Here is a 72,089-nt window from a genome sequence, read left to right on the forward strand (position 1 = left end):
GTCATTTTACATATACCCATGCTGGGTGAGAAAAATATCTTGGTCAAATGCCAACTTTGTTATAAAAAAATGGGAAAAGTTATCTTTTGCCAAGATATTTCTCTCACCCAGCATGGGTATATGTAAAATGACACCCCAAAACACATTCCCCAACTTCTCCTGAGTACGGCGATACCAGATGTGTGACACTTTTTTGCAGCCAAGGTGGGCAAAGGGGCACATATTCCAAAGAGCACCTTTCGGATTTCACAGGCTATTTTTTACAGATTTTGATTGCAAAGTACTTCTTACACATTTGGGCCCCTAAATTGCCAGGGCAGTATAACTACGCCACAAGTGACCCCATTTTGGAAAGAAGACACCCCAAGGTATTCCGTGAGGGGCATGGCGAGTTCCTAGAATTTTTTATTTTTTGTCACAAGTTAGCGGAAAATGATGATTTGTCATTTTTTTTATTTTTTCCTTACAAAGTCTCATATTCCACTAACTTGCGACAAAAAATAAAAAATTCTAGGAACTCGCCGTGCCCCTCACGGAATACCTTGGGGTGTCTTCTTTCCAAAATGGGGTCACTTGTGGCGTAGTTATACTGCCCTGGCAATTTAGGGGCCCAAATGTGTAAGAAGTACCTTGCAATCAAAATGTGTAAAAAATGGCCTGCGAAATCCGAAAGGTGCACTTTGGAATATGTGCCCCTTTGCCCACCTTGGCTGCAAAAAAGTGTCACACATCTGGTATCGCCGTACTCAGGAGAAGTTGGGGAATGTGTTTTGGGGTGTCATTTTACATATACCCATGCTGGGTGAGAAAAATATCTTGGTCAAATGCCAACTTTGTATAAAAAAATGGGCAAAGTTGTCTTTTGCCAAGATATTTCTCTCACCCAGCATGGGTATATGTAAAATGACACCCCAAAACACATTCCCCAACTTCTCCTGAGTACGGCGATACCAGATGTGTGACACTTTTTTGCTGCCAAGGTGGGACAAAGGGGCACATATTCCAAAGTGCACCTTTCGGATTTCACCGGTCATTTTTTACACATTTTGATTGCAAAGTTCTTCTCACACATTAGGGCCCCTAAAATGCCAGGGCAGTATAACTACCCCACAAGTGACCCCATTTTGGAAAGAAGACACCCCAAGGTATTCTGTGAGGGGCACGGCGAGTTCCTAGAATTTTTTATTTTTTGTCGCAAGTTAGTGGAATATGGATTTTTGTAAGAAAAAAAAAAAAAGAAAAAATCATCATCATTTTCCGCTAACTTGTGACAAAAAATAAAAAGTTCTATGAACTCACTATGCCCATCAGCGAATACCTTAGGGTGTCTACTTTCCGAAATGGGGTCATTTGTGGGGTTTTTCTACTGTTTGGGCATTGTAGATCCTCAGGAATCATGACAGGTGCTCAGAAAGTCAGAGCTGCTTCAAAAAGCGGAAATTCACATTTTTGTACCATAGTGTGTAAACGCTATAACTTTTACCCAAACCATTTTTTTTTTTGCCCAAACATTTTTTTTTATCAAAGACATGTAGAACAATAAATTTGGCGAAAAATTTATATATGGATGTCGTTTTTTTTTGCAAAATTTTACAGCTGAAAGTGAAAAATGTCATTTTTTTGCAAAAAAATCGTTACATTTTGATTAATAACAAAAAAAGTAAAAATGTCAGCAGCAATGAAATACCACCAAATGAAAGCTCTATTAGTGAGAAGAAAAGGAGGTAAAATTCATTTGGGTGGTAAGTTGCATGACCGAGCGATAAACGGTGAAAGGAGTGTAGTGCCGAAGTGTAAAAAGTGCTCTGGTCATGAAGGGGGTTTCAGCTAGCGGGGCTGAAGTGGTTAAACAGGTTTCTGAATCTGTCAATCATCAGAAAAAACGTTACGTTATGTAGCTGACTGACATTAGCGATGGGCTGATGTCAGTCAGCTACATAATAGTGTGTTTTATAACTCCCTGTCGCTGCCGCCGTTCTCTTAAAATAAAGACTTATAATATGCTAATGAGCCTCTTCAGGGGCGTAATGATCGCGGTGCGACAGCGACCAGGGGTGGAGGTGAAACGTGGGCATGGCTGGGGGCGGGGCATGGGTGTGGCTGGAGGTGGGACATGGGTAGGGCCTGGAAGGGGGCCCTCCCTCCCTTCTGTTCGGGTTTGGCTTGAAGAAAAGGTGGCAACCCTATGTCACAGTCATGTGATCAGTTACAGGCAAGGGATAGGATCGCCACCCGTACGGGAATGATGCCCGGGTACAAGCCTTTCTCAGACCCAGGCACAGCGATCTCTTTACTCTCCCGACTTCTGTAGCAGGCAGCCAACGAGCAGCAGTGCTGGTGGTGACGTCTAATCATGCTGCCAGCCCTGCGGTCCGGCACACAGCAGCCTGAAGTCATCATAAGAAGACTCCTCCTCCCAGCTGCTCCTGATCAGAGGAGCGACATTGCAGTAAGAACTGCTGGTCACTGCCCCCCTTCCCCGTGGCTAGCTGGTGCCCTGTCAACCCTTACCCTCTTATTTACACAGCTGCTGGTGTAAATGATGCAGCTATGTAATCTGGACCGAGGTCAGAGGGGGAGGGTTGTCAGGAGAGGCAGTGTGACTAGCTGCAGGACTGCCCTTCCACTGCATGATGGAGCCCCAGGAATCCTGCATAAAAGTGAGTGCATGTGTGATCTGTAGTATGTGCTTGTATGTAATAACATGTGTGATGTGTACTATGTGCCTGTATGTAATAATATGTGTGATCTGTAGTATGTGCCTGTATGTAATAACATGTGGATGTGCAGTATGTGCATGTAAGTATTTTCTTTTTTTATTATTCCTGGAGAACCCCTATTAAACACGATGCTGGCTTCAGGATGAATGTTCCTAGTTTTATTTTAGTTGCAGCCTATGGAGAGTATCCCCAACGTCTGGTAACTTGTATGCCATAGTGATGTCCAGTACATCTTTGCCCCGGATTCTGTGCTTAGCATCTGAAGAATTGCACACTATGGATGTTCCTGGTATCATTATCAGGGCCGTTTCTATCTTGGACCTTGGGGCGCTGTCAGAAGGGGGGCGCCGGCAGGGCACAGCAGGAGATGAGCGCTGCGCTTCCATTGTGGAAGCGCTCACTCATCTCCATAGTCATCTGTATCGCCGTCCTCAGGACGGCGATACAAATGTCTGTGCTGCGGCAGGGGAGGGAGAGGTGTGTCCCCTCCCTGTTCCTCTGATAGGCTGCCAGCACTAGGCCGGCAGCCTATCAGAGGCCAGTGCAGGCGGCGCGATGATGTCATCGCGCCGCCTGAGCCAGCGAGGGACACAGGCTGGAAGAGGCCTGCATCGCATCGCTGGAGGAGGTAAGTATAATTTTTTTTTATATATATATATGTACAAAATACAATACTGGCACATAAGGGGGGCTACTGGCACATAAGGGGGGCTGCTGGCACATAAGGGGGACTACTGGCACATAAGGGGGACTACTGGCACATAACGGGGGCTACTGGCACATAAGGGGAGCTACTGGCACATAAGGGGAGCTACTGGCACATAAGGGGGGCTACTGGCACATGATAGGAGGCTACTGGCACATAAGGGGGGCTACTGGCACATAAGGGGGACTACTGGCACAAAAGGGGGGCTACTGGCACATGATAGGAGGCTTCTGGCACATAAGGGGGACTACTGGCACATAAGGGGAGCTACTGGCACATAAGGGGGGCTACTGGCACATAAGGGGGCTACTGGCACATAAGGGGGCTACTGGCACATGGAGGGAGGCTACTGGCACATAAGGGGGGCTACTGGCACATAAGGGGGGCTACTGGCACATAAGGGGGGACTACTGGCACATAAGGGGGGCTACTGGCACATGATAGGAGGCTACTGGCACATAAGGGGGGCTACTGGCACATAAGGGGCTACTGGCACATAAGGGGAGCTACTGGCACATAAGGGGGGCTACTGGCACATAAGGGGCTACTGGCACATAAGGGGAGCTACTGGCACATAAGGGGGGCTACTGGCACATGATAGGAGGCTACTTGCACATAAGGGGGGCTACTGGCACATAAGGGGGGCTACTGGGACATGATAGGAGGCTGCTGGCACATAAGGGGGGTTACTGGCACTTGATAGGGGGGCACTCTGGCTACTGGCACATGATGGGGGGGCTCTTATCATTGGCACGTGATTGGGGGGCATCTATGGGGGCACATCTTACGGGCACATGATTAGGGAGCATCTATGGGGGCACATCTTACTGGCACATGATTGGGGGCATCTATTGGGGCACTTATTACTGGCACATTATTGGGTGGCACTATAGGGGCATCTACTGAGGCTCAAAAGAAGGGGTATTTTATATGGGGGGCTTTGTATAGGGGCATTTTATACAAAGACACATTATGGTGGGTACTATGGGGAAGGGGGGAGAGGAGTACTATGGGGTATTTTATATTGGCACATTATGGGAACATTAGCTCAACTGGGGGCATTACAAGGGGGTATGTTTTGCACATTATAAGGAGAATTATTTCTACCGGGGGGGGGGCATTATGGTGGGCTTTATTACTCCCCCATGGTATGACCCCTAGTAGCAGCACCAGCCTCTCCCTGCTCTGCTATCCCTCTGCGCCTTCTCCAAATCCTTATTATGAAATCTTTCTCATTAGGATAAAGCACAACATCAGCTCCACCGACCCCCCGGGCAAAGTGTTGAAGTGGTGTCCGAGATCCCCAAGGGCCAAGCCAAGTAATTCTAAGTTTTCATGTGGAGTATGTTTATGTTATACACATATAGCATACACTGTGCCACACAGTATACAGTATACCGCTACGCTGTGCCACACAATATACAGTATACCTCTACACCGTGCCACACAATATACAGTATACCTCTACACTGTGCCCCACAATATACAGTATACCGCTACACTGTGCCACACAATATACATTATACCGCTACGCTGTGCCACACAATATACAGTATACCTCTACACCGTGCCACACAATATACAGTATACCTCTACACTGTGCCCCACAATATACAGTATACCGCTACACTGTGCCCCACAATATACAGTATACCGCTACACTGTGCCACACAATATACAGTATACCTCTACACTGTGTAGGGGTTATACTGTTTATTGTACAGCATGGTACTTTTTGTACCCCGAATATCCCCAAATCGCCACTTTCTATAGCCTCCCTAAGGTACACAAAGGCTATGAGCAGTGTTCCCTCTAAGCTGCGCGGGTGGGCGGCCGCGCAGCAATTATTGTGGCCCCGCTCACAATTTTATAATGCCCGCTCACTCAGCCTAGTTCGCTAACGCTGCTGGCAAAATGCCAGCACTTGTCGTCACTCGTCAGACTCATGTGCGTGACGGCGCCGACGTCCTCCTCGTAGTCTTGTGCGGCTCAGCACAGCGGGGCGCCGCCTACATAACGTCAGTCGTCACTGTGTTCCTTCTGCACCGCACAGACGTCACACACAGACCGCAGCACTGTTCGCGCACTTATTGGCGCTGCAAGATTCGCGGGAGAAGGAAGGGAACTCTGAGGAGCGTGGGCACAGAGTTCGCTGAGGTAGTGGTTTTGGATTAAGTGGTAGCCTAGGCAGCTTTACGTCTCAGCCGTGTCTGGTCTGAAAGAAATTGAAAGACTGTGCTGGGCTGGCGGCGCTGCTGTTGCTGTGGGCTGTGGCAGGGCCGGGGGTGAAAAGGGGAGAAAAAAAGTTATAAAAAATCTGATAAATACCAGTGTGAATGAAGGACTGTTAAAAGGGGTTAATAACTACTGAAGGCCCTTCACAGTAGTTATTAACCCCTTTCAGCAGTCCCCCAGTCACAGTATTTATTAACCACTTCAGCAGTCCCCCATTCACAGTATTTATTAACCCCTTTCACTAGTCCCCTCTTCAGTGAAGGGGGGACTGCTGAAGGGGTTAATAAATACTGTGAATGGGGGACTGCTGAAGTGGTTAATAAATACTGTGAATGGGGGACTGCTGAAGTGGTTAATAAATACTGTGATTGGGGGACTGCTGAAGTGGTTAATAAATACTGTGAATGGGGGACTGCTGAAGTGGTTAATAACTACTGTGACTGGGGGACTGCTTAAAGGGGTTAATAACTACTGTGAAGGGTCTTCAGTAGTTATTAACCCCTTTTAACAGTCCTTCATTCACACTGGTATTTATCAGACTTTTTTATAACGTATTTTTCTCCCCTTTTCACACCGGCCCTGCCACAGCCCACAGCAACAGCAGCGCCGCCAGCCCAGCACAGTCTTTCTTTTTTTCCACTTTAGGTGTTTAGGTGTTAGAGCAATCTAATTAAAGTTCTATTTTAACACCTAAAGAGAAAGAAAAAAAATAAAAACCTACTGTTTCTCTAGATGACCTTATGTTGATAGTAGTGTTAATAGAGTCTCAATGATTTGTAAAAATAGTGTAGCTGCTTTTATAGACCCTTGAGACTCTATTACCACTACTATCAACATAAGGTCATCTAGAGAAACAGCAGCTTTTTTAAATTATTTTTAAATCAAATGAAAGTTATGTTTTAACATAAGGGTCAGAAACTGGGTTTTGTTTAGCCTCTTGGTTATTAGTTTTTCTATGTAAGTTCTCTAGATCAAAGATTTTTTTTCCCTGTATGGTTTTTATATGGAGACCAATGTCCAGTGATCACAGAGAGGACTATACTGTATATTGTACGTGATGGTGCAGGGGTTATACTGTATTGTATGGGATGGCGCAGAGGTTTGTATGCTCTTTGAAATAACAATTATCTTAGGTTTTCCTATCGCCCACCTTTGATGGCGCTGTGCCCAGCTCTGAGCCGACCGCGCTCAGCAGCTGCCAAGGCTTAGAGGGAACACTGGCTATGAGCCCTTGAAAGGGCGCCCGATTGTATCGGGCATTGATAGCCTGAGCCAAAATTTGAGTTACAGTGCGTTCAAAAGTCGGCACGCTTTATAGATGACGTTTTCGTCATCTGGAAGGGGAGCATGGAGACTTTCTCGGCTTGGGTCCAACAACTAAACCAAAACGAGATAGGCCTCCATTTCACATCAGAATGTGATCCATCAAAACACACCTTTCTAGACGTCAGAGTGAGTATTAATCATATGGGTTGTCTGGAGACATCCATATATCGGAAGCCTACCTCAACAAATTCCCTCCTGAGGTGGGAAAGTAGCCATCCGTATCCCCTCAGGAAGGGAATACCGAGAGGCCAATACCTGCGATTGAGGAGGAATTGCTCCAGGCGCTCTGAGTTCATCAAACAAGCGGATGACTTAAAAACTAGATTTTTAGACCGTGGATATCCATCAGGGGTACTTACGCCAGCGTACCAGATGGCCCTGAATAAGGACAGAGTGTCTCTACTGGCTCCACGAGTGGATACCCCTATGTACACTAACTCCAGTGAAAACAGGGAGATCCGTCTCATTAGCACATACAATGGTTGCTCCTCTGCAATCAGAGACATTATATCTAAACATTGGCATGTGCTTCAGATGGATCCTGACATTTGTAGGGTCGTAAAGGGGCACCCCAGCATCACGTATAGACGTGGTAGAAGCATCCGTGACATGATGGTGCATAGCCACTACACACCAGTGCCCCATAAATAAACATGGCTTGAGAGAGGCATTAGTGGCAACTTCAAATGCGGAAGATGTGTGGCGTGCCCCTTTATGACCAAGGCAAAATCATTTAGGAGCAACAACACCGGCAAAATTTATACAGTTAAGGACATCATTAACTGCAGAAGCATGGGACTAGTCTACAAAATCACATGTGAATGCGGAAAAGAATATGTCGGTAAGACAGGTAGGGAATTGAGGAGAAGGATAGGAGAGCATTTGAGCGATGTAAGGAATGGCAGAGACACATCGGTGGCACGACATGTAAACACCGAACATGATGGTAGGCTGGATTGCCTTTCCTTTATGGGGATTGAACAAATTAAGCCAGGAATGAGACGGGGCGATTTTGACAAGAGGATCCTCCAATGTGAGGCGAAGTGGATCTTCTATCTCAAAACAGTCCATCCATCCGGTCTAAACGAACAACAGAATTACTGCTGCTTTTTACGAATATAGTCGCAAGGAGGACCAGGATGGGTGTAGTCTGGCTAAGTCTCCCTTGGATCTCACACGTTCTCATCTCAAAGGATGGGCGTGTGGGATTTAATGGCTGATTTGGCTAGAATAATAATTGGGGTAACTGGATAAAATATGTCACACTAAGTATTCCAGTAAATATATCTGTCTCCATGGTCCAGCTGTTAGCTGGTATCTTGAGTATCGTGGCGTGGGCTCGGCTGTCCTGCCAACTATAAATCCTGAATGCGATTGTGCACATATAAAGAGCAGGCAAGTCATCATTTGCCTGGCGATCGGGCCGTGCTGGTATGAGCCTAGAGGCTGCTATGCAACTAGCAACGCTCGGACGCAGGCTCTGACCTCACTTCCGGTTAGCCCGCACCATGTGATTGCAGCTTCCGGTCCGGTGGAACGCACGCGAGCGGCGTGCGTTCCACATGCAGTAACATGCACCCTGATGGATACGGACAGGTGAGGCAAGTAATCATGGGGGGCGTACACTCACTGAGAGGTGAGGTATATAAGGAGGTGGCTAACAACTATTGAGTGCTCACCCAAATCACTGCCATTTGTGGTGAGACACTGACTGACATGGGACACTTCCCATGTTACAGCAAGGATAAGAACTACCTACTATCCTGAGTGATGATATGAGGCTAGAACCACCTTGATCTCTAGTAAGTAAACTGAGTCTGTTGATAAGCTACTTTATATGCGGCACTCAGAAATATATGTGACCTGTACTTAGTGTATGTCTGTGATTTGTATTTTTTTAGTTGCCCTTGAATACATGTGCGAAGTCCCCTGATGGTGTCTGGAAAGAAAGACAGAAACATGGCATGTAGGGCGTTGTAATTAGGGCTTTATAGAACACTAGACCCATACTGAGAGAAAGGTTCGGTGTGGGGTCGGGTGCTCCATGTGTGTTAGGCAGGCTATAAGAACAGCCCCTTGCCCCTAGGAAGGTAGGAAAGCCATAATAGGGTGTATTAGGAGCGGATATAGTGCCAACTACGACACAAGCACCCTGGTCACACTGGTCCCAGGTATTACCAACTGCCAGGATCTTCCTCTACGGCTTGTGGATCCTGCTAAGACGGGGTAAGATCCACCCTTTTTATCATTCATTAGCATATGATTTGATATAGCGGAGGTAATTTGTTGTTATTGTCGTCTCTCACCCAGTGTGAATCACTATTTTAAATGACCTAGTAAATGTTACGTTTTATGAATCCCAGTTTACAAAATTAATCTGTTATATTTGGGTGTAACCAGATACCACTGCACACTTATCCGGAGTGGTGGTACAAATAATATTATTATTTCAACCCTAGCAAGGGATATAAATGTTAGTGGCAGTAGGACCTTTGATGATGTCACAGTCATCTGATCAATTACATGGGAGGGATATAAATGTTAGTGGTGGTAGGACCTTTGATGATGTCACAGTCAGGTGATCATCTATATGGGCGAGATCTTAAGGTTTGTGACTGTAGGACCTTTGATGATGTCAGAGTCATGTGATCAGCTACATGGGAGGGATCTAAAGGTTAGTGGCTGTAGGACCTTTGGTGATGTCATGGTCATGTGACCAGTGAGATCATGCACATGATTATCACAGGACTGTGCTATAGGTGAGTATACAGGTGAAGAGCGAAGAGGGTTTACACATAGGACTGTATGGTAAAGGTGCTGCAGGATGGAGGACAGTGTTATACATAGGATTGTATGTAGGAGGGAGTTGAAGATATATTTTACATGGGATTGTAGTTGGAAAGAGTGAGGCTTTGACATCTCCTATTCTCCTGGACTGCAGAGTTAAAGGGGTCCTCTCCCTTCAGCAAGTGCCATTTATCATGTAGAGGAAGTTAATACAAGGCACTTACTAATGTATTGTGATTCTCCATATTGCATTATTTCGTTTGCATTATACACAGCTCGTTTCCATGGTTATGACCACTCTGCAATCCATTAGCGGTGGTCGTACTTGCGCACTATAGGAAAAAGCCCCAGCCTAAGGACTCTCCTATGGTCCAGGCCACCAGAGAGGGCGGTGTTCTTTCTCTATAGTATACAAGCACGGCCACCGCTGATGGATTTCAGGGTGATCATAACCATGGAAACAAGCAGAGTATAATATGATGGAAAAATGAATCCAGCCAGCAAAGGAGGCAATATGGAGAATCACAATACATTAGGAAGTGCCTTGTATTAACCTCCTATCTAATATATAAAGCTGTATGTGTGTGCATGTCCACTAAAGGAATCCGCACCGTCGCATTTACAATCATGAAATTTGGCACACAGGTACATCAGGTCTCCGGGAAGGTTTTAGACCACGTCTCAGCTCTGTAGGACGTACCGTTACTGAGATATTCCCAAAAAATGCATTAGCCAATAGAAGCTTGGTCACATGACCCTTATCAGCCAATAGAAGCTCGCAGGTCCTCCAGCCTCCACATACAGTTTTACTCCAGGTTTCCATAACAACCCAGCCATTTATTTTCACTGCTGTAGGAGAGCTTTAAACTAAATCTGTCACTAGGATAATCACTATTGGAGTAAAGCCATGGCCTAATAGCACTTAGTACCTTATTTCCAGATGTGCCTTTGTTCCAGCAATAGATGTTTTTATCCTCTGAAAATCCAGTTTATTTGGTATGCAAATGATCCAGTAAGGGGCCCAGAGGGCGTCACTCTTGCAGGAAGGAGCGCAGACACGCCCCCCTGCCAAATGTGTCCCCCCTTAAAAGATTAACTTAAAACCCCGCCCCCAGGTCTAGCTAAGCCACGCCCCCGGTCCAGTTAGGCCATGCCCCCACTCTTCAGCTGACAGGGATCAACTTCTAGGTCCTGCTAGGCCACGCCCTGGATTTAGTTAGGCCACGCCCCTCCCAATTCTTAGCCAACAGGGATTGAAAAAATAAAGTTAAAAATCAACTTCTGTCAGCTGCAGGGGTGGGAGGGAGGGTGACTTTCTCCCTGCAGCTCACACTCAGACAGCACAGTGCTACTGTCTTAGACTGAGCTGTTCAAAAGGACACGCCCCCGATCCAGTTAGGCCACGCCCCCTCCCCTCCTCATCAGACAGGGATTGAAAAAATGAAGTTAAAAATCAACTTCTAGGTCCCGCTAAGCCACGCCCCGATTTGGTTAGGCCACGCCCACTCCTCAGCCGACAGGGATTGAGAAAATTAGGTTAAAACTCTAATTCTGTCAGATGCAGGAGTGGGAGGGACAGTGCTGCTGTCTGAGAGTGAGCTGTTCAAAAGGACATCCTTGTGTCCATCCAGGCCCTGTGCCGGACAGAGGACAGGGAGTCTGAAAGCCCTAGGGGCAGGCTGCTGTGGAGGTCACAGTTAAGAGGATGGTCCGCTATGGAGGTCAGTGTTAAGGGGCAGATTGCTGTAAAGGCCACTGTTAACCCCTTAAGGACATAGGACGTACCGGTACGCCCTATTTCCCGAGTCCTTAAGGACCAAGGACGTACCGGTACGTCCTGACTTTAAAATCGGCATTCCGGCGCCGCAGGGGTTAATTTGAACAGGATGCCGGCTGAAATCATTCAGCCGGCATCCTGTTAAAACGCCAGGGGGGGTCATGTGACCCCCCCGTGTCGGCGATCGCAGCAAACCGCAGGTCAATTCAGACCTGCGGTTTGCTGCGCTTTTTGCAGTTTCTGATCCCCGCGGTCCCTGACCGCGGGGATCAGAAACTTTAGAGTGCCTAAAATCAATATAGTACACCCCCCCCTGCACCCCTGCATGATTTGATGGCGGCGGGTGGTGCAGGGGGGGTGTCGCAGGCGGTGGGGGGCGTTGCGGGAGGCGGGCTGTGCGGCAGGCGGGATCGCGATCCCCCGCCCGCCTCCTATTGCGTAATCGTTGGTGTACAGTGGGTATACCAGGGTGCCAGCACATTGCTGGCACCCTGGTATAAACGGCTGACATCGTTGATGCGATGTCAGCCGTTTAACCCTTTCCATACAGCGGTCCGTACGGACCGCTGTATGGAAAAGGTTAACAGTAAGAGGGAGCTCCCTCCCTCTCCGATCGGGGGGCTGCTGTGCCTTTGCAGCCCCTCGATGGAGAGGGAGAGAGCCCCCAGAGAGCCCCCCGAAGCCCCGTCCTCACCCTTCCCCGTCTGCGAAGTTCTGACCATAACTGAGCAGACGGGGAAGGTTCCCATGGCAACAGGACGCCTGCTCAGGCGTCCTGCTGTCCATGGTGCTGAACAGATCTGTGCTGAAAGCATAGATCTGTTCAGTGTAAGTAAAATACAGTGCAGAACCCTATATAGAGTACAGTACTGTATTATACAGACATCAGACCCACTGGATCTTCAAGAACCAAGTGGGTCTGGGTCAAAAAATAAAAAGAATAAGTGAAAAAAGTTAAGAGAAAAAAAAAAAACATTTATCACTGAATAAAAATTAAAAAAATAAAATAAACTACACATATTAGGTATCGCCGCGTCCGTAACGACCTGATCTATAAAACGGCCATGTTACTTTCCCCGCACAGTGAACGCCATAAAAATAAAAAAATAAAAACTATGAGAAAATTGAAATTTTGCCCACCTTACTTCCCAAAAAAGGTAATAAAAGTGATCAAAAAAGTCGCATGTACGCCAAAATAGTACCAATCAAACCGTCATCTCATCCCGCAAAAAATGAGACCCTACTCAAGATAATCGCCCAAAAACTGAAAAAACTATGGCTCTTAGACTATGGAAACACTAAAACATCATTTTTTTTGTTTCAAAAATAAAATCATTGTGTAAAACCTACATAAATAAAAATAAAGTATACATATTAGGTATTGCCGCGTCCGTATCGACCGGCTCTATATAAATATCACATGACCTAACCCCTCAGGTGACCACCGTAAAAAAAAAAAAAAAAAACGGTGTAAAAAAAGCTATTTTTTGCCATCTTACGTCACAAAAAGTGTAATAGCAAGCGATCAAAAAGTCATATGCACCCCAAAATAGTGCCAATCAAACTGTCATCTCATCCCGCAAAAAATTAGACCCTACTCAAGATAATCGCCCAAAAACTGAAAAAACTATGGCTCTCAGACTATGGAGACACTAAACAATTTTTTGGTTTTAAAAATGAAGTAATTGTATAAAACTTACATAAATAAAAAAAAAATTGTATACATATTAGGTATCGCTGCGTCCGTGACAACCTGCTCTATAAAATTACCACGTGATCTAACCTGTCAGATGAATGTTGTAAATAACAAAAAAAAAAACGTGCCAAAAAAGCTATTTCTTGTTACCTTGCCGCACAAAAAGTGTAATATAGAGCAACCAAAAATCATATCTACCCTGAACTAGTACCAACAATACTGCCATCCTATCCCGTACTTTCTAAAATGGGGTCACTTTTTTGGAGTTTCTACTCTAGGGGTGCATCAGGGGGGCTTCAAATGGGACATGGTGTCAAAAAACCAGTCCAGCAAAATCTGCCTTCCAAAAACCGTATGGCATTCCTTTCCTTCTGCGCCCTGCCGTTTGCCCATACAGCGGTCTACAACCACATATGAGGTGTTTCTGTAAACTACAGAATCAGGGCCATAAATAATGAGTTTTGTTTGGCTGTTAACCCTTGCTTTGTAACTGGAAAAAAAATATTAAAATGGAAAATCTGCCAAAAAAGTGAAATTTTGAAATTGTATCTCTATTTTCCATTAAATCTTGTGCAACACCTAAAGGGTTAACAAAGTTTGTAAAATCAGTTTTGAATACCTTGAGGGGTGTAGTTTCTTAGATTGGGTCACTTTTATGGAGTTTCTACTCTAGGGGTGCATCAGGGGGCTTCAAATGGGACATGGTGTCAAAAAACCAGTCCAGCAAAATCTGCCTTCCAAAAACCATGTGGCATTCCTTTCCTTCTGCACCCTGCCGTTTGCCCATACAGCGGTTTACGACCACATATGGGGTGTTTCTGTAAACTACAGAATCAGGGCCATAAATAATGAGTTTTGTTTGGCTGTTAACCCTTGCTTTGTAACTGGAAAAAAAATATTAAAATGGAAAATCTGCCAAAAAAGTGAAATTTTGAAATTGTATCTCTATTTTCCATTAAATCTTGTGCAACACCTAAAGGGTTAACAAAGTTTGTAAAATCAGTTTTGAATACCTTGAGGGGTGTAGTTTCTTAGATGGAGTCACTTTTATGGAGTTTCTACTCTAGGGGTGCATCAGGGGGGCTTCAAATGGGACATGGTGTCAAAAAACCAGTCCAGCAAAATCTGCCTTCCAAAAACCATGTGGCATTCCTTTCCTTCTGTGCCCTGCCGTTTGCCCGTACAGCGGTCTACAACCACATATGAGGTGTTTCTGTAAACTACAGAATCAGGGCCATAAATAATGAGTTTTGTTTGGCTGTTAACCCTTGCTTTGTAACTGGAAAAAAAATATTAAAATGGAAAATCTGCCAAAAAAGTGAAATTTTGAAATTGTATCTCTATTTTCCATTAAATCTTGTGCAACACCTAAAGGGTTAACAAAGTTTGTAAAATCAGTTTTGAATACCTTGAGGGGTGTAGTTTCTTAGATGGGGTCACTTTTATGGAGTTTCTACTCTAGGGGTGCATCAGGGGGCTTCAAATGGGACATGGTGTCAAAAAAACTGTCCAGCAAAATCTGGCTTCCAAAAACCATATGGCGCACCTTTCACTCTACGCCCCGCTGTGTGGCCGTACAGTAGTTTACGGCCACATATGGGGTGTTTCTGTAAACGGCAGAGTCAGGGCAATAAAGATACAGTCTTGTTTGGCTGTTAACCCTTGCTTTGTTAGTGGAAAAAATGGGTTAAAATGGAAAATTAGGCAAAAAAATGAAATTCTCAAATTTCATCCCCATTTGCCAATAACTCTTGTGCAACACCTAAAGGGTTAACGGAGTTTGTAAAATCAGTTTTGAATACCTTGAGGGGTGTAGTTTATAGAATGGGGTCATTTTTGGGCGGTTTCTATTATGTAAGCCTCGCAAAGTGACTTCAGAGCTGTAGTGGTCCCTAAAAATTGGGTTTTTGTAAATTTCTGAAAAATTTCAAGATTTGCTTCTAAACTTCTAAGCCTTGTAACATCCCCAAAAAATAAAATATCATTCCCAAAATAATTCAAACATGAAGTAGACATATGGGGAATGTTAAGTCATTACAATTTTTGGGGGTATTACTATGTATTACAGAAGTAGAGAAACTGAAACTTTGAAATTTGCAATTTTTTCCAAATTTTTGGTAAATTTGGTATTTTATTATGCAAAAAAATTATTTTTTTTGACTTTATTTTACCAGTGTCATGAAGTACAATATGTGACGAAAAAACAATCTCAGAATGGCCTGTATAAGTAAAAGCGTTTTAAAGTTATCAGCACTTAAAGTGACAGTGGTCAGATTTGCAAAAAATGGCCTGGTCCTTAAGGTGAAAATGAGCCTGGTCCTTAAGGGGTTAAGGGGGCGGGCCCCTGTAGAGGTCACTGTCAAGGGGGTGGTATGCTGGGAAAGTCACTGTTAAAGGGGAAGGCTGCTGTAACGGTCAAAGTTAAGGGGGTGGGCTGCTGTGGAGGTCAAATTTTAAAGGATGGGGCACTGTGGGGGGGCAGAGTTAAGGGGTGGGGGGCTGTGGAGGTCACTGTTAAGGGGGCGGGGTGCTGTAGATGTCACTGTTATAGTAGATAGTGTTGATATCACAAACATTAAATTAAGTACGGTAGATTTAATATTCCCGAGCGGAGCCGGCCCTTCTGCTGGTACATAATAAATGCTATTTGCTGAAATCAGACAACCCCAGGAGGTTCCAGCTCTTTTCAGTCGGATCATTAGATTCATCTCAGCAACAAGATCCGGCTCTCCCCGCTCCCAAACATCTATTTATTTAATACTAGGCAGTCATCACCCGCCCCCCTTGTAAGGTGTGTATTGTGTGTGTCGGTGCTGACTGTCTACATGTAAAGGAGCCATAGACTATTCTCCTGGATCAGCCGGGTCAGGTCCGGGGTATTTGGGGTTTTCAGGACCAGATACAGTTTTTCCACGTTTAGTGCACATTAGTTTATCACATTAATTTGATGTTTTTAGTTGTTGGACTAATGTTGTGGTTTTTGCAGCATTTATTTTTTATATCATCTTAGAGCTGTAATATTTTTCTAAGAATATTTAGGTTTACAGTTTGAAAAACAATAGTGGAAAATATTTTTTTTCTTTACTTTCTTATTTCTGTTATCAGATTCCATTCATTTTCATATATTACATTATATTAGAATGTAATCGTGTCAGGGTAAGCATTTCAACAGTGATTGATGGTCTTTTGGCGATGGGATTTTTGTGTGTGTCTTTTACATAATTTACAGGGGCCATTTGCCTGATTATGGTCACTCTGCACTTTATTTAAACTGATGATCTATCCTCTGGATAGATCATCAGCATCTGATCGGCGGGGGTCCGACACCCAGGACCCCCGCCGATCAGATGTTTGAGAAGGCAGCGGCGCTCCAGTAGCGCTGCGGCCTTCTCCCTGTTTACCGCAGGCCCAGTGACGTCACGACTAGTATTAACTTGCCTGGGCGGGGCTAAGCTCCATTCAAGTGAACAGAGCTTAGCCCCGCCCAGGCAAGTTGATACTAGTCATGAAGTCACTGGGCCTGCGGTAAACAGTGAGAAGGCCGCGGCGCTGCTGGAGCGCCGCTGCCTTCTTAAACAGCTGATCGGCGGGGGTCCTTTAAGGCTGTGTTGGGTCTTGGTAGACTCATTAACGTCCATCTCACAAGACCGCTTTAGCAGAGAATTCAGAGTAAATATAAGTTTAGAGGTGGAGGAGCGGAGGAATAGGAGTTGATATGTGGAGAAAGAGGCATTTTCCTCTGATACGCTACAAAAGGGGTCATTTATTAAGACTGGTGTTTTAGATCCCAGCCTTAATATCCCCTATACCTGGTGGTGGATCTGCTGGAGTTATGAAGAGTCACCGGCCTCTGAGCTGTCTTACATTTAGACCATATTCTACGCCTAAACCAGGCTTCCCAACCCGCCCACATTTTTAGAGCTTTCGTGAGCGGGGAAAAGTCGCAGATTGCGGCACAAAGGTCCTCTGCGCCAGAAATAAGCCTAATATAGTCATATTTCTGGTTAATGAATGACCCCCAACGTTTCTTACATTCAGCTCTACTATTGATCTACAGGTGTTGTGTGAAAAGTTAGTGATCATTTAAGATTGTACTACTAGAGCTGTCTTCTCATTTGGCATGATACACAGTGGAGGTAAGTAATAAGGAGTGGAAAGGGCTTCGTAAAGGACAGATCAGTATTGGAAACGTTATTTCTGCAAATGTCTTTGGAGGATAATGACAGTACTTCAGGGCAGGGTGTGTATGAGAGATATAGTGACCTGGAAGATGAGATCTGTCTGCTGTATGTGGTAGAGAAATTCTATGGCACACCAATTTCAATTGGTGTGCGATAGAATTTCTCTTGCACATTGACTTATCTCTCTGTGAGCACCCACCTCTGAGAAGGTGTGCAGATGTCAATAACCAAAAAATGCTGTATGTGGTACACTGCTGTGTGTGTGACCTGGGTAACACCATTCACTACATAGCAGGGGTGGCCGACTGACTGATATACTATAATAAACAGTCTGGTATATAAGACATCTAAGTAGCTAAGTCATCTCCACTGTACTCTGTTTGTACCTTTATAATTCCCAATTCCTCAGATACTTTACTTCATGTCAGATGTTCTTCCAGATGTAATTTTGCTCTCACTTGTCCTTGTTTCCCTCAGGTTCCTTAGGTGCAGGACTCTCTTCTTCTAAAGCCGATGGTCCTTTCCATCAATGACCCACCAAGGATGGAGAAGGACAGAAACCACATGGCTGCAAGGATATTGGACCTCACCCTGGAGATCATCTCCTTGATAACTGGAGAGGTGAGAGTCTCACATGACATCACTCTTATCTCTAGTAATAAAACAGGGAAATGTCTGGAAAGGTGAAGGACTCTTAGAATCTCTGTAGTGATCGGCGTCTCCCCATACACAGGATTACACAGTAGTGAAGAAGTCGTCTGGTGAGTGTGTGACACCCCGTGTGTCAGGAGGACGGAGCAGGACCCAGAGCCCCATCACCAAGCCTACACCTCATTCCCTGATACATGAGCAGAAGATCCTAGAACTTACCACCAGGATCACTGAGCTGCTGAGCGGAGAGGTGAGCGCTGCTGGGAATGCTGGGACATTAATAAATAACGCATAAATAACGTATACAATAACGCCAAGGGATGGGTCTGGTAATGACTGTGTCCTTGTGTTGTTAGGTTCCTATAAGGTGTCAGGATGTCGCTGTCTATTTCTCCATGGAGGAGTGGGAGTATTTAGAAGAACACAAGGATCTGTACAAGGACATCATGATGGAGAATCACCAGTCCCTCACATCACCGGGTAAGAGGAGACCTTCCATGACTGTAGAGGAGAGAACAGTTTGTAGAGTCAGATTCCCCCATCATCTGATCATCACATATAGACAATGTATTCAGTCATTGTGTGTTTTTCCTATAGATTAATAAATAGGGTCCGGCTTCCGAAGAACATAATAAAACTAGTACTGTACATACTGTGTGGTTTCGCTCTGGTAGACAGGATTAGCGGACGCAGTATAGAGGCAACAACATGTTCTTTGGATCAAACAGTTCAGTGTTTCAATCACACTTTAGGCAAGTGACAAAACAAGCAGTCATAATCAAACAAAAAGTCACCTTGCGGTGTTGGTAATTCGCACCATGCGGCAATTCTGCCTCAAAGAGTCCTTGAGCATAGCAGCACCAACCTGTTTTCACGCCAAACAGGTAGCAAGCCTTAATCCAGACACAAGGCTCCCAGATCCCAACAGAGAGATCTCGCTTCTGAGCCCAGCTGCCTATTTAAGGATAGCCAGGTGCTGCTAAAACCCAGACCGGCACTTAAAATCCGGTCTGGTATTTGACCTCACCTGGCTGTAAATCAGCCAGCACATGCTGGAAGGAAAATACCAGCCTTGCCAGACAAAACCTCTCACTGTTTCACAATACATATGAAGCTGTCCCATGATCTTAACACAGATTTGTGCTCTATGGAAGATATAACAATATATTTTTACAAATGGGAAGTGAGATATACACATCTACTGTATGTGTGTGTATATATATATATATATATATATATATATACACACACACACATACACACTCTTGCTGTCAGGTACAGTCACTACTCACCGGACCTGCATTCCGGACCTGGCAATCTTCCTCCCCTCCTATCCAGCGTGCCTTCCTGCACTGTGCAGCCTGCTTCTTGCCGGCAATGCCTCTCATTACCTATAGGGCACGCATGTTCCCTCTGGTTCCAAAAGGGCCAGCACGTGCACCTTAATATTCCCTAGCTTAAGACTGATTACTAAGGGGTACTTAGGCATCTTCTCCTGTAGGAGGGTGCCTGAGTAATAGGTTCTAGTCTGCTAGTGTACTGTAAGGGCTCATTCACATGGCAAGGTCGTTTTTAACTGCTCGACCGCCGACATAAATTTACATGTCACATCTAGAATTTAAATTCAGGTCACTAAGCCTAATAACAGGCTGACAATTCCTGGGGGTCCAGTGGTCACCTTTCCAGGCTCCAGCGTTGTCGAGAGGACAGAGATATCATATCCCTTACATGGATTTTCCTAGTCTTTTACACTGATGACCTTTTATCTGTAAGTTCAACTGTTTGAGATGGCTGCGGTGCTAGCAGTGGCACCGCGGCCTTCTCTTAGCTCGTCACATGGCCTGAGCGCAATGCCAAGCACAGCCTCTATACAATGTACAGCGCTGTGCTTGGTAAACTGAGAGACGGCCGTGGCGCTACTGTGGGCATTGAGTCCTTCTCAAACAGTTGATCTGCGGGGGTCCAACCACCACTGATCAGATCCAAAAAAGGAAAGCAAAAAAACAACAGCAGTGGTAATTAGGGGAATAGTAGGGAAGAGCTGGTAGTGGTTATAATCGGTAAAGTATAAATGGGGCACAAAAATGATCGAAACAAAAAGGAGATGTGTATAAAAACAAATACATGGGAAAAATAGAATTGTTGCTCATGGGAACCAATCAGGGTCACTGCTTTAATTTTCTAAGGGCCTCTGAGTCAATGGGTGACAGCTGGTGTGAACAGAGCCTTAGGGGGATAAAAAAAAAAAATCTAAAGGTGGCCTCATTGTAGGTTGATCTAAATTGTCAGCAGGGAGTGCAAACACAAGTAGGTGGAGTCAACATACCTCACTTTAGTGATAGGTGGTTCCAATGCAAAACTACAATGGATCACTGGTCATAAAAAAACAGAAACGGGGACCAGGTGAGTATGGGTCCGGCCACTCTGTGAGATCTGAAAAAAGTTGGACAACCCCTTTTAGAAAAGTGTCAAGTGTGGTGTAAAATGAGTGAAAACTTTCAATATTTATGTGCAAAATGGGCCTTGAATTTTTTTTTACCCCTTTGTTTTTTTGTCCTCCCATTATTTATAAGTGCATGTTATTTACTTGCTGAAATTGTACATAATCCTGTTTTCTTATATATCCTAGATAGAATATTTATAATTGTGCCTGCGCTGTCGCTTTTGGGTTTTCTCTAAGTGCACTAAGGCAGATAGAGCCGCTGCTAGGTACCTAGTTGGATGACGGCTGCTCCGGTCCAGGGTGGTAGAAACAGTAATGAGAGTGAACAAGTTAATGTTCGGTACCAGCGCTGAAATTTAATTTTGCTTTTGCTTTAGTGATTTACCTTGTGCCTAAGTGGGGTTTTGATCCGTAGTTGTCTAGCGACTGTCGGGTATGGAAAACGGGATACGGTGATTTGCGCAGCGCTTCTTCTTCAAAGAGATTCTTATTGCTCAACCTCAGAGCGTGTACGCCGCCCCGGCCGGTAGCTGGCGCGCACGCGAGGGAGCTGTGATGGTGCAGGGTTCCGGGACGAGCGGCGTGACGTCACGACTGTCCTACGGAGTGAGCCAGAGACCAAAAAGATCCTACGCGTTTCGAAACCAACGGGTTTCTTCGTCAGGGATGGTTGTTCTTACTATGCTCTGGGTTTATGTAGGTGCCCGGTCCCTGTGGCAGCTGCTCAAAGGTAATTGATTAATCAAATCACCATGATTAGGTATTGAATCAGATCCCCTATGGATAGAACATTGCTTCTATATATTTAAAAATAAAATAAATTAAACTAAACAACAATTGGATAGATTTTAAAATGTAGATGTCTAGAATGCAAATAATTCCATCTCTTGGTTGAGACCGTTAGGTGCCAAAGAGTTTAATCTAAACATCCATTTACTTTCACATCTAGACAGTTGTTTAATAACGTCTCCACCTCTCAGATTTAATTATACCGCCATCTTCCCAGAAGGCAGACTCGGTGCGAGTCTGGTCCTATGGAGACGTTTTATCGATGATATTGTTTTTATTTGGAAGGGCGAGGAATCGGATCTGAACCATTTTTTAATTAATTTAAATAAAAATGAATTTTATTTGGAATTTTTACCTATGTATAGTAAAGAACAGGTGAACTTCTTAGACCTTACTATATTCATTGAGGAAGGGCAGATTCATACAAAAACCTATTGTAAGCCCACGGACTGTAACAGCTACATTCCCCTTAAAAGTTGCCACCTACCCATGTGGCTTACGAATATTCCTCGTAGCCAATATATCAGACTACGCAGGAATTGCACAAATATTGGCCATTTTGACAAGGAAACTAGTGATCTTAATATCAAGCTTATGGAAAAAGGATACAAAATGGATGACTTGGAACCCACCATTAAACAGATCAGAGGGATAGATCGCAACACACTATTGAAGAACAAAGTACAGGATCCAAAACAACGTATCACAAACCAATGTACTGATGCCCCCATAAAGATCCCCATAATTACTGGTTATAATGAAGGGGCTACAATCCTTAAAAGAATCGTTAAGAAACATTGGGAAATGTTGCGGCAAGACAAACTAATAGGTGATAGGATCCCAAAAAATCCCACATTTATTTTCAGAAAAGCACAAAACTTGTGTACCATGGTAGCGCCCAGCGTGAAATTGCCCCAAACCAAGAAAATAAATCACCTGACACATAAAGGTTTCTTCCCATGTAAAATATGTAATAACTGTAAAAAAATGAAACAAGGCATAACCAAATTTTCCATAACAGAAATAGGGGATAATCATCACAAATACAAAATTAATCAATATATTACATGTAATACTCGGTGCGTGATCTATTTCATTAAATGCCCATGTTTAAAAATATATGTGGGTCGAACTAAGCGTGAACTGAAAACCAGGATGGGGGAACATCTTAATAATATAAAGAAAAAATATGACGGTCACCCCCTGTCCCGTCACTACACCCAATACCATGCAGGCAGCTTTTTCGGTTCTTTTTTTGGGGGTATTGAAAAAATAAAATTAAATCTGAGAGGTGGAGACGTTATTAAACAACTGTCTAGATGTGAAAGTAAATGGATGTTTAGATTAAACTCTTTGGCACCTAACGGTCTCAACCAAGAGATGGAATTATTTGCATTCTAGACATCTACATTTTAAAATCTATCCAATTGTTGTTTAGTTTAATTTATTTTATTTTTAAATATATAGAAGCAATGTTCTATCCATAGGGGATCTGATTCAATACCTAATCATGGTGATTTGATTAATCAATTACCTTTGAGCAGCTGCCACAGGGACCGGGCACCTACATAAACCCAGAGCATAGTAAGAACAACCATCCCTGACGAAGAAACCCGTTGGTTTCGAAACGCGTAGGATCTTTTTGGTCTCTGGCTCACTCCGTAGGACAGTCGTGACGTCACGCCGCTCGTCCCGGAACCCTGCACCATCACAGCTCCCTCGCGTGCGCGCCAGCTACCGGCCGGGGCGGCGTACACGCTCTGAGGTTGAGCAATAAGAATCTCTTTGAAGAAGAAGCGCTGCGCAAATCACCGTATCCCGTTTTCCATACCCGACAGTCGCTAGACAACTACGGATCAAAACCCCACTTAGGCACAAGGTAAATCACTAAAGCAAAAGCAAAATTAAATTTCAGCGCTGGTACCGAACATTAACTTGTTCACTCTCATTACTGTTTCTTATATATCCTATTTATTTTGTTTTCTGGCTTGTTATTGTCTCAATAAAGCTTGATTGGTTAATAGAAATAATATTTCTGCTTTGGTAAAAAATAATAATTTTTGTTTCATTTTCCAGCTGAAGACGGGATGAGCGTCTCTCATAAACATCTCCATTTACCTTCCTGTCATGAAGCAGAAGATAACAACACTGCACAAGATGATTCAGTAACTCCTAATGTACCTTCAGTCCTTCACAGCAGAGATCTATCCTTTTATACCGCTGGTCACAAGAAACCTTCATTTAATCAATCACTGATTGGCAATACAAGAAATAAACAGAAACGTGGGAAAATATTTCCATGTGAAAAACGTTTTAAAAAGAAATCTAACCTTTCTATGGATGAGAGAAATCGCAAAGGTAAAGGGTCATTTTCATGCTCGGAATGTGGAAAATCTTTTATCAGGAAATTCCTTCTAATTGTACATCAGAGAATTCACACAGGAGAGAAGCCGTATTCATGCTCGGAATGTGGAAAATGTTTTAATCAGAAATCATCACTTGTGGGACATTTTAGAATTCACACAGGGGAGAAACCATATTCATGTAAAGAATGTGGAATATGTTTTGTCCATAACTTAGCTCTTTTTAATCATCTGAGAACTCACAAAAGGGAGAAACCATTTGTATGTTCAGAATGTGGAAAATGTTTTAGTCAAAAATCGGATCTCAATCGACATCAAAGAATTCACACAGGAGAGAAACCATTTTTATGTCCTGAATGTGGGAAATGTTTTACTCGGAAATCATCTCTTGTGGAACATCTAAGAATTCACACAGGAGAGAAGCCGTTTTCATGCTCAGAATGTGGCAAATGTTATACCTATCGATTTGCTCTTCTTAATCATCAGAGAAATCACAAAAGAGAGAAGCCATATTCATGCTCAGAATGTTTAAAAACTTTTAGCCAAAAATCGCATCTTGATAGACATCAGAAAACTCACAAAAGAGAGAAGCCATTTTCGTGTTCAGAATGTGGGAAATGTTTTAGTCAAAATTCAAATCTGAATAGACATCAGAGTACTCACACAGGAGAGAAACAGTTTCCATGTCCTGAATGTGGGAAGTGTTTTAGTCAGAAATCATATCTTAGGGAACACCTAAGAACTCACACAGGGGAAAAGCCCTTTTCATGTCCTCAGTGTGACAAATGTTTTCGTCAGAAATCCAATCTTGTGGAACATCTAAGAATTCACACAGGAGAGAAGCCGTTTTCATGCTCAGAATGTGGAATCTGTTTTGCCCATAAAAGAGGTTTGCTTCATCACTGGAGAACTCACACAGGAGAGACGTTTTCATGCTCCGAATGTGGGAAATGTTTTAGCCTGAGATCGGGTCTTGTTAGACATCAGAGAACTCACACAGGAGAGAAACCATTGTAATGTTCATATTGTAAAAATGTGGCAGGTGTAGAGCTTCATTGTAGGACCTGCTGTCTAACAATGCCTTCAGATGTATATATAACATTATATTCATTCACAATGCTAAATACTATACAGTATAACAAAAAAAATACAAGTCACACGCCCCCTTCTAAAAGACAATTAATCAGTCAGTTAATCCGTCACATTTATGTAATATTAGACATTTTGTTTTCATCATAGTAGGAACGTATCCAGAAGTTATGGAGTAACTGTTAGATCAGTGGGTGTCCTTCTGCTGGGGCCCCCACCAACCATAGGAACAGCAGCCTTGTACCCCGCAGGGCCCCTAATATGAATGAAGCTGCAGCTATGTCCAGTTATGGTTAACCCCTTAATGATTAGATACATTTTCACTTTTGTATATTTGTTTTTTCCTTCTCCATAACATACATTTCTTCTCAGTCACGTGAGGACTTATTTTTGCATGACAAGTTATACTTTGTAACTGCACTATTTAATTTATCATATTTCCTATTGGAAAATGAAAAACTAAATTCTTTGTGGTGTGAAAAAAAAAATTCTGACATAGTTTCTTGGGTCTTGTTTTTATGGCGTTCACTGTGCACTAAAAATGAAAAGACGACCTTATTCTGCTGTTTGGTACGATTATGACATTAAAAAACTTATATCGTTTTTGTATTAAAACCTTAAAAAAAATCTGCCTCGCTATATTCTTACAGCCATAACTTTGTAATATATACAGTGCCTTGAAAGGGTATTCATACACCCACAAACTTTTTAAATAAAAATCTGGAAAGTGTGGCATGCATTTGTATTCAGCCCGCACGCCACAATACTTTGTGGGACCACCTGAAATTACATCTGCAAGTCTATTGTGGTCTGTCTCTTCCAGCTCTGCACATCTAGAGGCTGAACTTTTTGCCCATTATTCTTTGCAAAATAGCTTGCGCTCAGTCAGATTGGATGGAGAGTGTCTGTGAGCAGCAATTGTCAAGTCTTGTCACAGATTTTCAATGGGATTTAGATCTGGACTGTGACTGGGCAAGTCTAACACATGAATATGTTTTGATCTAAACCCTTCCATTGTAGCTTTGGCTGGTTGTTGAGGGTTGTTGTCCTACTGAAAGGTGAACCTCCGCCCCAGTCTCAAGTCTTTTGCAGCCTCTACCAGGTTTTCCTCCAGGATTGTTCAGTATTTAGCTGCATCCATCTTCCCATCAACTCTGACCAGCTTCCCTGTCCCTTCTGAAGAAAATCCTCCCCACAGCATGATGCTGCCACCACCATGTTTCATGGTGTGGATGGTGAGTTCAGGGTGATGTGCGGTGTTAGTTTTCTGCCACACACAGCATTTTGCATTTAGACCAAAAAGTTCAACTTTGGTCTCATCTGACCAGAGCACCTTCTTCCACATATTTGCTGCTACATGGTTTGTAAACTTCAAACAGGACTTCTAATGGCTTGCTTTCAAAAATTGTTTTTTTCTTGCCACTCTTCCATAAAGTCCAGATTAGTGGAGTTCACGACTAATAGTTGTCCTGTGGACAGATTCTCCCACCTGAGCCATAGATCTCTATAGGTCCCCCAGAGTGACCCTGGGCCTATTGACTGTTTCTCTTAGTGCTGTCCTTGCCTGGGCTGTCAGTTTAGGTGGACGGGTGTGTCTTGGTAGGTTTGCAGTTCTGCCATCCTCTGTAATTTTTGGATAATGGATTGAACAGTGCTCCATGAGATGTTCAAGGCTTGGGATATTTTTTTTATAACCTAATCCTGCTTTACACTTCTCCACAACTTTATTCCTGACCTGTCTTGTGTGTTCCTTGGTTTTCATGATGCTGTTTGATTACTAATGTTCTCTAATAAACCTCTGAGTCCTTCACAGAACAGCTGAAGTTATACTGAATAAAGTACACACAGGTGGACTCTATTTACTAGTTAGGTGACTTCTGAAGGCAATTGGTCACATTGGATTTTATTTAGAAGTATAAGAGTACAGGGGGCTGCTATTGTTATTTTGTGTTGGTCTATCACAAAAAATCCCCCAAAAATACATTTAAGTTTGAGGACATAGCATAGTAACATAGTTTGTAAGGCTGAAAAAAAGACATCTGTCCATCCAGTTCAGCCTGTTATCCTGCAAGTTGATCCAGAGGAAGAAAAGAAAACCTGCGAGGTAGAAGCCAGTTTTCTCGATTTTGGGGGGAAAAAATTATTTCCCGACTCCAATCAGGCAATCAGAATAACTTCCTGGATCAACAACCCTTCTCTAGTAACTATAACCTGTAAAATTATTAAACTCCAGAAATACATCCAGGCCCCTCTTCACCATCACCACCTCCTCAGGCAGAGAGTTCCATAGTCTCACTGCTCTTACTGTAAAGAATCCTCTTCGTCCTTCCTAACCTACATGCGGTACTGGATCAATATACTGTAGTGTGCTATCTGGTTATAAGCTTAATACGTCTAAGTCCGAGACATTTCCAATCAACATCCCCCCTGAAAGACAACCTTCTCCACAGCAGGTTTAAATACACCTGGCGTACCCACTCCATTAAATATTAAGGGATCCAACTCACCCCCAGTTACTCTTCTCTCTATAAAGCTAATTTCCCGTTACTACTATCGGAAATGAATGCCCTCTTTACTAAGTGGAAATTGCTCCTAATTTCCCTCCTAGGTCGTATAGCGGCCATAAAAATGTCTATACTCCCTAAATTCCTGTATCTGTTTGAGACGCTCCCTTTGAGGGTGCCTGCTGCAGTCCTGCGCTCTATACAGTTTGCTTTTACCAATTTTGTATGGAACTATAAATGGCATAGGTTCACCAACCAGATTTTAGTGGCCCCTGCTTCCAATAGCCTCTTACTATTTGGCAATGCACCTGAGGCATATTGCCTCCTGGTCTACGCTGCATTCATATAATCGATGGACTGAGGTTGAGTGGCTATGGCTGGCACCGATCCACCCGAGCACTATGATCTGGGGCTCCCCTCCTGCTATCTTTGCCTCTAAGCTACTGGGCCCCATGCTGTTCACCAGGGAGGTCTGGTTCAGGAACAGGATTAGGTATTACTTGGCTACTCTACGCTCCCCTCTTTCTACTTTTCTTTTCACCCCCCATCTTCTGGAGAGTTCTAGGGCAGGGATGGTTGGACCGTGGTGGACTGGGCTGTAGGGTTCTACAGAATTGTCGTTTTGAAAGACCCTCTCTCCGCTTGGTTTCTGACGTTTGAGGAACTGCAGGCTAAATTCTCCTTACCAAACACGCTAGTGCTTCAATATCACAAAATACTCCATTATTGTAAGACGGTGCTGAAAGCATCAGATGTCCCAGCCCTTTCCCAGTTCGAATGGGTCTGTATCCGAGGCCCTTCATCTAAAGGCCTGATTTATGACATATACCGGGTCCTATCTGCTTCAGACTTCCCAAACATACATACATGAAAAAATGGGAGGATTGATTGCAGAGGGAGCTCCCCCCCCCCCCCACCCCCGGAGACTTGGCGGACCATATGGAGCAAAGCACATTCTAGCTCTTCTTCAGTGACCTATAGGGAAAACTAACTGAAGATTATAACGTTCTGTTACCATACATCGGAAGTATTACATGCCATGAACCCTGGTTTGCCAGATCTCTGCTGGCGGTGCTCCCAACCGAAAGCCTCTCTATTCCATATCTTCTGGTCCTGCCCAATTAAAACGTCATTCTGGGCACGGGTTACATGATCCATACAGGTCATTTTAGATATTTCTATCCAGAGGGACCCCCTAACACTCCACTTGAATGTAGTCCCGGTATCAATTAGAGTTCGAGGTGCCAGGTTGGTCCTCCACATGTTAACTGCTGCTAAATGTTTGATTGCACTTCTATGCCCACTTTGGGTTCTGAACTCTACACTCGGATACAAGATATAAGAACCCTGGAATATTCTGTGGCACTCCAGCGGAACACGATGACTAAATTCCTAAAATGTTGGCAACCTTGGGACACTTGCATGACTTTGCTACCTTTATAGTCATGGAGAGACGATAATTTTCTTCTACTGTACCTCTATTGTTATTTTTTTATAATTGTGTGGTCCTTCTGTGATGGACCGCCATAATCTTATTATACTGTTTGTAATTTCACATATTTAAAAATTCTATAAAATATAAATGGAAAAAAAAAGAATCCTCTTCTATGTTTGTGTACAAACCTTCTTTCCACCAGACGCAGAGGATGTCCCCTCGTCACAGTCACAGTCCTAGGGATAAATAGATGATGGGAGTGATCTCTGTACTGACCCCTGATATATTTATATATAGTTATTAGATCTCCCCTCAGTCGTCTTTTTTTTCTAAACTGAATAACCCTAATTTTGATAATCTTTCAGGGTACTGTAGTCCATCCATTCCAGTTATTACTTCTCCTCTGAACCCTCTCCAGCTCTGCTATGTCTGCCTTGTTCACAGGAGCCCAGAACTGTACACAGTCCTCCATGTGTGGTCTGACTAGTGATTTGTAAAGTGGCAGGACTACATACCCCCCAACCGTCTGGGATACGACGGGACAGTCCCGGATTACAGTCGCTATCCCAGTACGGGGGAGGTGTGTCCCTCTTTCTGGCAGCTGTCTCTGCATCCATAGGAAGCAGAGACAGTTGCCTGTATTATGATGAAGCAGAGAGCTGGCATCGGCTCTCTGCTTTATCATTCCTCCCCCCTGCCGGCTCTCCACTCCTCTTGTCTGTGCGGAGGGCGGGGCCGGCAGTCAGCCTCAGCTCCGCCTCTTTCACAGACTAGAGCAGCCGATGTCCTGGTGCTGCTGCTAGGAAGAAGGTAAATATGTGGTGTTTATTTTTTTTATTTTCTGTGAGGGGCACAATGTGGCATATTACTGGGGGGCACAATGTGGCATATTACTGGGGGCACAATGTGGGCATAAATACTGTGCAGTGGCATGAAGGGGGAATAATTACTATGTGGGGCATTAAGGGGGCTGGGTGGGATTAGGTATATAGTTATGTTTTGGGCGGAGTTAGAGGCATGGCCTAGTGTGTAAAAAATGTGCCCGCTTCGCGCACCGCACAATGTGTCCCTCTTTATTCATTTACAAAGTTGGGAGGTATGGAACTATTATTCTCATCATGGACATCTATGCCCCTTTTGATGCAACCCATAATCTTATTGACCTTGGCAGCAGCTGCCTGACACTGGTTTCTACAGCTTAGTTTGCTGTCCACTGAAATTCCTAAAAGTCCTTTTCCATGTCAGTGTTAGGCCTCATGCACACGACCGTTGTTTGGGTCCGCATCGGATGCGGACCCATTTACTTCAATGGGGCCGCAAAAAATGCGGACAGATAGATAGATAATTAGATAGATAGATAGATAGATAGATTTATAATAGATAGATAGTGGTGCTGTATTTTTCCCTTTAAAAGATGCAGTGCATCATATAAAGGTAATACTAGTGACACGTTCCATAATGGAAGCACTCACTAGTCTGCAGGAGGCAGGGGAGTGAAGCACTGTGCGCGCTGTACTTACCCCTCTTCCTGCTTGCTCTTCACAGGTCCCGCTCTGCTGTGTCCTGGCTGCCTGCAGCGTCAGGACATACAGAGTGCCCTATGACCTGATGCTGCAGGCAGTCAGGTGACTGTGCAGCACGGGCCCTGAGAAGAGAACGATGAGGCCGCCTGACCAGAAGAGGAGCGGCTGAGCAGGAGAGGTAAGTTTGTTTATTTATTTTGAAATCTGATCTGAGGTCTGATATGGGGGTTCTGACTGAGGTTTAATAGGAATCTGGAGGTCTGATTGGGGGTTTGGAGGTCTGATTGGGGGTCTGGAGATTTAATAGGGGTCTGGAGGTCTAATGGGGGTCTTATTGGGGCTCTGGAGGTCTAATGGGTGTCAAATGTGGGAGTTTGGAGGTCTAGTGGGGGTCTGGAGGTCTAAAGGGGGTCTGATTGGGGGTCTGAAGGTCTAATGGGCGTTTGATTGAGCTTCTGGAGGTCTAATGGGTCTAATTGGTGGTCTAGAGGTCTAATTAGGGTCTGATTGGGGGTTTGGAGGTCTAATGGGGGTCTAATTGGGGCTCTGGAGGTCTAATATGTGTCAGATATGGGAGTTTGGAGGTCTAGAGGTCTATTGGGGGTCTAGAGGCATTATGGGTCTAATTAGTGGGATGGGGGTCTAATGGGGTCTGGAGGTCTATTGGGGCTCTTATTGGGGCTTTGGAGGTCTGATTGGGGGTCTGGAGGTCTAATGGGGTCTGGAGGTCTAATGGGGGTATGGTTGGGGGTCTGAAGGTCTAATGTGTGTCAGATATGGGAGTTTGGATGTGTAGTGGGGTCTGGAGGTTTAAAGGGGCTGATTGGGGATCTGGAGGTCTAATGGATTTTTTATTGGGGGTCTGGAGGTCTAATGTGTCTAATTAGCGGTCTAGAGGTTTTAATGGGGGTCTGCAGGTCTAATGGGGCTCTGATTGGGGGTTTGGAGGTCTGATTGGGGGTCTGGAGGTCTAATGGGGGGTCTAAAGGTCTAATGGGACTCTGATTGGGAGTCTGGAGGTCTAATGGGGGTCTGATTGGGGTTTGGGGATCTGATTAGGGGTCTAGAGGTCTAATGGGGTTCTGATTGGGATTCTGTAGATTTAATGGGGGTCTGATTGGGGGTCTGGAGGTCTAATGGGGTCTGATTGGGGCTCTGAAGGTCTAATGGGGGTCAGATATGAGGGTTTTAAAGTCTGGTGGGGGTCTGGAGGTCTGATTGGGGTCTAGAGGTCTAATAGGGGTCTGATTGGGGGTCTAGAGGTCTATTAGGGGTCTTGGGGTCTGGGGTCTACTGTGGGTCTGATTGGGGGTCTGGAGGTCTTATGAGGGTTTGATTGGGGGTCTGGAGGTCTAATGGGGGTCTGATTGGGGGTATGGAGGTCTATTAGGGGCAAATATTGGGATCTGGAGGTCTACTGGGGGTTTGATTGGGTGTCTGGAGGTCTAATGGGGGTCTGGAGGTCTAATGGGGGTCTGATTGGGGGTATGGAGGTCTAATGGGGAAGATATTGGGGTTTGGAGGTCTAATGGGGGTCTTATATGGGGGTCTGGATCAGAGGTCTAAAATTGGGGTCTCATATGGTGGGGTCTGACATAAAGGTCTAAAGGGGGTCAGATCTGAAGGATACGTTTTTTTTTTTGTACTGGCGCACAATATAAAGGGGTATTTCTGTACTGGCGCACTATCTATGTGATACCAGTATTTTCAGGGGGACTGTTTCTGCAGGATAGTATCAGGGGGAGGAGGAAGGATGGGGTGTTAAGAAGGTAGGAGGAGGATGGAAAAATAGTAAAATAAGATGTCTGTTTGTTTAAACCCTGCAGAGACAAGACACGGCTGAAAGAAGTCACCATAGTGGTCTGGTCTGAAAAGAGAAGATGAGGAAAGAGAATATCTACATCAAAGGAGACGTCACTGGATGTAACAGGTAGATATGTGGGAGACGTTTTTGTTGTTGTTTTGTTTTTGTTTGATGTCAATTTACTGACAAACCCTGCAGTTCAGCTCATTTCTATTAGAAAAAAAATAAATCTTACCTGTTTTAATACTTACCTATCACTTGTTTCCATGAGCTTGGTTTTATTTTTATAAATGTGACTTTTTGACAAAAAAAATTAATCGCAACTTTCTGCCATAAATGCGACTTTTACACGAAGCACCACCACAGAGCCGGCTTAATTGTCAACAATTTGAGCAATTTTTGCAGATAAGAGGATGATACATGAGGCGTAATATGCACCAGTTTAATGGCCTCGCCCACTTTGACATTTATAACTCATTTCTGGCGTGATGCAATCTTTATGGTAAAAATTCTGGAGAAAAATTTTGACATATTTAGTGCAAATCAAAACGCCATTTTTTTGGGCGCATTTTACACCATAATTCTGGCGCAACATGTTTAGTAAATGTCCCCCATTGACGGGGTTCTCCAGGAATTAAGAAAATGAAAATATGGGTAAATATGACTTTATTATAAATATATTCCCATTAGATATAATGGCTCGTTTTCTCTGGGGAGCAATCATCCGGGGAAATAAAATGGCTGCCGTCCTTTTAGTGCACACAGAACCTGTCCTAATCACACAGGAGGACAAGTTACTTCACAGCACTGAGCTAAAGAGCTGCCTCATTCCCCTCTCTGCTCTGCTTGTAAGGGGTTATGTGTCATGGCGTGGTGTGGGAAGGTAACTCCACACCGACCACAAGAGGGAAGGAAAAAGGTACTAGGCCTGGAAACTAAGGAAAGGGGAAAAGGTCCCAACCTATTGAATCCCTAAACCAAGCCCTGACTACTAACAGTATGAACAGACCTTGATGGTAGGAATGTTCATACGCTGGAACCTAGGGCCCTATCTGACCCTAAAGGGCCCTGGAAATCAGGGTCAGGACAAGAGATGACCTGTTCCTTCCCAGCTGAAGGAACAGGAGACAACCTTAGGCCTAATACCAAAAGGTAGGGGAAAACGACAAACAAAAAATAAAGGAAAGACATTTAACTACGAAGTATGCGGACAAGTAGGAACTCAGAGGAGAACTAATACCAGCACATCCAACATCCAAAAGGAGCTATCAACCGCATAGCATGATGGGTGAGGCCAGACTAAATAGAGGAGTAGGAATTACCACTTAAGCTACACCTGAGACCAGAGGTGTGGTCATACCCAGCAACAACACAGAAGTGTGAAACTAGAGAGGCTGTCAGCTCAGATAACGTGCAGCCAGTCTCCTAGATCCTCTGACCCCTGTCACAGGAGAGACAGTGACATTATGATCCTGAATACAGATGATCAGATCTTCAGCTGAATCTCTGTGGTATTGGAGTTCATGAGGAGACATAAGTACAGAGAGGAGGTGTGGATAATGAGCAGCAGCTCTTGTATGCAGTCTCCATTACCACAGCTTGTCCTGTCCGTCCTCTCTGTTTTTCATGTCTCCTCATGAATTCCATTCCTACAGAGATTCAGCTGAAGATCTTATCTGTATTGAGGATCATAAACCCTGACAAGCAGAGCAGAGAGGAGAGTGAGGCAGCTCTTTAGCTCAGTGTTGTGAAGAAACTTGTCCTCCTGTGTGATTAGTAGTGATGGCCTTGCGGTTCGCCCAGCGGTTGTTTCGGGCGAACTTTGTGCGTTCGTGATTCGCTGAGCATATGGCGATATTCGCGCCTGCCATATTCTTTTACATTGTGAAGAACTTTGACCCATGACACATCCATCAGGTGGTACGTCCTGTACCTAGCCAATTGAGACGTTTCAGCACATGGACATACCCCCACCCTCTAAAAAAAACTGAGCTAGCAGACATTTTACATTCAGTCTTTTGCCAGTGTAGGGAGAGGTTGCTGTGTTGAGCAGGGACAGGCTTTTAAGGACACCAAACACTAGCTAATAGGGCCACAAAAGTACTTTGAAGGACTGGTATAGGTGTGCTATAGATAGGTGTGACTTACTGAGGGGTGTAATATACTTATAATATACTTTCTAACATAGAAAGTATATTATAGTGCAATTATATTGTGCAGCAGTTGTATGCGGTTTTGCTGTGATACCGCGGCTATATAGAGGGACAAATACTTTTGGAACAACTAATTTCTACTGGTGTGATTTACCAGTTGCCCCCCCAAAAAAACTGAATAAAGCAAGGGTGTGATATACCAATAATATACTTTCTATATAGTGCATTTAGGTAGTGCAGCATAGAAAGTATATTATAGTGCAATTATATTGTGCAGCAGTTGTATGCGGTTTTGCTGTGATACCGCATCTACACAGAGAGACAAACGCTATTGGAACCAATCATTTCTACTGGTGCGATTTACCAGTTGCCCCCCCAAAAAATTACTGTGATGTCACAAGTTCTCAATAGTTGGTGCACCAATCACTAATATATCTCATGAGACCTTATAAAATGAGTACCGCCAAAAAAAAAATGGCATCATTAGGGATTTTCGCAATACAGCTTTTTTTTTTAAACACTTGATCTGCATATTAAGCGATTGTTATAACATGCATGTGAAATGTAATCAAATACACTGCTTAAATGTCAAATTACTTACAGTGATCAGGAGTTTGTCCTCAACGTCGCGAAAATTGCTTGCCAACCATCTTTTCTGATCACATCCAACTTCGGTCTGGTGGAAACCAGTTGCTGTAGTAGGCCACACTTATTTTGCGCATGCGCGAAAATTACATTGCCGATATTTCGCATTGAAAAAAATTATGAATGGAGATTGCAAATTCGAATAATACATCTCTGGTATCTCACTGTCCATGTTGTGGGACTATTTGTGCACTTCTAGTAATTATTTCTTGGCTGCAAATATCAGCTGAAGGTTTTTCAGGTTCGCCTGCCATTCAAGTCTATGGGGCCCGCTGCGAACACACGGTTTGCGAACATTTGAGCACGAACCGTCCCGGCCAATGTTCGTCCATCACTGGTTATTAGGACAGGTTCTGTGCGTACTAATAGGACGGCGGCAATTTTACTTCTCCTAATGATTGCTCCCCAGACAAAATGAGCCATTATAACTAATAAAAGATATTTGAAGTAGTTATAATGGCTCATTTTGTCTGGGGAGCAATCATTAGGAGAAGTAAAATTGCCGCCGTCCTATTAGTACACACAGAACCTGTCCTAATGGAGTAATATTTAGGTATTTTCATACCTAAATATTACTAATGTTAATTGATTGCTCGTATGTTTTTATTATAATTATGAATTAACAAGAATACATAGGGCCCTATTTATGAAATATATGTATTAATGTTGTTTTGTTTTTTATATTTATTTAGATATATTTTTCAATTTTTTTACTTTATAATAAACTTCCAAATTATATTGGGATGTATCTACATTTATTACAGTAGGAGGAGTGCCTATCATTACATATATACAAAGTTAGGACACAGTCACACCTAATACAAATCAACATTTAACTTAATACCCACGATCTCCCCCAGCGCGTGTGCGCGGCGGCGAGGAGGTGAGCGACCGCTCTGTTGTCATGGACGCGCTTGTATCACCAGGGGGTTTGGTTAGGTTGTGCGTTACAGGGGGCATGGACCGGACTGCGGCACTGGAGACCGGACAGGTAAGTTGGTGGCAATCATATCCCCAGAACGAACTCTTCTCCATTCACCTCCCCCCCCCATCATTCTTATGAACCTGATCCATCGTCAAATATCCGTACCCTACGCACTCAGAGGCGCTACAGATATCGGCTGGTGGCGGCTCGTGCAGCTGTATATCTACTCCCCTACTGTGTTCAGATGGCCAGACTATTGTATAAAACATGGATGTTAGAATCAAATGACCCAAAGTCAAGCCCAGGATATATTCACAATGTAAAGTCTAAGGCCCCTTTCACACGGGCATTGCACCCGCACTGAATCCGGACCCATTCACTTCTATGGGGCTGTGCACATGAGGGGTGATTTTCACGCATCACTTGTGCGTTGCGTGAAAATCGCAGCATGCTCCTCTTTGTGCGTTTTCCACGCAATGCAGGCCCCATAGAAGTGAATGGGGCTGCGTGAAAATCGCAAGCAAGTGCGGATGCGGTGCGATTTTCACGCACGGTTGCTAGGAGACGATCGGGATGGAGACCCGATCATTATTATTTTCCCTTATAACATGGTTATAAGGGAAAATAATAGTATTCTTAATACAGAATGCATAATACAATAATACATAGTACAGCGCTGGAGGAGTTAAAAAAAAAAAATAATAATAATTTAACTCATCTTAATCCACTTGATCGCGCAGCCCGGCTTCTCTTCTGTCTTCTTCTTTGCTGTGCACAGGAAAAGGACATGTGGTGACGTCACTACGCTCATCACATGGTCCATCACATGATCCATCGCCATGGTAAAGGATCATGTGATGGACCATGTGATGAGCGCAGTAACGTCATCAAAGGTCCTATTCCTCAAAGAAGAAGATAGAAGAGAAGCCGGGCTGCGCGAACAAGTGGATTAAGGTGAGTTAAATTATTATTATTATTTTTTTAACCCCTCCAGCGCTATTGTACTATGCATTCTGTATTAAGAATGCTATTATTTTCCCTTATAACCATGTTATAAGGGAAAATAATACAATCTACACAACACCGATCCCAAACTGGAACTTATTTTCTCCGGGCAAAACGCATTTACAATGTTTTGCACTCGCTCGGAAAAATTGCGCATTTTCCCGCGACGCACCCGCATCTTATCCGGGCAAAAAACATGACGCCCGTGTGAAAGAGGCCTAAGAGGGTAATTTACTTTTCTGAAATACACCTACATTTCAGAAGCAGATAGCAGCGCAACGATTAGTTGCGCTGCTATCTGAGACTTCGCCCCACTCACGCCAGGTCTATAATTGTGAGCGTGGCATGGGCAGGGACGGGTCGGCACGCCTATCTTGTTCATCATTTTCTACGTCTGGTTTAGGCGTAGAAAAAGGTCTAAATGTAAGATCTCGGAATTTGTGTTACATTTAGATCTGGCGGAGGATCAGCTGAAGTTATGAAGAGGCCGGCGCCTCTACATAACTTTGGCAGCTTCAACGCCAGTTGAGGCCTTTATTAAGACCGGCATCTAAAACGGCGGTCTTAATAAAAGTGACAATCTCTCTCAGTTAGTTTTGCGTGATTGACGTAGTCTATATGTATGTAGCAGTTCAGACTGAGCAGGTAGTTACAAGAGGAGTATCTACTTCACACTCGCCTTGGCTGCATTTGTTTCCCAGCGTGGCTAAGGCTACTTTCACACTAGTGTTTTCAATTCCGCTATTGAGATCCGTTTCTGTCCGCGATGTGGTGCAGAGCAAGACGGATCCGTTATGACACACAATGTAAGTCAATGGTGGCGGATATGTTTTCTGTGACACAATAGAAAACGGATCCGTCCCCCATTGACTTTCAATAGTGTTCCATCTGGTCTCTTGGGATTTAAATCTGTACATCCTACAGGCAATTGGATATATACTGATAGAAAAAATGACTTGCCTAGCAGGGTATAGCTCTCAAGAGATGACCGTACATGCTAGAGGAACGCTACAGCTGAGAATCTAAGGCTGGGTTCACATCACATTTTTTTACATCCATTTAACTCCTTAGTGACCACCAATACGCCTTTTTTCAGGGGTCACTAAGGGACCTCAGGCTCTCATAGGCCGGACCGGCAGGAGTGTAAGCGGTGACAGAGGGAGCGGACTTCCTCTGTCTCCCACTGGCACCCTGCAAATGCGATTGCGGGGTCCCAATGTGTGTAAAGGCAGGCTGGGGCCTGGTATAGGCCCCAAGCCTGCCTTGAGTGCTTTCCAGCAGGGTGTGCCTCTCTGGACATTAAAATGCAATGCACTATAGGGACAGTGTTTTGTACTTTTAAAGCAATTAAAATATTGCCTGGTATAGTCCCCTTGTGGGAATTTATTTTTGCTATTTTTTTAATTTAAAAGTGTATTTTCAATGAAAAAAAAAATGTATGGGATTTTTTTCATAAAATAAATGTTTGTTTGTTTTTTTAACTTTTTTTTTTTTTTGCCACTTAATAAAAAAAAAAGGTACAATATATGGGGTTCGGACCGCGCTTCTGGTCCAGGTCAGTGTGCAAGTTCTTAATCCTTCTCACTTCCTCGTTTGCAGAGAGAGCCGAGGGCTGCAAATATCCCTCAAATAGATATCCTGCAACCAATGGAATTATAATAGTGTGAGTCCGTATGTAACAGTGACCTGCATTGCACTGGTTATACTCACAAAATGCGAAAAAAACAGGGCGTGAATGTAATCCCTCCGTGGTAGGTTGTTCTTGTTCTGTCGGAACAGCCACGTTTCTGTGCAATCTGGTTAGATCCCCACACGGACTCAAATGGTGTATACCTCAGACAAATCTGTATTCCTCTTCTTCAGATTCCTGCAAATTTTCTGTGGACAAGAATGGCTTCTGCAATAGTGAAGCTCCGTATATATTTGTTTAAAACTATTTATTCCTCCGTACTTACAAGACAACTCTCTTAAAAGACAATTGTTAAAACGCATAAAATTCCCAGCGTCTGCTACTTCTGCCCGACCCGGGTTTCACTCCTAGAGCTTCGTCAGGGGCACTAGGAGTGAAACCCGGGTCGGGCAGAAGTAGCAGACGCTGGGAATTTTATGCGTTTTAACAATTGTCTTTTAAGAGAGTTGTCTTGTAAGTACGGAGGAATAAATAGTTTTAAACAAATATATACGGAGCTTCACTATTGCAGAAGCCATTCTTGTCCACAGAAAATTTGCAGGAATCTGAAGAAGAGGAATACAGATTTGTCTGAGGTATACACCATTTGAGTCCGTGTGGGGATCTAACCAGATTGCACAGAAACGTGGCTGTTCCGACAGAACAAGAACAACCTACCACGGAGGGATTACATTCACGCCCTGTTTTTTTTCGCATCTTGTGAGTATAACCAGTTCAATGCAGGTCACTGTTACATACGGACTCACACTATTATAAATCCATTGGTTGCAGGATATCTATTTGAGGGATATTTGCAGCCCTCGGCTCTCTCTGCAAACGAGGAAGTAAGAAGGATTAAGAACTTGCACACTGACCTGGACCAGAAGCGCGGTCCGAACCCCATATATTGTACCTGTCTATAACGTGATTGAACCCACATCACTTTTTCGGACCTGCTGCATAGCATTATTGCGGACTGGTGATATATTTATTACTTAATAAAAAAAGGCTAAATTGCTAATTTATTCTTAGTCACCACCGAAAAAATTTAATAACAGGCAATCAAAAAGCGTAATTCACCCCAAAATGATACCAAAGAAAACTGCAAGTCATCCTGCAAATATTAAGCCCTGACACAACTCCATAGGAGGAAAAAATAAAAAAAGTTATGGGTCTTGGGAAGCGACGATTAAAAAAAAAATGTCTTCCAAAAGTAGTAAAACGTTAAAAAAAAACTATATCTATTTGGTATCGCTGTAATCGTACTGACCCAGAGAATAAAGATATTATGTTATTTAGGGCTCAAGACAAAAAAAATTTCAAGGAGCCATTGGCTCCTAACCTGAATATTTTGTAGCCAAATTTAATTTTTAGTCGCCAAATTTTAAATACATATAATTACGGTATAATAAAAAACAAAAAATAGAAAACACGTCTTACCTAGGGTTGTCACGATACCAAAATTTTCACTCTAATTTCGATACCATAAAAAAGTATTGCGATCTATCAGGGTGACTAGGATCTCACACTCTCCCTGCTGCCCTGTCCATAGTACACACAGCAGCAGGGAGCTTACCATGGCAGCCGGGGCTTCAGTAGCATCCTGGCTGCCATGGTAACCAATCGCAGGCCCAGGATAACACTGCTGGGACTCCGATCGGAACTGCCACTGATTATAATACTTTGGGGAGGGGGGGGGGGGTAGTTGGGCCACCAATGAATATAGTTTATGCTTAATACAAACGCAGGCTGCACTGCGGGTGCCGGCCATATCCCATACCCAGCCCAGCTTCTATGACAAACACGCTGGTCACTAAGGGGTTAATGTATATGTTGGGGAGGGGGAGAAAAAAATAAGATACAAAAGCGGAGCCGGCGCAACGGACAGAAATAATAGTAAGTGCAGGGACATCCCTGCATTAACCCCTACATGTTCTGCTACTTAGTTTATTTTATTTGCACCCATGAAAGGTCCTATTTAACATTAAATACAAATAGAGGAGGCGGGTGTGTCGGCGGACAGAATCGCACAGCCGTCGCCCAGCCTCTATGAAAGGAAGCTGCGATCAGTGGCAGTTGGCACCTGAGGGGTTAACTGCTGCCGCTGATCGCAGCTCCCTGTCAGAGGCAGGGTGCCGGCAGTGCGATTCTGCCGCCGACACACCCGCCTCCTGTATTAAACATTAATTATCATTGGTGGTGCAGTGCGCCCTCCCCAGTATTAAAAACATTGGTGGCACAGTGCGCCCTTCCCGCCACCCCCCAGTATTAAAATAATTGGTGGCAGTGGCAGCTTCTGATCGGAGCCCCAGCAGTGTAATCCTGGGGCTCCGATCGGTTACCATGGCAGCCAGGACGCTACTGAAGCCCTGACTGCCATGGTAACATCCCTGCTGCTGTGTGTACTATGCACAGAGCAGCAGGGAGAGTGTGAGATCCTATTCACCATCATAGAGCTCTATCAGGGTGAATAGGACAAGGGATGAAGAGATCCCAGGTTCTAGCCCCTAAGGGGGGAAATAGTTATTAAATAAAAAGTAAAAAAAAAATAAAAAAATATCTATATCGGTCGATCCCTAGTGTATACATTAAAAGTATGACAAAAACATGATGTGGACCAGGCCTTACTTTTAGGGCTCATTCACACAATGGTATGGACAATGTGCCCCTGTTGCAGTCCGCAATGCACGGGCACCGTCTGCGTAAATTCCGTATTGCGGTGTGGACCCATTGATTTGAATAGGGTCCGTGATCCGCAAGATACGGCAAAAGGTAAGACATGTCTTCTCATTTGCGGTGCGGGGGGCGCTGACCTGAATGCTCATAGGAATCGCTCAGCTGGTTGAGAAGGCACCGGCAGTAGCGCCGTGGCCTTCTTGCTGTTTACCTCAGTACTAGGGATGTCACGACTAGTATAACTGGCCTGGGCGCGGCTAAGCGCTATTCGCTTCAATGGGGCTTAGCTGCACCCATGCCAGTCATACTAGTCGTGACGTCACCGGATCTGAGGTGAACTGTGAGAAGGCCGCCACACTACTGCCAGCGCCGGTGCCTTCTCAACTAACTGAGCGCTTCCATGGGCATTCAGGTCCAGTGCCTCCGCACCGCAAAAGACAAGACATATCTTACCTTTTGCCAGCATTTCAAGTCAAAGGTCCACACCGCAATACGGAATTCACGCAGCCGGTGCCCGTGCATTGTAGACCGCTATTTGCGGTCTGCAACAGAGGAACAGCGTCCATACCGTCGTGTGAATGAGCCCCAAACAGCTGATCGGTGGGGTTTCTGGGTGTTGGACCCTCACCTATCAGATACTGATGACCTATTCAGAGGATAGATCCTCAGTAAGAAAAATAAATAAAAAAGTTGCAGAACCCCTTTGTTTTAATTAGACCAGGCCACATAACACAACATATTTTTTTATTATTTTACATATAGTACAAAGTAAATTACCAAACAAACCACATCAGCGATAATGAAAACTCTCGTGACCCCCCCACCACCATCCCAAACCCCAACCGTGCTCTCTCTCTCTCTGAAGATAGACCGCACATTTTTTCAGTAGTAGCATTATAACCTGCCTAAGATTTTAGATAGCGTTTAGCTATTTAGTCTTTATGTTGTACAAAACAAGCGCTTGTCGCCTTCGATGTCACCCGTCTCCTCATAGATTGTAGGTTCTTATGAGCAGAGCCTTCGTTTCTCTTGTTTGTTACTATGTTAGGCTAGTTTCACACTAGCGGCAGGGGAGTCCGGCGGGTGAACAGCCTGTCGGATCCGTCCTGCCGCTCCGTCCCCACTGACTATAATGGGGACGGGAGCTGAGTTCCGGCGGCAGCGCACGTCGAGAGGCAGCCGGACTAAAAGTACTGCATGTCGTAGTTTTAGTACGGCTGCCTCTCGGCGTGCGCTGCCGCCGGAACTCCGCTCCCGTCCCCAATATAGTCAGTCGGGACGGAGCGACAGTCCTGGGGCACACATGAACTAGTGGCAGGACTAGATCCGACAGGCTGTTCACCGGCCGGACTCCCCTGCCGCTAGTGTGAAACTAGCCTTATTTACGAGTCTATACATGAACCCCCCCCCCCCCGATTGTAAAGTGCTCCTGAATATCTTGGCGCTATATGAATACGCTGTGTACGGTTGTTTCACACTATTCCGTCCTGCCAGTCCACCCAACCCGCTTTAGAAATAAAATATTCTGCAAAGTTGTGCCTCATGGAGTTACCAGCAATGGTCGACCTTGGATCCCAATTTTGGGAACTCTGCAAACCACAATCATCAGACTGTAGGTCATCCTTTAGAGGTTTTTTCATGATCAGAAAATTGTGTAACACCACACAGGCCTGCACAATATCGTCGACCGTGTCTCGCTTTAGCTGCCTAGGTGTACTCAAAATTCCCCATTTTCTAAACAGTATTCCGAAAGTAGACTCTGCAATTCTCCGTGCCCTTGTCAATCTGTGGTTGAAGATTCTTTTACTAAAGTTAAGTCCACGACTAGAGTAGGGTTTTATCATGTTAGGACACATCTGAAAGTCCTTGTCTCCAACAACAACGAAGGGCATTGGCGGTCCTTCAGTACCTGGGAGCGGTCTTGGTGCTGGCAAGCCAAAGCTATCGTTTAAAAGATCCTCCAACAACCACGAGTCATTGGTTCTTCCACATGCACCAACGTCCACTGCAAGGAAACGATATTGGGCATCTACAACGGCCATGAGAACAACCGAAAAATACTCTTTATAAGAAACACACTCAGATTCAGAGCCCGACCGTTTTAGAATCCGAATGCGTTTGCCGTTCAGAGCACCCGCACAATTGGGAAACTGGCAGACATCCCAAAATTTTTCTGCGATCTGCAGCCACTGCTGTGTTGTGGGAAGTGGGATGAAGTCTTCACATAAGGAATCCCACAAGGCCTGGCACGTTTCTGTGATTATGGAGGATACAATAGGTATTCCCATCCCAAATTGAGAATGAAGGGATGAAAAACTTTCTCCAGTCACCAGAAATCTGAATAAAAAAATATAAAAATAAAATATTATAATAGTCCAATAAACACAAATCACTATGTTTTTGTTTTCAATGTTGTTCATACCTTAGAGTAACCATGAGACCCTCAGGGGGAGGAATGAATCTTCTGTAATAAGAATCTTGTCTCTGTATTGTCGCTTCGATACGTTGTACTAGATAATCAAAACTTTCTAGAGACATACGCAGGTAGTCAAGGAACTTGTTGGGATGTGATCGGAGCTTATAGTATAGCTCTGAAGGTCCTCCACTGCGCATTCGTGTTAAACTCATTTGGTGAAAACGAAACTGACGCCTGCGTCTTTCCCTGGCACGTCTTCGGGCTCGAAGTAACAAAACTTCAAAACCTAAGATTATGTGAGCAGGTAGCATTCTCAGACAGAGGAATAATCAGACTGGATTATGGACTCCAGAAGGAGGACCTCTTTCTGACAACCTTACTCTAAGCTCAGCTGTAGGACCTTTAAGGATGTCACAGTCATGTGATCAGTTACATGGGAGGGATGTAAGTGTTAGTGGCTGTAGGACCTTTGAGGATGTCACAGTCATGTGATCAGGTACATGGGAGGGATGTAAATGTTAGTGGCTGTAGGACCTTTGAGGATGTCACAGTCATGTGATCAGGTACATGGGAGGGATGTAAATGTTGGTGGCTGTAGGACCTTTGATGATGTCACAGTCATGTGATCAGTTATATGGGAGATATAAATGTTAGTGGCTGTAGGATCTTTTATGATGTCACAGTCATGTGATCAGTTACATGGGAGATCGCTGCCCTAATAATTCTCTACCTGTCACCAACTGAGAGGAAGATGAGACACCATGGACTATTATACCCCCATACTGCCCCTTTAACCCAACATCCACCCCTTTTAATTCCCCCCCCCCCCCCCACCAATACCTAGTATTTCTTTTGCTTTGGCAATGCTAAATGTTTTACTTGGACGTGCCAATAAAGCTTTATTGAATTGAATTTTGGTGGCTGTAGGACCTTTGATGATGTCACAGTCATGTGATCAGTTGAATGTGATTGCTGTAAATGTTAGTGGCTGTAGGACCTTTGATGATGTCACAGTCATGTGATCAGTTGAATGTGATTGCTGTAAATGTTAGTGGCTGTAGGACCTTTGATGATGTCACAGTCATGTGATCAATGACATATGCAGGACCATTACAGGACTGTGCTTTTTCTTTGTATTCAGGAGAAGACAAGAGACTGAGGGTTTGCACATGGGACTATATGACCGAGGGGGTGGCAGGGATGTTTTTACATAGGACTGTATGTTGGAGGGGGCTGCAGAGATGTTTTTACATAGGACTGTATGTTAGAGAGGGCTGCAGGGATGTTTTTATATGACACTGTATGTTGGAGGGGGGGGGGGGCTGCATGGATGTTTTTTTGTGCATGGGACTGTATGTCGGAGAGGGCTGCAGGGATGTTTTTATATGACACTGTATGTTGTGGGGGGCAGCAAGGATGTTTTTTTTTACATGGAATTGTTGAAGGGTGCTGAACATATGTTTTTACATGGGACTGTATGTTGGAGGGGGAGGTGTTGAGATCTCCTAGACTGCAGAGTCAGTGATGGGAATTCCAGCTGTAGTTAGTGAGTCGGATCATTAGATTCATCTCAGCAACAAGATCCGACTCTTCCCGCTCCCAAACATCTATTTATTTAATACTAGATAGTCATCCAATCCCCCCCCCCCTCCCCTCCCCCGGTGCTGACTGTCTACATGTAAAAGAGTCATAGTCTATTTTCCTGGACCAGACGGGTCAGGTCTGGGGTATTTTGGGCTTTAAGGACCAGATACAGTTCAGCCACTTGTAGTGCACATTAGTTTAACAGATACGTATAATATTAGTATTTGGTAATACGCCAGGTTAAAGGAATAAGACCCTTTACTTCATGTAAGATGTTCTTCTTCCAAATGTGATTTTGCTCTCAATCCTCCTTGTTTCCCTCAGGTTCCTTAGGTGCAGGACTCTACTTTTTAAAGACAATGGTCCTGTCCATCAATGACCCACCAAGGATTGAAAAAAACAGAAACCACATGGCTGCAAGGATATTGGACCTCACCCTGGAGATCATCTCCTTGATAACTGGAGAGGTGAGAGTCTCACATGATATCTCTCTTATCTCTAGTAATAAACCAGGGAAATGTCTGGAAAGGTGAAGGATTCTTAGAATCTCTGTAGTGATCGGCGTCTCCCCATACACAGGATTACACAGTAGTGAAGAAGTCGTCTGGTGAGTGTGTGACATCCCGTGTGTCAGGAGGATGGAGCAGGACCCAGAGCCCCATCACCGAGCCTCCACCTCATTCCATGATACATGAGCAGAAGATCCTAGAACTTACCACCAGGATCACTGAGCTGCTGAGCGGAGAGGTGAGCGCTGCTGGGAATGCTGGGACATTATACAATAACGCCAAGGGAGGGGTCTGGTAATGACGGTATCCTTGTGTTGTCAGGTTCCTATAAGGTGTCAGGATGTCGCTGTCTATTTCTCCATGGAGGAGTGGGAGTATTTAGAAGGACACAAGGGATCTGTACAAGGACGTCATGATGGAGAATCACCAGTCCCTCACATCACCGGGTAAGAGGAGACCTTCCATGACTGTAGAGGAGAGAACAGTCCTGAGAGTCAGATTCCCCATCATCTGATCATCACATATAGACAATGTATTCAGTCACAATGTGTGTATTTCCTATAGATTAGTGAAGTAGGCCCATCATTCAAAGATCTTAAAGCTTTGGACTTCTAGGATATATCAAAATAAGATCCAACAGAACCACTGTTAATTAGCAAGCCTCTTAAAGTTCGTTTAGGGGCCAATTTGAACTAATTTGTCACAGATTTGATTTGGTTTATTTTGATGAATTCGACCTGAATCGAAAGTGCACAGTTTGCGCTGAAAAGTTGTGTATGACACGCTGAGTCCAGTCCAGGTTCTCTTGAGTGTCCCATAGAATGTCAGGTTTTGTTGCCACTAAAAAGGGGCAGTGAAGATAGAGATGATGCAACTAAAAGGCGTTTTTTAGGGGCTGCTAGAAAGAGGAGAAAATGGAATGACTGTGACCCCTGGCTCCAAGGCATTGTGTCAGACTCAGAGGTGACCTCAACATAATCCTGCAGTGGAGTCCACCAGAGGTCGCAATAATGGCTGTACAAGCATCATAGACACCTGTTCAGACAATTTTACTCCTTAAAATAAGTCTAAGGCGTCTAATACCTTTCCTGCCATTCATCAGCACTGTGAATGGCGCAGGATGCGCAGCGATGCTGCCTGTGCCTGCAAAAACCAATAACAAAGCTCCTCACATCAAGGAGCTGTGTTACTGGTCGGTTTGAGCAGGGCTGCCGGACCAGTTCTGCATGCCACTCTGAAGTTAGGAGGAAGAGTCCGACGGCGGCACATGATCCTTACTGGGTGGCGCCTAGCAGGGTAAGCGGTCTTAGTGTGCAGTGGGCTTTAGTGGGGCTCCCAGCTCTGAGACCCCCGCTAATCTCTAAAACAAGTAGTCTGAAGCGCTCAGCCAAACGCTGCTTCTCCTCACTGCTGAGCGCGGTACTGAAGACAGCCTCATTAGAAAGTCTATGGGACCGTCTTCACTACTGTGCTCAGCAGTGAGGGGGAGCAGCGCTTGGCTGAGCATTTCAGACTCCTCGTTATAGAGTTCAGCAGGGATATAAAAAAAAATATATATATATATAAATCACAGAAAACAGATAATGCACAGTGATATATAATGCTTGCATCTATTGTGTTAGTGTTAGTATATATGTATCACTCTGATATGATAAAAAAAAAAAAGTCTCAGATTTTATCTCTGTGACTATGTGCAGAGTCCGCTCTCCCAACAGCATAGGTAGATTTAGCATAGGACCTGCCTGACTGAGACCACCTTGGCGTGGGTAGATGGGCACAGATGTGTTTTGATCAAAATATATTGGCTGAGAGTCTAAGATTTTATCATATCAGTGTGTGGGAGCTTAGTCCATATATAATGTTTGCATCTATTGTCTGTTTTCTGTGATTTTTTATTTTTTCATAAAAGTAGCCATGGACATCAGCATATTTATTTATCACATCGTGCAGGATCTTTTTATCTTTGTTTTTTATTTCTTCTCTGGGATTTTTACATTTTAATGTTAGACAGGGGGCCTGCCTGGAGTTTCTCTGCCACTCGGGAATGCTATGGATTTTCTCTGTCTAAATTGTACAGAATCTAAAAAATGAAATCCCTGCACATGCACAGACAAGAGAGTGCCAAAAAAAATATTTATTTATATATACAGTACAGGTCAAAAGTTTGGACACACCTTCTCATTCAAAGAGTTTTCTTTATTTTCATGACTATGAAAATTGTAGATTCACACTGAAGGCATCAAAACTATGAATTAACACATGTGGAATTATATACATAACAAAAAAGTGTGAAAGAACTGAAAATATGTCATATTCTAGGTTCTTCAAAGTAGCCACCTTTTGCTTTGATTACTGCTTTGCACACTCTTGGCATTCTCTTGATGAGCTTCAAGAGGTAGTCACCTGTAATGGTTTTTACTTCACAGGTGTGCCCTGTCAGATTTAATAAGTGGGATTTCTTGCCTTATAAATGGGGTTGGGGACATCAGTTGCGTTGTGGAGAAGTCAGGTGGATACACAGCTGATAGTCCTACTGAATAGACTGTTAGAATTTGTATTATGGCAAGAAAAAAGCAGCAAAGAAAAACGAGTGGTCATCATTACTTTAAGAAATGAAGGTCAGTCAGTCCGAAAAATTGGGAATACTTTGAAAGTGTCCCCAAGTGCAGTCACAAAAACCATCAAGCGCTACAAAGAAACTGGCTCACATGCGGACCGCCCCAGGAAAGGAAGACCAAGAGTCACCTCTGCTGCGGAGGATAAGTTCATCCGAGTCACCAGCCTCAGAAATCGCAGGTTAACAGCAGCTCAGATTAGAGACCAGGTCAATGCCACACAGAGTTCTAGCAGCAGACACATCTCTAGAACAACTGTTAAGAGGAGACTCTGTGAATCAGGCCTTCGTGGTAGAATATCTGCTAGGAAACCACTGCTAAGGAAAGGCAACAAGCAGAAGAGACTTGTTTGGGCTAAAGAACACAAGGAATGGACATTAGACCAGTGGTAATCTGTGCTTTGGTCTGATGAGTCCAAATTTGAGATCTTTGGTTCCAACCACCGTGTCTTTGTGCGACGCAGAAAAGGTGAACGGATGGACTCTACATGCCTGGTTCCCACCGTGAAGCATGGAGGAGGAGGTGTGATGGTGTGGGGGTGCTTTGCTGGTGACACTGTTGGGGATTTATTCAAAATTGAAGGCACACTGAACCAGCATGGCTACCACAGCACCTTGCAGAGGCATGCTATTCCATCCGGTTTGCGTTTAGTTAGACCATCATTTAATTTTTCAACAGGACAATAACCCCAAACACACCTCCAGGCTGTGTAAGGGCTATTTGACCATGAAGGAGAGTGATGGGGTGCTGCGCCAGATGACCTGGCCTCCACAGTCACCGGACCTGAACCCAATCGAGATGGTTTGGGGTGAGCTGGACCGCAGAGTGAAGGCAAAAGGGCCAACAAGCGCTAAGCATCTCTGGGAACTCCTTCAGGACTGTTGGAAGACCATTTCAGGTGACTACCTCTTGAAGCTTATCAAGAGAATGCCAAGAGTGTGCAAAGCAGTAATCAAAGCAAAAGGTGGCTACTTTGAAGAACCTAGAATATGACATATTTTCAGTTGTTTCACACTTTTTTGTTATGTATATAATTCCACATGTGTTAATTCATAGTTTCGATGCCTTCAGTGTGAATCTACAATTTTCATAGTCATAAAAATAAGGAAAACTCTTTGAATGAGAAGGTGTGTCCAAACTTTTGGTCTGTACTGTAGGTAGCTTATTACAGCTCCATGCAACCCCCGAGTTATTACAGAGTGGCATTAGAGCACCCACAGACTTCTTATAAGTTGACCGGCTAGGAGTGAATGCACAGCAGGCTGTTATAGTGAAAAAGTCCAGTCCAATATAGTGGATCTTCCCTGTACTTTATCACTTGGCTATAATAACCTGCTGTGCATTCACTCCAGACCCCTTCCAGGGCCTTTTTAATCCTATCTTGGAAGGAGGGGAGCAATGTTATTTACATGGGACTGTATGTTGGAGAAGCTGATGGGAGGGGGTGGTTATTTACATGGGGACTGTATGTTGGAGAAGCTGACAGGAGGACACTTTCATACCACAATTTATTTATGTTGTTCTACTGTTAGATGAACAGAACACCAAAAATAATGGAAGTGCTGGATCGGGCACATAACTGACAGGAGCAGAGCTGAACAGACTCCACTGACTATAATGGAGTGCATTCAGTTTCTGTTCGGGATCCTGTCTTTTTATCAATGTCCTACATGCAAGGCTTTTTTGTCTGGTCTTTTTGACAGAATCTGCGACAGAGGCCATGAACGCAGCCTACAACGCAAATGTGAACAGGTGTAGGCGTACGTATTATGTATTTGAATTACTGCAAATTACGTACTCCTCCTCGGCTAAAAATACTCCTCAAAAATGGTAAGAGGAGTATTTTTACTCTTCCGGAAAAAATTTAGTGCGGTCTCTGGAGTCCACAATCTCATCCTATTTGTCGTTATTAATAATAATAATAATAATAATAATAATAATGTGCCTATTAGAAGCGAGGGAGAATTGTGGCCTGCTACTACTACTGGCCGATGCCGATACTCTACTACCCACATTCTGACTGTCAGATGACGAGGCATAGGTCTTTCATTTTCCACTCTTCTGTTTACCAGACATTTTATTATGAGGGCTATAAAAATGTAAAGTCACAGGTTTGATACACAGATTATTATTATATGGTAAGAAAATTGCAAGTATTTTTTCTGTAATTTACAAACAGGCGCATTTAAAGTCCCTACACTTCTACAAACACACTACACACTGGTATTGAAAATAAATGTAAAATAGTAACAATGCAGTTATTGCAGTAAAATGCTAGCTGGCTGTCTATTTACAGATTGATGCAAGATGTTCTAATGCAGAACTTGCCAGAAGCTCTATGAAACGCACAACTCTAAGTGATCAGTCCCTCATCCTCTATGTTTTCCTTGATAAAAACCCTGTCTACCTAATTGTATCTCTATAAACTACTCAGCGCACCTAGATTGCCAGCTTGTGTCTGCAATTGTTTTTTGGCAGACACAGCCAAAACGGATGCTTTAAGATCGAAAGCTGCGCACAGATTGGCGTTTTGCATGTTCAGAGCAAAAGGACATGCCAGAATCCTACCCCCAGATTGGCTGATTAGGCCGTCAGCCTCTGAGCCATTCAGGGCAAGTTCCCCTCCAGTGTCATGTGATTCTTCATCTTCATGCTCCCTCCCATTTTCCCTGTGAATTTCCACAGTAAAATGTCTATGGAGATGTTTTTGCGCTATTCATCCGAAATGAACCGCCAAAGCTTTGGATTCAATTGGAAGATACATTTTGGTAAAATTTGATTAAATCTGATTTGTTTAAAATCGATTCACTGTATTCAATATCTACTGTATATACCTTTTTTGTGGGACTTGTTGAATTTTTTATACTTTTTGTATAGATAGAAATCGCTGTCTTTTCAAGGGATTATATTTTGGGACCTCTGCAGAGAAAGATCTCATGAACACTATAGGGGGAAATTATTAAGACTAGTGCTTCATATGCTGATCTTAGGAAAGTCCACTGCTAAAAAATACAATGAAATTCCTAAGAGTAATATTTTTGACACATCTCAGGATGTTAATGCTCCAGAAACTGAAATCTAGATTTGAAGTGGAATTTACACAAATTTTCTGGGATAACTTTTTGGCCATAGACCCTGTCCACTTTTTGAGTGGTGAGCATGGTGTAAATGAGGAAAACCATAATTTTTCATGTAAAAAGTGGCTTGTGGCTTTTTTTTTAATTTTTTAATTTTTTTTTACTTTACTGGTGTTAGAACCACTGACAAATTCTCCTTATGATTTATTTTTTTATTTTTTTTCTTTCTTTTTGTGATTTAGCTACTGGAATTGCACATTATCATGTTTTCCTACATGCCCCATGTACTTTGTTTCCTTGTTTGCTATGGTATCAAAAGAATTTGAAGAAGTAATAAAAAGATTAATTCCATTTTTTAAATAACTACATTTTGGTTTTGTTTTCCAGGTAAAGATGGGATGAATGACTCCGATGAACATCTCCATTTATCTAATGAAGCAGAAAATAACAATACCACACAAGATAATTCAATAACTCCTAATGTACCTTCAGTCCTTCACAGTGAAGATCTATCCACTGATACCGCTGGGCACAAGATGTTTTCAGCTAATCAATCACTCATTGTCGAAACAAGAACTGGACATAGATGGGAGGAAATATTTTCACATGGGAAAGATTTTAAAAAGAAATGTGATCTTTATTTATATGAGAAAAATGACAAAGATAAAAAGCCATATTCATGCTCAGAATGTGGGAAATGTTTTAGTCAAATATCAGATCTTGATAGACATCAGAGAACTCACACAGAGGAGAAGCTATTTCCATGTTCAAAATCTGGGGAATATTTTAGTTGGAAATCATCTCTTGTGGAACATCTAAGAATTGACACAGAAGAGAAGCCATTTTCGTGTTCAGATTGTGGAATATATTTTACCCAGGAATCAGCTCTTCTTTATCATTATCAGAGAACTCACCAACAAGAGAAGCCATTTTCATGTTCAGATTGTGGGAAATGTTTTAGTCAAAAAGCGTATCTTGAGAGACATCACAGAACTCACACTGGAGAGAAGCCATTTCCATGTCCTGAATGTGGGAAGTGTTTTAGTCAGAAGACATCTATTGTGGAACATCTAAGAATTCACACAGGAGAGAAGCCATTTTCATGCTCAGAATGTGGAGCCTGTTTTGCCCATAAATCAACTCTTATTCGCCATCAGATAACTCACAACATAGAAAAGCCATTTTCATGTTTAGAATGTAGGAAATGTTTTACCCAAAAGTCAGATCTTGATAGACATCAGAGAACTCACACAGGAGAGAAGCCATATTCATGTTCAGAATGTGGGAAACGTTTTAGTCGGAAATCATATCTTGTGCAACATCTAAGAATTCACACAGGAGAGAAGCCGTTTTCATGCTCAGATTGTGGAATATGTTTTGCCCATCATTCAACTCTTCTTCATCATCAGAGAACTCACAAAAAAGAGAAGCCATTTTCATGTTCAGAATGTGGAAAATGTTTTAGCCAGAAATCTGATCTTGATAGACATCAGAAAACTCACACAGGAGAAAAACCATTTCCATGTTCCGAATGTGGGAAATGTTTAAGTCGGAAATCATTTCTAGTGGAACATCTAAGAATTCACACCGAGGAGAAGCCATTTTCATGCTCAGAATGTGGAGCTTGTTTTACCCATAAAACATCTCTTCTTAATCATCAAAGAACTCACACAGGGGAGAAGCCATTTTCATGCTCAGAATATGAACTTGTTACACATCAGAGGGCTCACACAGGGGAGAAACCATTGTGATGTTCAGATCATAGGAACTGTGTCAGGTGTGGAGCTTCATTGTAGGACCTGCTGCCTAACTGATGCTTTCTGATGTCTGCTTGACATCATATTACATGAACCTTATAACAAAGAATACAAGTCATATGTCCCCAACCATTAACGTATCTGTACCCGCCACTTCTTACTTCTAAAGGACCCTTGATGATGTCACAGTCAGTTTATTAGTCACACATATGGATCAATAGTAGACATTTTGTTTTGATCATAGTAGGTATAGTATCTTTGATGAAGTCACTAGCATGTAATCAGTCACATACATGGGTTATTGGTAGATGTTTTTAATAGCAGTGGATATAGAACCTTTAACCTCTTTATATTGCATGTATATTAAATCTTAACCCGTTAAGAATTAGGCCTGTTTGTCATTTAAAGGATTATTCTGGTAATTTCAAGTTATCCACTGTAACAAGAACAAGGGCCTTGTACCCCACAGGGATCCCTGAAATGACTGACGCAGCAGGTCGGGCATGTGCACTTGCCACTCCATTCATCTGTTTGGCACCTGCCAGAAGTATCTGAGGACTAGTGTTGGCAATCTCCATATTGCAATGTATAGTTAATATTTCGGTGTTCTACTAGACCAGGCATGCTCAACCTGAGACCCTCCAGCTGTTGTAAAACTACAACTCTCACAATGCCCTGCTGTAGGCTGTCCGGGAATTATGGGAGTTGTAGTTTTGCAACAGTGTGAGGGCCGCAGGTTAAGCATGCCTGTACTAGACTGAAGAGCAAAAGGCTAACAATGTTTTAAACTTTTGACTTTCAGGCTCCATATCTCACCATTTACTACAGCATCGAATGTGAGACTACTATGATTTTACAGACAATCATCTCGGCTATCTCATACATAAATTGGACTTGCAACTATTTAGCATATGATTTAGCATATGTTACTGTTTTGCTCCTACAAATTCAAAATTTTAGTGTTTTGGAAATCCTTCTTTGGCTTTCAAGACTGCCTGAATCCTTCTGGGCATGCTCTCTATCAGATTCAAACATGTCTCGACAGAAATCTATTCCCAGATCTCTTCTACAATTTCCCAATGTTGGTGCATACTGGTCGACTCACTGTGGTATGAATACAGCTTTTTCTTCAACTCTATCCACAAGTGTTGGATTGGGTTGAGGTCTGGTGACTGGGAGCCAACCCAGAACCTCTAATTCATTGTCCCATTTCTTCACCAATCTCGGCATATGCTTCGGGTCATTGTCCTGCTGGAACACTATGTCGTCCTTTTTATACACATAGTACTCGAGTGTAGGAAGTAACTCGTCTTGTAAGATACTCACATATAGCTTGGGATTGAGACCACCATCGATCCTGGTCAAGTATCCAACGCCTTTGGCTGTAAAACAACGCCATGTCATCAGTCTTCCTCCATTAAACTTGACAGTTCCTTCAATGTCTCGATCCGTTAGACCTCTTTTCCCTTGCTTTCTTCCAGATTCATTTACACCCATCAGAGCCCAGTCTATTGACTTTCATCTCATCGCTCCAAATCACCCATTTCCAATCTTCTACTGTCCACTGTTCGTACTTTTTTGCAAACTGGAGCCAACGCTTCTTATGACGATATTGAAGTCTGTAATCTTACTATTACGAAGCATACGAGCCGCCTCCACTGCCGTATTTGTCGCGCTAGAACTGATAGACCTTGTGATGAGCCGACTTGTTGACTCCGATATTTTGCCTGGACGTCCACCTCTTGGCTTTGAAATGGATGGATGGACTTTATTTTGTATTCTTCCAACTGTCATGGCGATCACATGATGCAGTTTGGCAGTTTTCTTGGCCGAGATACCGCTATTAATGATCTGGATTATGCGGTTTCACTTTTCTTGGGAAATCTTCTTCATGGCTGCTCCTGGATTCAAACCAGTGCCCTTTGGCTTGGGAATCAACCTAATAAACACACTGATCTACTAGGAAATGTGAGAACAGGTCGTAATTTGTAGTATGCAAGAAGAAAAAGATTGTTCCACCACCAGGAGCAAACCAGTAACAATGCAGTTACATGAGAAGAATCTGCTAATCATATGCTAAATAGCTGCAAGTCCAATGTATGTATAAGATAGCCAAGATGATTGTCTATGAAATGATGGAAGTCTCACGTCTGAAGCTATAGTGGATGGTGAGATATGGAGTCTGAAAGTCAAAAGTTTAAAACATTGTTACCCTTTAGCTTGTTCGTGTACAGTACAGACCAAAAGTTTGGACACACCTTCTCATTCAAGGAGTTTTCTCTATTTTCATGACTATGAAAATTGTAGATTCACACTGAAGGCATCAAAACTATGAATTAACACATGTGGAATTATATACATAACAAAAAAGTGTGAAACAACTGAAAATATGTCATATTCTAGATTCTTTAAAGTAGCCACCTTTTGCTTTGATTACTGCTTTGCACACTCTTGGCATTCTCTTGATGAGCTTAAAGGGACTCTGTCACCACTTTCTAACCCCCACTTTTAAAACTATAGTTCTGTCCATGGAGCCCCTGTGATTTCAATGGTGTTGTTATATGCGAAATCCGCAGGCTCGTTTTGATAAAAAAAACTTTTATCTAACCTGTCAGTCATGAGGATAAGGTGCCCAGGGCGTTTCTCCCGGTCTGAACATGCCGCCGCCGCCGTTGGTGCCCAGCTCCTCCTCTGATCCTTTCAGCGCCGCCTGAATGTGAAGAAATACGCCTCCGGCTCTCCCTCAGTCCCCCCTCCTTTTCTAAAATTTCGCGCGTGCGCACAGGCCTGTGCCTGATGCGCCCGTGCAGACTTTACGATTCAGCCTCATTGAGCGAAGTGCGCATGCGCATGCGCACTTCGCTCAACCTCCCGATAACGCGAACACTGCCGCACGCGCGGGATCTTAGAAAAGAAGGAGGGGGGACTGAGGGAGAGCCGGAGGCGTATTTCTTGACATTCAGGCGGCGCAAATTCAAGGCAGAGGAGGAGCTGGGCACCAACGGCGGCGGCGGCTGGCGGCATGTTCAGACCAGGAGAAACGCCCTGGGCACCTTATCCTCATGACTGACAGGTTAGATAAAAGTTTTTTTTATCAAAACGAGCCTGCGGATTTCGCATATAACAACACCATTGAAATCACAGGGGCTCCATGGACAGAACTATAGTTTTAAAAGTGGGGGTTAGAAAGTGGTGACAGAGTCCCTTTAAAGAGGTAGTCACCTGAAATGGTCTTCCAACAGTCTTGAAGGAGTTCCCAGAGATGCTTAGCACTTGTTGGCCCTTTTGCCTTCACTCTGCGGTCCAGCTCACCCCAAACCATCTCGATTGGGTTCAGGTCCGGTGACTGTGGAGGCCAGGTCATCTGGCGCAGCACCCCCATCACTCTCCTTCATGGTCAAATAGCCCTTACACAGCCTGGAGGTGTGTTTGGGGTTATTGTCCTGTTGAAAAATTAAATGATGGTCTAACTAAACGCAAACCGGATGGAATAGCATGCCGCTGCAAGATGCTGTGGTAGCCATGCTGGTTCAGTGTGCCTTCAATTTTGAATAAATCCCCAACAGTGTCACCAGCAAAGCACCCCCACACCATCACACCTCCTCCTCCATGCTTCACGGTGGGAACCAGGCATGTAGAGTCCATCCGTTCACCTTTTCTGCGTCGCACAAAGACACGGTGGTTGGAACCAAAGATCTCAAATTTGGACTCATCAGACCAAAGCACAGATTTCCACTGGTCTAATGTCCATTCCTTGTGTTCTTTAGCCCAAACAAATCTCTTCTGCTTGTTGCCTGTCCTTAACAGTGGTTTCCTAGCAGATATTCTACCATGAAGGCCTGATTCACACAGTCTCCTCTTAACAGTTGTTTCTAGAGATGTGTCTGCTGCTAGAACTCTGTGTGGCATTGACCTGGTCTCTAATCTGAGCTGCTGTTAACCTGCGATTTCTGAGGCTGGGGACTCGGATGAACTTATCCTCCGCAGCAGAGGTGACTCTTGGTCTTCCTTTCCTGGGGCGGTCCGTATGTGAGCCAGTTTCTTTGTAGCGCTTGATGGCTTTAGTGACTGCACTTGGGGACACTTTCAAAGTTTTCCCAATTTTTCAGACTGACTGACCTTCATTTCTTAAAGTAATGATGGCCATTCGTTTTTCTTTACTTAGCTGCTTTTTTCTTGCCATAATACAAATTCTAACAGTCTATTCAGTAGGACTATCAGCTGTGTATCCACCTGACTTCTCCACAATGCAACTGATGGTCCCAACCCCATTTATAAGGCAAGAAATCCCACTTATTAAACCTGACAGGGCACACCTGTGAAGTGAAAACCATTTCAGGTGACTACCTCTTGAAGCTCATCAAGAGAATGCCAAGAGTGTGCAAAGCAGTAATCAAAGCAAAAAGGTGGCTACTTTGAAGAACCTAGAATATGACATATTTTCAGTTGTTTCACATTTTTTTGTTATGTATATAATTCCACATGTGTTAATTCATAGTTTTGATGCCTTCAGTGTGAATCTACAATTTTCATAGTCATGAAAATAGAGAAAACTCCTTGAATGAGAAGGTGTGTCCAAACTTGTGGTCTGTACTGTACATCCTGCTAAAAGTCGAGTGTAATAGGATTCCTAACACAGTTGGCCTGGGGACCTTATCAAGCCCCCAAATGACAAAATAACCGCTCAGAACAATGCAAGGGGCCATGACATTAGGGAGCCCCCTTTAATTGCTCCCAGTCACTTAACCAGGGCATCTGTGGGGTTAACACCCAGGAACAGAGTTCTCTCTTATCCCAGCCACAGCAGGCAGGTATTGGCTGTACATATAACATAGCCACCACTAGAGGCTGAAGTAATGCCTATATAAGCGTCATAGATGCCTCTGCAGGTACTTTTACGGTTTACAAAAAGTCTTGTGTATTTCAACACACAGGACTTTCTTTGGTCCTGCGCAATGTTTCAGCACAACTGTGCAGAGTATGTTTTGTCTGTGCTGCCCTCACCATTAATCCTGGTGCAGGCAATAGAGTTTGATCAGACCTTACATAGGCTGCATTGATACAGTGCTCTGGATCACCGCGGGAGCCCGGCACTGACGGAAGTGGAACTCCAATCCTGGCTGCTCAACTCCTTGGATGCCATGGTCCATAGAGACTGCAGCATCTAGGTAGGTAAATGGAGTAGGCTCCCTCTGCCGCCATTGGCCCCCTGCAAACTTAATTGTGGGGTCCCGATGCATTGCCGTCAAGGCCTAAGATAAGCCACCAGCCCTGCCATGACCGTATGTCTATTACATTGTGCAGCAGAGAATGACCAGGTATACCAGTGCATTATAAAAGTGGGACAAAAAACAAATAAAGTTAATAAAGCTAATAAAAATAAAGAGCGTAGACACACAATATTGCTGTATTTGCAGCAACCTGTATAATAAAGATAACGCTTTATTTAATCATTAATAACTTAAAATATGCAAAAATAGGGATTTTTTTTTTTCCTATTCTCCTTCCACTGAAAAATTATTATTATTAATCAATAAGTCCCATGTGCCCCAAAAAATTGTACCAATAAAAAAATACATCTCAGCCCTCAAAAAATAAGCCTTCATACAGGCTACAACAGCGCAAACATGATTGCGTTCTGGCTCTCGACATAACATATTATTGTGAAACAGTTGTAAAAAGCCAAATGAAATTCTGCATGTTTGGTATCGCCATGATCGTACTAAGAGATCATATGTGAAGAAGTAAAGTGAGGGAGGACTTCTATAGATTGGCGCTACCACAGAAGCAGGAAACCATCAGGATCTTTTATTAATATAAACATAGAATTTCGGAGGCCCCTTGCAAGTGTTGCCGTCCTCTCGGATGTCGCGTCCGATTGGTTTGTACAGAAACAGCGCATTCCAAAAGATAAAGCAGGAAGAGCAGGATGACTATGAGCTGTGGGCATGATGCATGCGCACTAGACACAATAATTTGGCGGAAAAATCGGAATATATGCCACCTGAAGACTTCCTCCACTTTATCCTACGAGGTTGAATCCTTGCCCTGTGTTTCACAGCAGAAATAACATTGTGTTGTGGCTTTTCAGATGCAAAATGTCTCAATTCATATTGATGGGGGATGTAATTCACATAGAAACGTGCATCAAAATTCAAAAGAAAACAGGAATCCTGATCCGCACGAGTAAAAATCCACATCACTGTAAAAGTCCACACCTACACACAAAGTCCGTATTGCAATTTTTCTAAAGCAGAAAGTCTTCATTTATTTCAATAGGGGATGTAATCAACACAGAAATCCATGAGTAAAAATCCGCTACAAAATACACACCTTTGTACTGTAAAAATCAGCCCTCGTGTATATTCTGGCAGATTTATATGCCACATGTTAAAGGGCATCTGTCAGTAGTTTTGTACCTATGACATTGGCTGCACTTGGCAGCTGAAGGCGTCTGTGTTGGCTCCATGTTCATATGTGCCCGCATTGCTGAGAAAAATGATGTATTAATATATGCAAATGAGCCTCTAGGAGCAACGGGGGCGTTACCATTACACCTAGAGGCTCTGCTTTCTCTGCAATTGCATCACTTTAATTGACAGGGCCAGGCAGTGTAAACGTGATCACACCTGCCTGGACCTGTCAATCAAAGTGCAGAGGACAGAAGGCTGAGCCTCTAAGTGTAATGGCAACGCCCCCGTTGCTCCTAGAGGCTCCTTTGCATATATTAAAACTTCACTTTTGTCAGCAATGCGGGCTCATATGAACACAGGACCAATACAGATACCCTCAGCTGCCAAGTGCACATGTAACAGGTCAGCCAGTGTCATAGGGACAAAACTGCTGACAGATGCCCTTTAAGGCATCCGCAGGTACCGTATTTTCCGGCATAGAAGACGACTGGGCGTATAAGATGACCCCCAACTTTTCCATTTAAAATATAGTGTTTGGGTTATACTTGCCGTATAAGACTACCCCTGAATGCCCAGCCCTCCCTGTCTTCAAGACGATCTTCTCCAGTCTGTGGATGGCACTGTTATGGGGAGAGGGATCTGTGGATGACACTGTCATGGGGTGGATCTGTGGATGACGCATATAGCATAAGATGCTATATAGTGTCATCCATAGATCCCCCCATAGCAGTGTCATCCACTAATCTCCCTCCCCATAGCAGTGTCATCCACAGATCCCCCTCCCCATAACAATGCCATCCACAGATCCCCCATGACAGTGCCATCCACAGTTTTCCCCCTAAACAGTGCCATCCACAGATCCCCCCCCTAAACAGTGTCATCCACAGATCCCCCTCCCCATAACCGTGCCATCCACAGATCCCCCTCCCCGACGCTCACAGAAGTACATTTATATACTGTAATCCGTAACTTTAACTTTAATCAGCGCTCATCTGTTTACTAGGGTATCTTACTCTCAGCTCCGGTAACAGGCAGTGCGGGCGGCGCTCACTCACTGACGTCACGTGCCTGCGCCTTTAAAGTTAAAGTTACGGATTACAGTTTATAAATGTACTCCTGTGAGTGGCATGGCCCTGTATATTCTAACCCCCAGGCAAGCGTCCCCGTCACCATGGGAACGCCTGGTGGTTAGAATATACCATCGGATTAGAGATTTTTTACGATCTCACTGAGATCGTGAAAACTCAGATCCGATGGTATATTCTAACCCCCAGGAAAGCGTCCCGTCACCATGGGAACGCCTGGGGTTTAGAATATACCATCGGATCTAAGTATACCCGGCGTATTGTATTTAAACAAAAAAATCATTGCAGAGTTTTAACAACTAGTCAGTATGGGGAGGACAGATGGCATTGACGATCACTGCTCCCTATACTGTGGAGGAGATTGCTGCATATAATAGCAGTGGTATCCTCCACCAGTGAGCAGCATTCCTTCCCGACAACCATCTCCTATATATCGTTTTATGTAATACAGCCCCAAGGAGATTTGCCATCGTAGTATGTAACACCCCTTTGGTCAGCCCTCGGTAGGCGGGGTGGATGGTGGGGTTCTCACCTCACTATGACGCAGTGCTTCCACCCAAATATTGCTCAGAGTTCTATAGGATAACAGGAAGGTCATCCTCTTCTGCCAGGGGATGACTTGGGAAAACCCTGCCCAGTTCAGTACACACTAACCCCAGGAAAGGGTTAACTGATCAACAGATTTATTTGGGAATGGATAATACAATAAAAGTAACAAAGCACAGATTGCAATTCTGTCTAGGGTGGGCCAGCTGTAACAGTAAGCAGTGATGGTGGCCACACATACTATGCTTTAACGGACAAATACAGTGCGACTAACCCATTCTGAATGTCCAGGCCCGGTTGCAAAAATGTTGGCGTGCTAACGTTGGTGCACTCAGTGCCGGGACAAGGGGTAGGTGAGGGTAGGCGACATCAGTGCAACACAAGAGGCTGCGATGATGTCACTGAAACCTCCAGCCTCGGGTCTTGCGTGATCACGTAATCGCGCAGGAGCGGGGATGTCATGTGGAGCGCCTGCGCCAGGACAAGGCAACACAGGCCACAGGTCAAAAGAGGTCTGTGGCCTGCAGTGGAGGGGGAATAGGAGTGAGGTGTTTTTTTTTTACCTTAAGTAATAGCACTACCAGTACTGGGTGCACCAAGGAAGGCACTAGGGTGGGGGAGAGCATCATATATAATTTGAAAAATAAAGAAAAGACTTAGGGGTTCATTTATGAACGTCTTCCATGCTTACGTCAGGTCTACAAAAAAGGGGCGGGAAAAGGGGTGGCCAGTAGGCCAGTCTCAAGTAACCAAGTCAGGGGGCACACCACATAATCTACGGAGTGCAAAGGGCGGTAGAAGAGAACATGAAACAATATGGACCCAAGAGAGAGTCACCAGAACCACCTTATAAATGCACATCCGACAATAGATCAAAAATGTATAAAGTTTATTAGACACACCAACAGACACATTAAAAAATTGTATACAATTAAAACAAAGTGCGGTATGCAATGAATAATATATAACCAGCACAAACAGGTCCACTGAATTGCCCCACCATGGGCCAAAATATTATACACCAGCATATGAATTCAAAGTAGAATATGAAGCAAATGTAACATAAGGTAAGACCTCTAAAAATGCAGACAGACCTAAATAGGGTCACAATGAAAGAGCCAAACCTACATGAGCCGCTGGTACAGTGGACCTGAAAAGATGAGAAAGTGCCCCTTTTGTTTAAATACAATACCATCTGCCAGTGTGGGCCACCCTTGTGGGCATAAGTTTATGTTCCATGATGTTATTTTATGTTTATGTGGTGTCTGTTATTATTGCAGCTATGGTTCTGGGTTCCTGTGTGTTTATGTGTGTGTGCTGTGTCCTTTTATGTTGGGTGTGGACATCAGCAGTTGAGAACAGGGTCCAGTCAGTGTGTCTGTGGCAGGTAGGGGTGGAAGTCTTTCACTTTCCTGCCATATCCGTAGGCTGTTTATGTTTCTCTTCCCTTGCAGCTTGACCAGTTTAGACTCCTGTCCGTCCGTATCCAGGAGGAACAGGTAGTCTTACCGAGCTCCTAGCTCAGGGATCTGTCCAGTGCTAGTAGGGAAGCGAGGTTCCTGAGTATGAGCCCTCCTACCATCAGGGTCGGCTTATACATCTAGGAGTCAGGGTCAGATTAGGGATGCACTAGGAGGTGACCTGCTCCCTAACTCTGTTGTCCTGGTCAAGCAGCTTCCACTTACGTTAACATCACACGGATTAGAGTTACCCCCACTCTAATCAGTGACATGGAGGGAGAAATGTGACATGGGGAGAGAAATATGACATGGGGGGAGAAATGTGACATGAGGGAGAAATGTGACATCGAGGGGGAGAAATATGACATGGGGGAGAAATGTGACATGGAGGGGGAGGAAATGTGACATGGAGGGGGAGAAATGTGACATGGAGAGAAATGTGACATGGAGGGGGTAAAATGTGACATGGGGGGGAGAAATGGGACACAACAGGGGTGATGTAAAAAGGAGGGGGTGATGTGACATGGAGGGGGAGAAATTTCCCATTTCTCCCCCCTCTGCGTCACATTTCTCCCCCTTCCTCGTCACATTTCTCCCCCTTCCTCGTCACATTTCTCCCCCTTCCGCGTCACATTTCTCCCCCTTCTGCGTCACATTTCTCCCCCTTCTGCGTCACATTTCTCCCCCCTCCGCGTCACATTTCTCATCCCACCATGTTACTTCACCCCCACAGAGTTCTGGTGGTGTATGGGCACTATAGGGGCATTATTACTACTAAGTGTGCTCTGGCAGAGAATTATTTCTATTGGTGGGATTTTGGGGAGCACTGGTACTTTGGGGGGCACCCTGGCACAGTATCAGCTTAGCACAATTATTTTTGTGTAACATTATCTGTATACTATTAGTGTCTTGGCGCAGTTATTTTTTAGAGCACTGTGTGCCAATAATTGTTGAAGGGGGCACTATCTGTGTGGTAGTAGTAATTCCAGGGGGACTGTTTCTGCAGTATAGTATTCGGGGCACAGCGGGCACAGTATTGGGGCTGGCAGGAAAGGGTGTTCAGAAGATGTGAAGATGATGGAAATGTGGGAAACTAATGTCTGTTTGTCAATCTCTGCAGAGACGGGAGGTGGCTGCAAAATCATCATGGCGGTCTGGTCTGAATGGAGAAGATAAAGAAAGAGAACGTCTACAACAAAGGTGACATCACTGGATGTAAGTAAGAGGTATGTGGCGCTATGTAGGAGAGGAGATGCTTCGGCTCCTACCCCTGCCATTTGCAGAAGGAGGATTCAGAGCTGGGTGAGGACGGCCAAAGGAGGCAGCAGACCACGACCGGGTGGGGGAACCACAGGCCTTGAGCAGGATCTGGGGAGGGAGGAGCTCCCTGGCTGCAGCCGGCTGTTTATTGTATAATGTGAAGCAGGCAGTGCAGCCAGGACAGGCCCCCCTCTCCGTATGATGTGTAGCGACAGGCCTCAACAATAGAATGTCAGCTGTACAGTGTTTGTTGGGAGTGGCCTATTATATGTAGGAGGGGCTTTTAATAACGGACTGGATTTGCCCCTCAGGACTAAGGCTGCCAGCCCTCCCCTGGTGGTAGCAGTGGTACTTGCAACCATGGTGGTACTGGTAAGGATACTGGTAGCTGTGGTGGTGGCCCTTCGAGCAGATACATGGGAAGAAATCACTGGGGGAGGGGGCAAGGAGCCCATGACATATCAGTCTGAGTAGTAAAATGACAGAAGATTAGGACTATGGTGAGGATTGTGTATTGGACACGATCAGGGTGACGAGGAGGTGCTGCCATCATTGGTGGACAGGGGCGAATTAAGTGTATGATAGGCCGAGGGCTGTCTACCCAACTCAGGCCCCTCCCTCCATTTTAGTTTAAATAAAAATTCTATATGAAGAGGCTGTGGTGCTTCATGAGTGCAACACTCTCTTCTTAGGCCATATGACATCACATTCATCGTTCACATGGTCTAGGTGCAGCTCTGTCACATCTGAGTGATTGGGTCTAAGCTGTAATACCAAGCACAGTGCTATCAAATGGACATCGTGGTCTCCTCAAACAGCGGATTGGCGGGGGTGCCAGGAATCATACCCCCACCATCATATAATTCTCTGATTAGAGATGTCATAGATGTTACCTGCAGTCCTATGTAACACCCCACATAACACAGTGAATTATTGTGTTGTGCAGGGTTCAGGGGCCATCTACTACGTTATCTGTACACAGAAAGTTATCACTGTTATCTGGGCTTTTACAAATTTGCCAAATTTAAAATACATATGATTATGATAAAAAAGACTTGGAGGAGAATATAGCACCACATACCTCTTACATTTAGGAACATCTCCTGTGTCTGACCCAGACCACCATGACAAATTCAGCCGCATCCTGTCTCTACAGAGTTTGTTACACAGACACGTTAGATTTCTCAACCTCCCCATCCTGGTGTCCCCACAGTGTCATCCTGCGGCCACTCCCAATACTGTGCCCATGGTGCTCCCCAGTGTCCCAAGTACTATACTGTTGAAAACATTCTGACCCCAGTAGACATAATTGGGGTCATTTATCAAACTGGTGTAAAGTAGAACTGGCTCATAGCAGCTAATCGGATTCCACCTTTAATTACATTTTCCAAAGGAGCTGTCAAAAATGAAAGGTGGGATCTGATTGGTTGCTATGGGCAACAAAGCCAGTTCTACTTTACACCAGTTTTATAAACTATCCCAAAGAACCATAGAGTGTTTACAGCAATTATAATGGCCCCTAGAGTGCCCCAGTAATAATAACATCCTTTATTGTGCTCCAGGTAATAATGCCTGAATAGTGTCCCCAAAAATAATGTCCCCTAATATGTCCTGTAATGGAAATGCCCCTACAGTGCTTCCCCAATAGTAACGGCCCCTACACCACATAGTAATTTCCCCCACACTGCCCCATATAGTAATTTCCCCCACACAGTAATTTCCCCCACACTGCCCCATATAGTAATTTCTCCCACACTGCCCCATATAGTAATTTCTCCCACACTGCCCCCACATAGTAATTTCCCCCGCATTTCCCCCACACTGCCCCATGGTAATTTTCCCCACACTACCCCATATAGTAATTTCCCCCACAATGCCCCCATATAGTAATTCCCCCCACAGTTACCCCATATAGTAATTTCCCTCACACAGTAATTTCCCCCACATAGTAATTCCCCCACACTGCCCCACATAGTAATTTCCCCTAAACTGCCCCATAGTAATTTCCCCCACACTGCCCCCACATAGTAATTTCCCTTACACTGCCACCATATAGTAATTTTCCTCGCACTGCCGCCACATAGTAATTTCCCCTACACAGTAATTTCCCCCACACTGCCCCCACATAGTAATTTCCCCTGCATTTCCCCCACATAGTAATTTCCCCCCACACTGCGCCATATAGTAATTTCCCCCACACTGTCCCCACATAGTAATTTCCCCTCACATAGTAATTTCCCCCATACAGCCCCCACGTAGTAATTTCCCCCGCACTACCCCCACATAGTATTTTCCACTGCATTTCCACCACATAGTAATTTCCCCCACACTGCTCCATATAGTAATTTCCCCCCCATAGTAATTTCCCTCACACTGCCCCCATATAGTAATTTCCCTCACACTGCTCCCATATAGTAATTTCCCCCACACTGCCCCCACATAGTAATTTCCCCTGCATTTCCCCCACATAGTAATTTCCCCCCACACTGCTCCATATAGTAATTTCCCCTCACATAGTAATTTCCCTCACACTGCCCCCTATATAGTAATTTCCCTCACACTGCCACCATATAGTAATTTTCCTCGCACTGCCGCCACATAGTAATTTCCCCTACACAGTAATTTCACCCACACTGCCCCCACATAGTAATTTCCCCTGCATTTCCCCCACACTGCTCCATATAGTAATTTCCCCCACACTGTCCCCACATAGTAATTTCCCCTCACATAGTAATTTCCCCCATACAGCCCCCACGTAGTAATTTCCCCCGCACTACCCCCACATAGTATTTTCCACTGCATTTCCCCCACATAGTAATTTCCTCTGCATTTCCACCACATAGTAATTTCCCCCACACTGCTCCATATAGTAATTTCCCCCCCATAGTAATTTCCCTCACACTGCTCCCATATAGTAATTTCCCCCACACTGCCCCCACATAGTAATTTCCCTCACACTGCCCCCACATAGTAATTTCCCCTTCATTTCCCCCACATAGTAATTTCCCCCCACACTGCTCCATATAGTAATTTCCCCTCACATAGTAATTTCCCTCACACTGCCCCCTATATAGTAATTTCCCTCACACTGCCACCATATAGTAATTTTCCTCGCACTGCCGCCACATAGTAATTTCCCCTACACAGTAATTTCACCCACACTGCCCCCACATAGTAATTTCCCCTGCATTTCCCCCCACACTGCTCCATATAGTAATTTCCCCCACACTGTCCCCACATAGTAATTTCCCCTCACATAGTAATTTCCCCCCATACTGCCCCCACGTAGTAATTTCCCCCGCACTACCCCCACACAGGGCCGGTGCTACCATAAGGCAGACCAAGCGGTCGCCTTAGGGCGCACCCTGGAGGAGGGCGGAAAAATGTGACATGGAGGGGGAGAAATGTGACATGGGGTCTAATGGCTGATGGCTGGGGGATGATGTCTGACATGGGGTTCTGATCTGAGGTCTGATTAACATTGGGGGTCTGATTGGGGCTGTGAGCTGAGGTCTGATTAACATTGGGGGTCTGATTGCTGGTCTGACCTGAGGTGTAATGCAAAATATTTTTTTCTTATTATCCTCCTCTAAAACCTAGGTGTGTCTTATAGGGCGAAAAATATGGTCCTTAAACCAGCCATTGTCCGAAGCAGAGAGAAGATACCAGGACCACAGAGAGGAGAAGCGTGGGGGGGGGGGGGGGGGGCGCCAAAATGTAGCTTTGCTTGTGTTGTCAAAAATCCTTGCACCGGCCCTGCCCCCACATAGTAATTTCCCTTACACTGCCACCATATAGTAATTTTCCTCGCACTGCCGCCACATAGTAATTTCCCCTACACAGTAATTTCACCCACACTGCCCCCACATAGTAATTTCCCCTGCATTTCCCCCGCATTTCCCCCACATAGTAATTTCCTCTGCATTTCCACCACATAGTAATTTCCCCCACACTGCCCCCATATAGTAATTTCCCCCCATAGTAATTTCCCTCACACTGCCCCCATATAGTAATTTCCATCACACTGCCCCCACATAGTAATTTCCCTCACACTGCTCCCATATAGTAATTTCCCCCACACTGCCCCCACATAGTAATTTCCCCTGCATTTCCCCCACATAGTAATTTCCCCCCACACTGCTCCATATAGTAATTTCCCCCCACACTGCTCCATATAGTAATTTCCCCCCACACTGCTCCATATAGTAATTTCCCCTCACATAGTAATTTCCCTCACACTGCCCCCATATAGTAATTTCCCTCACACTGTCCCCATATAGTAATTTCCCTCACACTGTCCCCATATAGTAATTTCCCTCACACTGTCCCCCTATATAGTAATTTCCCTCACACTGCCCCCCACATAGTAATTTCCCCCACACTGAAGCCTATGGCGGTGTTAGGCGGCGGGGAAGGGAACCATGTGCTCCCGTGCCCCGTCGCAGTATGTGGGAGTTCGGGTCAGCATTGGTCCCCCCAGGGATGCTGGGCCTAGGGCTGCCAACCCGAACGCCCCTTATATAGTCCGCCATTGTTGGAGGAGGGTGGAGGCAGTAATATAAAGCAGAGATAATGTACAGCTAAAACATCCAGGGTCATATCTTCTTTTATTGTGATGCCTGTGTTACTGTTTGTGCAGGTTAAAAACATGTCAGTACTAGGACGAGCTCAGCTGGTGGTGTCTCCCGTGTGGGAACTTTTCTTCAGTCTCCGCAGACAAAACTATAGTGCACGCGATCAAAAAGATTGTATGTAGAAGTCGCCTAAGGGGACTAAAAAGTGCAGTGAAAAGTAAAAAAAAAAAAAAAAAAAAGTTTAAAAAATATTTCTAAAAAGTATTAAAAGTTCAAACCACCACCCTTTCCAATTTTACCCAAAAAAGGCAAAAAATAATCATCATTAGTTTTGCTGTGACTGAAAATGTCCGAACGAATAAAATCTAACAATATTTATCATGCTTGTTGAACGCAGTAACAGAAAAATAAAAATTGCCAATTTGCTAGTTTTTGGTTACTTGCTCCTATAAAAAAAAAAGACAATAAAAAAAGTTATAAAAAATTTGCACGTACCCCAAAATAGTGCCAATAAAAACTACAGCTTTACCCACATAGCTGTGCAGATTAAAAAATAAAAAGTTATGCCTTTCAGAAAATGTAGTAGTGCAAGCTCTGCAGTCTAAACGCCATGAGCATTTAAGCACAAATGTATCACCACGGCTCGCCTCCGACACGTGAGGTGGCATCTCCTGATCAAGTAGAAAAATCAAAGGGGCCAGCAATGTGAGCAAGACGTTTTTCCCATCATCATTCTAGTAGGAAAGCCACATCCACGAGTCATACTGTGTCACTGTCATCATCAGTTAATGCTTCTCCTGCCGAGACTCCTCCTCCTCCTTGTCCTTCGCTCCATCATCATTGCTGCATAATGGAATATGTAGCCAGGAAACAAGTAATAAGCCCAGTGATCTGCCTGTGTGCAAACTAAACTCCCAAGAGAACTGCATCATAAGAGAGCTCAGCGACTGACTTGCTGCTATATCATAGGAGACTGTGTTAGATGTATCGCCCATTAGGGTGCATTCACACGACCATGTGTATTTTGTGGTTTGCAAAACACGGATATGAAAAATATGAGTGACGTCTGCGTTGCATGCGTGATTTTTTTTTTTTCAGAGCCATTGTAAAAATGCCTATTCCTGTCCGCAAATGCACATGTTTCTGCGCTGATTTTTCACATGCCTCCACAACGGCACTACCTGGAGGGTACCCCACCTCCCCAGGGGCAGGAATCAACTAAGAGACCAGCGCTTAAAAGCCTCCTCCCTCTTACCTTCTCCAGTTGTTTCCCGTCTCTTGGGGATGCAGGGGTGGATCAGCGCTGAGGATCGCAAAAGCCTTAAGGTTTGTTAGCCCTGGCGTGTCCGGAGGATCACAGAGATGGTGTTGGACTCTCCTTACCTCTTGGTGTAAGCTTGGCAAATGCCGGCAACCTCGGGCATCTAAAGCTTCTATTGTGTAAGTTAGAAGCATGAGGCAGTGGATATAGGGGCGTTCCCAAGGCCAGAGAGAACTACGTGGATATGCACAGCGGCAGGCCGGCAGTGATGACATCAGGCACTGCACGCAGGACGTATGTCTGACGTCATCCTCAGAGGAAGCGGCACATTTTAAAAGCAGCAGGCGGTGTCAGGGAATTTGCGTCCTGGTGGCAAGCTGTATTGTGCCAGCAGACATGTCCCTGCAACCGGAGAGCAATTCCTCCCGCAAACCCACTGATTCCTCAAGGCCTTCCAGCCTGGTAAGCCTCCTCCCTGTGGAGATGTTTCTTATATCTTATCGTTTAGCACATGGGGGTTTCTCGTGGGGGTCCTTTTTTACTTGGTGACGGACTTCTGTACAATGATACATAAAGTATGGCTCCTCTACTCTGTCGTCCTAGGGTAAGGAGAGTCTAAAGCTGGGTGGAGAGCCGTCACAGAAAAAGAGATGCCCCCAATGCAAAAGAGCCCTTTCTGCTTCATATAAAAAGGCATTATGTGCAAAATGTACAGACAAAATAGTGTCTGATGAGTCTCCTTCCCTGGTGGAAAATATTAGATCTCTAATAAAAGAAGAGGTTAGGGCTGCTATTGATGCAAAACTAGCTATGCCTCCTCCAAGACCATCCACATCTAAAGCTTTGTCTTCCCCTAGTAGAAGAAAAGGATTCAGATTTGGATGAGAGAGAGCTTTCCTCAGATTCTGACTCTAGTATGTCAGAGGATACATTAGGCCGGCCGTTATGTTTAAAAAAAATATTAGGGCCACTATAAACCTTGAAGAATCTAAAGAACCCCTGTCTGTACAAGATCAAATGTTTCTGGGTCTGGTGGACAGAAAGAAGAGAGTTTTCCCTGTTCACAATAATATTAAAAATCTCATTCTGAATAAATGGAAAGAACCAGAAAAAAAGCTAACTACATCCAGAGTATTTAAAATGAAGTACCCGCCCCAGTGGCGAGGATTTAAAAAAAAAACCATCTTGCTATTTGAGGACTTAGGTCTTCTGAAAGATCCAATGGATAAAAAATGTGAGTCTCTGCTCAATAAGACCTGGGAGTCCTCTACCGCTATTCTACGCCCGGGTATTGCAGCTACATATACGGCACAAACCCTTTGTCTATGGCTTTCTCAGTTGGAGGAACACATTGAGTCAGGCACTCCCAGGGAAGATATTTTAGCTTCTATCCCGCTTCTCAAACAGGCGTCTAATTTTCTAGCAGATGCTTCTGCGGATGTAGTGAAGCTAGCGTCCAGATCAGTTGGATTATCTAATGCCTCCAGAAGGGCTGTCTGGCTTAGAACATGGTCAGGAGATTCTGCTTCAAAGAAAATACTTTGTTTAATTCCATGTGAAGGCGATAGACTATTCAGAACAGCGTTGGATGATATATTAGAGAAGGCTTCGGATAGAAAAAAAGATTTCCAGGACGTCCCTCCATGACAGCACCCATGGAGGTTGTCCTATTGGTCTCTGTAGGGACAGGAAGCGAGAGAGATTAAAAGGCCCCCACCCCTCCCACTCTCCAGGAGCAGAGAGAGTCATTCCCTGCTCTGGGAATACATGTGGGGCCGAGTCTGGTCGGGGGGGTCTCCCTCTCTTCTTCAGTCTCTTGGGGCCTTAAGAAGCTAGCACCTCTCGGGGTAGAGGTCCCCTAGCTGTCCCCGATACCTTTTAGTCTCTATAGCTTGGCCGCGGTATCATGGGGGGGAAGAGGCCGCTTCTTCCGGTATGGGAGCTCTGGGATCGGCTGCGGCTCCTGCGCTCGGCGCTCCTCCTGTTCGGCGTGCAGGCCATGTGACCGGAAGTCGAGGTCACATGGGCGGAAGAAGATGGCGGCGCCCACGGAACGCTGAGCCCGGACGGAAGGTGCATGCAGGGGGGGTTGACTCTTCGTTTGAATGAGTCCCCCCCACCAGGAAATAAGGAGGCGGAGCCGCGCGGCAACGGGTGGACCAGGTAGGACATAAATTGCATGTCAGTTTGTTGTCCAGGTGAGGTATGGAGGTCCAGATGTCAGCTATGCAGGACACTAGCGCAGACATCCCTACCCCGGGTCATGTAAGTGCCTATGAGGCTAGTATTCCGGTTCCTCTCTTTTATGCACTCGGCTAACGGTCTCTCTCTCTTCCTGCCAGGGAGAGAAAGACACCACGGTTAAATCGCTGGGAGAACCTAGAAAGAAACCCAGAAGATGTGCTCTATGCTCAAAAAGACTGGCGGAGT

The 72,089-nt window shown here is 44.3% G+C and overlaps 2 protein-coding genes across 5 annotated transcripts; one reads left to right on the forward strand and one right to left on the reverse strand.

Annotated features, from left to right (window-relative positions):
- Positions 1 to 2,395: 2,395 nt before the first annotated feature.
- On the forward strand, positions 2,396 to 53,430 carry LOC122934769 (gastrula zinc finger protein XlCGF57.1-like). Of its 4 annotated transcripts, none has more exons than XM_044290461.1 (5): positions 2,396 to 2,449; positions 17,906 to 18,049; positions 18,162 to 18,329; positions 18,436 to 18,559; positions 51,691 to 53,430. In XM_044290461.1, exons 2-5 carry the CDS (start codon positions 17,942 to 17,944, stop codon positions 53,052 to 53,054), a joined length of 1,764 nt encoding a protein of 587 aa, XP_044146396.1. In that variant the 5' UTR covers positions 2,396 to 2,449; positions 17,906 to 17,941; the 3' UTR covers positions 53,055 to 53,430. The 4 variants fall into 4 exon arrangements, with proteins under 4 accessions (XP_044146396.1, XP_044146395.1, XP_044146398.1 ...); XM_044290460.1 differs by lacking the exon at positions 2,396 to 2,449 and adding an exon at positions 2,571 to 2,660; XM_044290463.1 differs by lacking the exon at positions 2,396 to 2,449 and adding an exon at positions 8,545 to 8,583.
- LOC122934816 lies at positions 42,395 to 43,899 on the reverse strand. Its single transcript, XM_044290517.1, has 2 exons — positions 43,525 to 43,899; positions 42,395 to 43,439 (listed from the first exon to the last, which is right to left on the reverse strand). The coding sequence occupies exons 1-2, from the start codon at positions 43,827 to 43,829 to the stop codon at positions 42,575 to 42,577; spliced, it is 1,170 nt and encodes a 389-aa protein (XP_044146452.1). The 5' UTR covers positions 43,830 to 43,899; the 3' UTR covers positions 42,395 to 42,574.
- Positions 53,431 to 72,089: the final 18,659 nt, after the last annotated feature.

The sequence above is a fragment of the Bufo gargarizans genome, chromosome 4 (assembly GCF_014858855.1).
Source record: "Bufo gargarizans isolate SCDJY-AF-19 chromosome 4, ASM1485885v1, whole genome shotgun sequence".
Lineage (NCBI taxonomy): Eukaryota > Metazoa > Chordata > Amphibia > Anura > Bufonidae > Bufo > Bufo gargarizans.

What these genes read in the sequence shown, in the direction of transcription:
- LOC122934769 (XM_044290461.1), top strand. Translation starts at nt 17,942, where the DNA reads ATGGTCCTTTCCATCAATGACCCACCAAGGATGGAGAAGGACAGAAAC. An exon ending in TCTCCTTGATAACTGGAGAG is followed by an intron (nt 18,050 to 18,161) that starts GTGAGAGTCTCA and finishes CCCCATACACAG; the next exon opens with GATTACACAGTAGTGAAGAA. An exon ending in CTGAGCTGCTGAGCGGAGAG is followed by an intron (nt 18,330 to 18,435) that starts GTGAGCGCTGCT and finishes TTGTGTTGTTAG; the next exon opens with GTTCCTATAAGGTGTCAGGA.
- LOC122934816 (XM_044290517.1), bottom strand. Translation starts at nt 43,829, where the DNA reads ATGCTACCTGCTCACATAATCTTAGGTTTTGAAGTTTTGTTACTTCGA. An exon ending in GGTCTCATGGTTACTCTAAG is followed by an intron (nt 43,440 to 43,524) that starts GTATGAACAACA and finishes TTTTTTATTCAG; the next exon opens with ATTTCTGGTGACTGGAGAAA.